Raw genomic sequence first — 72,089 nt, forward strand, 5'->3', positions numbered from 1 at the left:
CATCCTACGTGGTATATTCTCAAATTTAGAAAAGGTTTATCTTTCTTCAATGGCGATTTAGATGGGATTCTTACTAATCTCAAAGTGTCATCACCAAAATGCCGATGAGATGTCTTGAATAGAAACAAGTATTGTGACGAATGTAGAGTTCCTTGTTAGATATATATTGTGTAAGTTAAAGTTCAATTAAATTATATAATAGGTAAAATATTTTAGCCTTTCGTGTAAATTATTTAAAGTGGTTTTCATACCGAAGAAAATATTTATTATTTGTTTTTTAAAAAATGTAATTAGTTTATTGTTAACTGTTAATGTTTCATATAATTTTTAATGCATAGAAATTTAATCTTTAAATGATTTTGTATTGTTTATATTGTTTTAATTTTTAACAATAACACGATTTATTGCGATTACTTTTTCTTCTTACTTTTTTGAATTTTTATAATAATTTCTTTTAACAAAATTGATTTTCGATAATTGTGATGGAAATCAAAGACATTTCATTCTATTTAAAGATGTACTAAATTTCCATATTATTGACATTTCATCTGACAGTAAATAATAAATTGAAGAAGAAATGAGACGTTTATAAAATTGATTTAAACTTTTTTTTTTTTAAAGTCTACTTTATGCTTTTTTAAGTGTAAAATTTAATATACTTAAACGTTTCATATTTACGTTCTGAATAATATAGAATTGTATAAATTAAATAAAATATATAGGACTAAATAAAATCTTCAGTAACCTGTCTAAAACGGAATCTTAATAAAATGGAAACCTGCCAAACCGAAAAAGATATTCGGCCCGGTTTTACACAGGTTTTACTGTATATAATATTATTATAATATGTATACTATAATGATAAGGGTGTTTAACAGTGTTTAGTATAACAATTTCTACTTGTTCGATTTCTTCTCTGTAGTTCTGTTTTCATAATTGTATAAGTAAATGGGATGTTTATTGAGTTTTTGTTTAATTAGAATGCTGTATTAGACGTTTATACTTTAAACCGATTATTTTATTATTAATATAACAAGATTTGTGAATTAAATAAATTTTAATAACAACAAAAATATTTTAATAAAATGAATAATCGAAGATTAAAATAATATTTAAAAGAGAGAGATTTCAGAGAAATCAAATGTAAACATTCGAAATTAAAAATAGGGAAATTTAAGCTATTATGTGTATAATAATCACGGATTTTATTAGAAATGGCCTATAATTTTAATACCAGGATAGTAAATGATTGTAGCTATTGTATCCCCTTGCTCGGAGTTCGTTTAATTTTGGATGTTTTTTTAACGTTTTCTTTTTTCCTGTTTTTACCTTCCCTGCTGTTATATAACAGAGGAAAAGTATAGCGATCGGTTAAAAAATGATTATATTTTTGGATTCATGGGACCTTTGAACTAGCTAAATTAATATAAAACAAACCAGACATTCAACTTTCAGTCCACAAATGTTGCAGTTTGTTCGTGGTCTATAATAAACGTAAATCGGATAGTAACGATTATTTTAATAAATCATGCTCATATAACTAAAATCTCAAATTTTATTTTAAATAATGTTTATATTAATTTAAACTTTTATATTTTCCTTGTTGCAAATGTAAAATTTCTATAAAAGTTCATTATCTTAAAGATTTAAAAAATTAATAACAATAAAATAATACAACTTTAAATAAGTTCTGTATTTATTTGGAAATTTAACTTAGAGGAAAATGGAGTTAAACATAAAATAGAATAAAATAAAAAGAAAACTCCTTCTATTCTAAATGTAGTGTGAAATGGATTGGTGAACACGTTTATAACTCGTAACCAGTCTGTGTTCATACATACATACAAGAACGGGAGAAAATAAAATAAAAAATAAACTTATTTAATTGCATCTTTCTCCCGGAAAGCACTGCATTAAATATTTCCGCACATATGAAGGCTAAATACAATCATAATAATTATATGATTCGTCGTATTAATTAAAATACTTAACATTGTTAAAGTATGATGTAAAACCTCTTATATAATTATTAAAATTAGAAGTTATATTGAAGAATGACTAAAAAAACTTTTATTTTTAAAACTATTCATAAAGTTTATTCCAAAAATATTTTTTAAATTATAGTTTTAAAGACTATTTTCATTTTTAAAAAAATTTTTATATTTTGTTTTCGTTAAACGTCTTCATATTTTTATGTAATATTATTTTTATGTAGTGCATTTAACAGTGACTCACAATATTAATTTAAGAATATTGTATCGCTTTCTTAATCCAGTTTATTTGATACAATATAATATTTATTATAAAGCATTATTAAAAACATCTTATTGAAATTTTATTATATAATATACATGTATTATATTAAGAGGAAAATGTTTATGTAACTTAAATTTGTTTGTCACGTATCTTCGTATTTATAATAATTAATTTTTGTAAATATTAACATATTTTGAAATTTCCTTGTGAATATTTTTATTTCCTTCTTATAAATAGCTTTATTGTTGTATCTTTTTAAACTTGTTATATTTTTAATCGGATGAATTCATTCGATATTTGATGATTCAGGAATAAATTGTAAGTTAACGTTATTAAATCTCCAAATCGCGATTTCTTAAAATTTAGTTTTAAAAAATTAGCCAAATAACAAATAAATATTGTTTTAAACTTGATTTATTAATGTTTAAATTTTATCGATTTATTCTAATTATGCTTCATATAAGGTATGATAAATAAATAGGTTATAACTTTAAAATGAAGTTAAATTAATAATTATGTAATCATTGTTCATCTCTTTAATTTGTATATTTTTTGATAATATTGAAATTAAAATTTTAAAATTTTATAACAAAATATTTCCTGAATTATCTTTAGAAATATAAGATATTATTAACACGCGGAAAATTCGAATATGATAAAACATTATTCGAATAGGTCATTGTGAAGGGGTCATTCAATCAAATCTANCCCTATAACACTGTTGATTATTCCGTTTTATATGAATTCCATGTTGTACGAGTCACTTAGATTTTACAAATAAGTGAGCCGTTCACAGCCCAGCACACGTATTTGTAAAATCTAAGTGACTCGTACAACATGGAATTCATATAAAACGGAATATTCAAGTGTTATAGGGGGATCGACTTGTATTTTAATTGAATAATTGATTTGGCAATTCTCTTAATTATAAAATGCTCTCAGTTTAGATATATTTTAATATTTTTTCCTTATTCAGACTTTTTTTTTTGTTGTTTTAAGTTCTTTTTCTTTTGCCTTCAAATATGTTGTGTTGATAATTCTTTTCGCATCAATTTGTTTTGTTTTTAATTGGAGTAAATGTACCATTAATTAAATTATAATTTTGTGTAATATTTTATCAAAATTTCCCTTGTTAATTATTTACAAGTTTTTATATCACGATACGCATTTTAATTTTTTATTTTATTTTTCGTGTCTTTTTTCATTTTTCAAAATATATAAATATAAATACAATAATATCAATAATAACTTTATTCATAATAGACATTAGCCTGTTACAAAGGGTGTTTAATTGATTATATAACAAAAAGTTTTAACATATAATTTAAACAGACAAATAATTATCAGAGTTGATAACAATAATAGATAAAAAGATAATTGTTATCATAAATTTTAATTTATTATTAAGAATTTTGACATTAAACGATAAGTTTGTGTACATATATACGTTAATAAAAGGGTATTTTAAAATTTCTAATTTAGAAATTTTGAAATGATATACTGTAGAATGTATTGTTTGGTTGTTGAACATAAAACCGTCGTCTTCCCTATTAAATCGAACATATAAAAATTGAATAAGTATGGAGACTGAGGATCTTGTAATAAGCCGCGACTAATTTCAAAACCAGGCCATAAAATGTTGTTCTGTTTTATCATAACTTCATACTGACCAAACAATAATACTACTGCTCCTTAATTTATCATTTTCCTCTGTAATATTGGAATTGAAACTGAGACGTATGCCTTTTCTATATCTAAAAATAGAGCGAACACGCTGTCTTTTTTTCCGGAACTGAAGTTGTATTATAAGACAAAGAGTGCCACTTGAGTTCTTCTATCTTTGTTGAATGCATATTGGGTGTGATTATTAAAGTTGTTTTTTTTTTTGTTCCATTTACTAAATCTTGTCAGAAGAATTGAAGTACTGTATACAGTTTTCGAAATCCAGACAATAGTACGATTGGACGGTAATTGGATGGTTTGAACCTTTTTTAAACAGCATATAACTTTATTCCAATCCTTTGGAGATATGCCCAATTCATATAGGTCATTAAATATCCTTGTCAAATAATTAATAATAGACATCGGTAGATTCTTAATTATAAAATTAGTAATTGCATCTTGTCCTGGGGCTGTTTTATCTTTCAGTTTTTTAATGCTAAAGTATAAATTTTCTGTATTAAATATCACTTCATATCGCTGGTTTTCTAGTTGTTTATTAACAATAGTATCCATTCTGTAGTTCTTTAAGTAGATATACGAAAATTCATTAAAATATTGATGCAAACTTGAAAGTGGTATCATAAACCTGTCAGTAATTATTAGAGATCTTAGAAATCTATTTATAATGTTCCAAAATATAATACTTTTGTATCTTTCTGACTTATTAAAGAATCACTTATAGCAGGAAAAAAAACTTTCTTTTTAGCTTTAATATAGTTCTTGTATATCTTTTGTTTTCTACATAAATCTTCAAGGACTGGTCTGAATTTATTTTCCGAAATTGTTGTAGGCTCTGTTTTCTCTTTTAATTTTATAATAATAACATTTATTGTCGTACCATTTTTGTTTAAATTTAACTGTATTATTCCTTTTACACTTTTTAAAACGATACAATTCTAGTACCGCCATTAAATTATCATAATTCTTATTCGGTTTTTTAGCCTCCTCTTGTAATAAAAATGTCGTTAATATTTGTTCCAAACTCATTTATTAAACTTCCCTCTCATTTCCATATTTTGATTTGGACAAAATACAGGCAACTTCGATATATCTACTTTTTCTAATTTCCCTCTAAGTATTAGTTTCGTCGGATAATGATCTGACTCGTCCATATTTAGTATTTCCATCCACAAACATTGATCCAAAACTGATTGAGAACACATAATGTAATCTATTATCGATCTGCCCATATGTGAACTCAGCAGGAAAGTCGCCTTTGATTCTACCATTCCATATCACCAAGTCATTTTCCTGGGGAAGACAATGTATTCCCGTCTATGTTCATAACCTTGTCTTTGGACAATCTCCTATTGATAATGTTATCATTAATTCCTTTGTATTTTAAATCCATTGATTCCCCTATACGAGCATTCAAGTCACCTCCCACTATCCACCAATTTATAACATTAGCCCATGGATCAATACATTTTTGTATTTCTTGAAAACTTCGCTTTTTATCTACTGAAGTAGCAAGATAAACAAATACAATACAGATTCGCGATTCTCCCCAAATTAATTGGAAATTCTGACCAATATCTATTATAATGAATATGAATTTATCGGTTGTATAGTAATGTAACGCTTCACCCAAATCTATTAATCCTTTGCGCTGAATTAGGACGGAAACATTACTATATGTTTCCGTCCTAAAAATTCCTTGTCTCCTTCAAGCAAAATGGATACTCATATTTCTGTAAACCCCACGATAGAGTGACCTTCCATAAGGCAACACTATAAAGCCTTTCTTGCAAGCTTTGGATGTTCCAAAATCCAATTGTAAACTTATTATTATCATTACTAATTGTATTTATAAAAGGGGTTTTTTATTGCTAATTTATTATTATTTATCTGAGTATCTATATACCCAATTTTTTCTTTATTTCCTTCTAAGTTACTTGGGTTTGTAGTATCTGAAACATCATCCAAAACCCTCCTTAGTTAATTTCTTCCTAAAAATTTTTCTAGTTGTATTACTTTATCTAAATTAATGTCACACGTGAATATTTTATTATCTTGGATGTAATAATCATCTCTAATAATTATTTTCCCTTTAATTTCCTTTCAATTTTTCTTGTTTAATTANAAAATGAATAATCGAAGATTAAAATAATATTTAAAAGAGAGAGATTTCAGAGAAATCAAATGTAAACATTCGAAATTAAAAATAGGGAAATTTAAGCTATTATGTGTATAATAATCACGGATTTTATTAGAAATGGCCTATAATTTTAATACCAGGATAGTAAATGATTGTAGCTATTGTATCCCCTTGCTCGGAGTTCGTTTAATTTTGGATGTTTTTTTAACGTTTTCTTTTTTCCTGTTTTTACCTTCCCTGCTGTTATATAACAGAGGAAAAGTATAGCGATCGGGCAAAAATGACCCTTCCCAAGATTTTTGTATTTTTGGACTCCGGGGACTTCCAAATACGGTTTTTTTTTGTATGTATGGATGTTAGTGTTTATGAGGGGCACCCTATTTCGTTCACTCTATTTGAAGCTTTATAACTCTTGTATTTTTTGTCGAAAATTTCTGAAATTTTGCAAGGAGAATAAAACTCTATGATTCAATGTTGGATCAGCGCTCCCACAAGTGGTTCTGATTGCACTCGGGCTAACTTAGTCTTGAAAACAAGAAGTGGTGTTCTGATCGGCACACGACAAAGTTGCATGAGTCAATGGACAAGTATCGTTCATTAGATTCTTTTATATTTGCAGAATAGGCTAGAAGTTTCGAAGTTTTTGCTGTTTGAGACCCCGTTAAGAATTAGGAAAAGGGCAACCGAGACGAAAAGGAGCGCACGTACCCTAAGTGCCCCCAATGTACGGGCGCCCCTTGTACTCTTTGTATAAAATCTCTCTCTATAATCTGCTAGAGTGTTAAAGAATATTCTTGACAAATTTGGTGCGCATACGTTGAACAGTATAGAACCCTTTACCTAATAAACATAACTATTTTGAATTATAAAATTCAAAATATATTATGTTTATTAGTTTATTAGGTATCTATAGAAAGATACTCAATCATCCCTAAAGCCCTTTTAACTTGAGCAGAACAATTTATGTTTTGCAGTTTCATTATTGTAAATATTCAGATGAATAAATCTATATTTCAGTTACTAAGACCGCTGCTTTCATAGTCTTCTCCCAACTAAACATCATCAATTCTCACCCTTAAAAAACCCGAGAAACACTGGGCACACTCAACTTGTATAAAATAAAACTATTCTAGTAGAAATTCTGCTCAATTTACTTGTCATAGATACACTGTTATCTTGATAATGCATTTGATTGATGTAGTGTTAATCTGTTTTTGATAGCTTGAATTCTTAAGTTAATTGAAATATGATTCGTTATTAAACATTAATTAACAATATTGGTTATACTCGTATTAAATCTTTTATTTCATTTTCTACTTTTCTATTTATCAAACGTATTTGAATTTTACTTATTTTATTGTTTTAATTATTGTAGTATTTCCTAAACATTATAATGTTGAGGACATAATAAGATCTAGTAATGTCTTGAACATTTGTCAAGAACACGACATCACATTAAGTGGTTCGATTACGTGTAAATAAGTATCACTCGGAACAGTTTGCCAATTACACTTACCAAAGATAATCAAAAAAGAGAAACGATGGAGAAATTTGCTTCCGTGATTGATGAAGATAGTAGGAAATACGTCCATTAGTCAAGAACAAAGTGATATCTGCTAATGAAAAGTCTGTTTAATAATATAGAAATAAACTCGGTTATTCCTGAAGAGAAAAGATAGCTACTATAATTGAAGCTACGAAAAATTTTAATTTATTTTTTTATAAATAGAGAAGTAAAATAAATTATTTCTTATGTATAAAATTATAAAAATGACTGAATAATTATTACAAGAATGTTTAACGAATTATACAAGACATTTTCATTATACAAGTAATTGATAGAGTAATTCAAGATTAATCAAAGAGTAAATTTGATTTACACAACAAATAAGTTTGCTATTGCTAGTTACTTTCTGATTGATTATTATCGATTGCATTTAGACTAAGACAAAGTTTAAATTAATTGATGTCTTGTAATTCTTTATTCAGAAGAATTCAACAGAGTTTGATTAGAACTTTAACTATTAATTCTTCAAAATTTGTCCTCTTACTAATAGAATATATTCATTTTAATATATAGATGTTATAAGATAGAATATTGATTGATTAATCTAATAAAATAACATAAAGTACAAACAATGGTTTTAGAAATTAAACCTCGTAAAATAAGTTAAAAATAAAAGTAAAAAGTGGGCGTTGAAATCTTACATTAAAAACATCAGAAAAAAATCGAATATTTGAGAAAAACATGGAGAAAATCTAAAATAATTTTTTTTTGTTTGACAAATCCACAAATAGCCAATTTAGTTTTTGTCATTCTGTCCTACTGATGTTTAGATCTAACATTAAGCAGGCAAACACGANTATATTTGTCAGTATATAGTTGTTATTTGTTGGATAATTTAAAATTATTGCATACCAGCTTGTGTTTTCTTGTTTTCGTATATCTTCAATGTCTTGAATAGTAGAGTATTCCATGACTCTATATATTATTTCTTTACTATAATGCTCCATATTATATGTACGGTCCATGAACAGTTTAATCGAAAATCCATATTTATTTATTATCTTCGCTAGCTGAATTATCCAACTTCGTCTTAAGTCTATTTCCCTTGATTTGTGATATAGTACGAACAGCAGTTTTGTTGTTATATCTTCTGCCTTAATAATTTTGAGTAAAAACCTTAAATATCTTTTTATTAGTATAGTATTTAATCTTAATCTATTTGTTTCTAATCTTAAAGCACTACCAGGGATATTATATTCTAGCTGGAATATCTTACGTATAAATATATTCTGTATTTTTTCAAGGTCGTTAAATTTTTCCATGCTTCAAACTGGGGCCGCATAGCCCATTGAATTCATCACAATCGAATTAAAAAGTTGAAAATGTGAACGTAGGTTCTTTATTTTTGCCTTGCAGAATACATTAAATTATTTATTGCAATTTTTGCTTTATTTAGTGAATTTTTATAGGGTTTTCGAACGAGAGATTAGGTGTGAATGTTACTCCTAAAAATTTAATTTCCTTCATTAACTTCACTTCTTCATTATTAATAAAAAACGACATGTGCTTTTTAGATACGTTACTTCCGTTTCTAAATATCATAATTGTTGATTTTTTTGAATTTTATTTTAACTCTTAGCTTTTCTAAATACTCACAGATTTGTTGGATTTTTCTACGGAGTGCAGCTGCTGTAGGAGCTATCAACACAATATCATCAGCATACGATATAGTATGTATTATCTGGTTCTCAATTTGAAACCCATCTTCATCTCTTTTAAAACAATCATTTAGGTCAAATAGATAAAAATTGAAAAGATATAGGGACAACGGATCTCTTTGTAATAGTCCTCTGTAGGTAATAAACGGTGTCCAGATATTAGTATCCTGTTTAATGATTGTCTTATATTTTCCGAATAACAGTCCTATCATATTTATCAAGAGTTCTTTTGCCTTATCAGTAATGCTAATCATATCATATGCTTTTTCGAGATCCAGAAACAGGGCAAACACTTTATGACCTTTTTTAAGCAACTGGATTTGAATTAATGACAGCACAAAGAGAGCTGTCTGAGTACCTCCCCCTTCTATAAATGCAAATTGTGTATTATTTCTATATTTATTCGCCCTGTCCAGTAATTAAATTTATTAGCTAATATTGCAGTGAACACTTTCCGTAGACAGGACAGAAGGGCTATTGGTCTGTAATTGGTTGGTTCCTGTTTGTTCCCTTGTATCATAGTAAAAATAACTTCGTTCCACTTTGCCGGTATTATACTATTACTGTAAAGTTGATTATATTGTGTAGTTAAATATCGTAAGATTTCTATTGGCAACATTTTGATGAGTGAATTTGGTATTGTGTCCGATCCCGGTGTTGATTTGTCTTTAAGTTTTTTGATACAATGCTGTAGTTATTCCATCTTGATTACCTCATCTTGCTGAATTTCTGGTCTTGTTTTAGTTCTCATATATTTTTTACAGACATTTTTCTGATAATTCTCAGAGAATTTATTATAGTATTTAAACCAAACATTATATTCTACTCTAGTCTGTTTTTCCAACCGTAACTTTCTTTTACGAAAACTATTAATTATTCTCCAGAAGGCTCTCGAATCATTAGCTTCTGATAATTTCTTACTGATTTTTGAAAAATATAATTTTTTCTTGGTTTTAATTAGATTGTTATACATTTTTTATACTTTAAATAATTCATTAGTGCTTTATTGGTATTTGTTCTTCTAAAGATTTGTAAACACTTTTGTTTTTTAGTTTTGTAGCCATAACATGTACTATTATACCATTCACATTTGAATATTTTTCCATTTTGTTGTATACAATTTTTGTACCTATATTCCTCTAATTTAGTTATAATACTCAGATAATTTTCTATTGGATCATTTTCTTTTTCCAAGGTTAACATTTTCCCAATTATTTCATCAAATTCATTCAACATTTTTCGTATATTATATGACGGTCTTAATTCCAGATAATAAGACATATAATTGTAAACAGAGTGACTCTGTTTACAATTATATATCTTATTACTTATTTTTTGATATATTATTAACTCCAACTGAATAGGAAAATGATCTGCAAGGTCGTTTCTTAGAACATTCAAATAGTTACAACAATTTATCATTTCTTCTGAGCAGATAACGTAATCCACTATAGATTTCCCACTTGGAGAAACAAAGGTAATTTCTGCAGGGGTGTCACCCTCATTCTACCATTCAGAATTATTAGTTGGTTATTATCAATAAATTCTAAAAGTGTTTTTCCCTCTGTGTTTAACACTTTATCTTTGGATATTCTCTTATTGACTAAATTTTCAAACGTCTGACAAAATATGGTATCAGTAACTTCACCAATACGTGCATTTAAATCACCGCCTATTATCCACATTTGTGTCAGATTAGACCATCTATCCAAAGCCTTTTGCACTTCATTTAAAATTGGTTTCTTTTCAATAGAGGGTGGTATATATATATTCCTATTATTCCCATATATGTGTAAGACCATCTCATTTTTATTTTATTCTCTAATTTTATTATAATAGCAATAACATAATCCGTTATATATTATAGGAATATTTCACCTAATCTTTTCTTAATTAATAGTAGGATTCCACCTGATGGACGTCCAACCTTTGTTTTGCGTTGAGCATTACTAATTATCACGTTATTGTCCTGTTCTAGATATTTTATTTCCATTTCAGTAAATTTTAGAATCCAGGTTTCTAAAAATCCAATTATTTCATTTGAATCCAGAAATTTTCTCATCGAGGTTTTGAATAATTTCCCTCTTAGTCCTTGAATATTCCAGAAGTTTATCGTCATATTATTTTTCACTCTTTTTGGAATTTCTATTTTTTTCTTACTTCAATTCATTATCTTTGACTATCAATTTATCTCCACTCATTTTTTTTGTTTTTATTCTCCATATTATTAGCCATTCTCCTTTTCTTCTGTATTATTTTTAAATTTTTATTTATTTTTATTAATCTGGTATAATATTTGTCTCTAAAAATGATTTAGCTGAATTATTTCTTTATTATTCAAATCATATGTATACATTATATTATTTAAAAAAAAATAATCATCTCTAATTTTTATCTTGTTTTCATCCGATTTTTCTAGTTTAGTCGTTTTTAATAATAATTTTCTCCTAATTCTAGATCTATAAGTTCGTTGATATTATTATTTTTTTCTTTTTGTCCGTCAATTTCGGTTTTGTGGTCCAAAANTCTTAATAGAAGAATTTAAAAGTAAAACACAATTCAGTCAATAAATGACTTGTGAAATTATTGAATTTTTTTTCAACGTAAAATTACTGAACACGAATATCAATGTTTTGGAGAAAAATATATTTAAGTTAGAAAAAAATTGTTTATAACGACGATAATACTATTTATGATGAAATTAAATGGCTTCTGAGTAAATTCGTTTCATAAAAAAGAAATAAATCAATATGATACTGTCGTAATTTGAACACGTGCCTTTGGACATATAAACCTTTATGGGTTTGATCACTCTTACTTAAGTTACTGCATACAAAAAATGATTTATTCAAGATGAATATAGTTATACTGTAATTGACGGAATTAATGTGTTTTGAAGTTTAATATTTTAATAAATTGCATCCTGAGAGAATTATCAAAACTCTCTCTATTTCTGTATTATAAATATTTAATGTTTCATTCCCTAAATGAAAATATTTAAATAATTAAGTATTTTATGTATCTAAATTTAAATATATATATATGACAAATTTTTATATATTTTTTTATCTATTATATTATGTAACTCTATCTTTGCTATCAAAATGTAATCGCTGAGTTTTGAATTTGTAATTAACAATTCAGTCCATAATTTTGAGATACAGTATAAAAGGTTTTGGGAGAAAACTATTTGAGATAAACATTGAAAATATATTGAATTTGGCTAAAAGTGAAGGTGAAAAAAATAAATTTCGAGATAAACATGTCTGATATTTGTAAAGATTCAACTGTACTATACATCTGTTTAATTTTATTTAAATTTATATTCACGAAAATCCGAATGTCTCTTTTTTCTTTTGTATATTAAACACTTTCGGGCCATGACTTTTGATGCTACAGAGTGTAATTTGAGATGAGAACTTCTCCTAAAATACGAATGTCCTTTCTAGACAACAAATTGAATTATTGTTATTCCGTGGATTACATTGCCAGACATACAACCTTAAAGAATGTTATAATCACATAAACTATTAATTAAAAAATATATATATTCTTTGACCTATCTTCTTATAATTTCTTGCGAATAAATTAGACGAATTTTATTTTATTGTAAACGACTCAATTTGACTGCATTAAATTTTTTCTTCTTTTTAGAAACATTCACAATATATGTATAAACATCTTTTAGTGTGTCCATTACAATATTGTTTTGTTTTGCCAGCAATTTTTCATTCAGACTTTTATATTTTGTCACGTTTTATTTTAAAATATAAACTATAATAAAATTGCAATTTCGACTATAAAATCGCATCTTGTATAATAAATTTCATAACATAAATAACTAAAATATGCTATTGTAAAACTGATCATGTTGTCCAACAAATGTATATATTTATATATGTTGGTCAACACGATCAGTAATTTAATGTAAATGTCAAATGTCATTGTTTACATTCGCAGAAAATATTAAGAAAAGAAAGAATTTTCTCTGTTTATTACTTCCGAAAGTTATTAAATATGACGAGAAAATTGTTTTTCTTTTCAACATTTTTCTAGACTATTCCATTTATTATAGTTTTCAATTTAGACTTGAATATGTATTATTTCATATATTATATTATTGAATAATTTTTTAAATGTTAACTTAAAAAAATTTCTTGAGACAGTTGTAGTTTGATAATTATAATGATTATTAATGCATAACTAATTCCAAACTTAGAAGAATCTTATAGAATTACTCTCATCATTTAGTGATTATTTATTATATATATATGTGTGTGTGTGTTTCTTTTTTCAAATCCAAATAGGTTATTCTGTGAGTGATAATATGGACTGAATTTTATAAAGTGAACTAGAATGAATTCATCTAATTTCAATTAATTATCAATACAGAAATTAATATAAATTTTATTGATTAAGAAAAGAAAGTGTAACAAGAAATTTTATTTGTTCTTTTTCCTCGTCATTTTCTCATTTGTAGAAAATTAAAAATAAATAATAACATTTTCTATGTTATTGTTTAATTACTCTTTTTGTGTGGAGAAACTTAATAACATAACACGTCCCTAGAAACGTACACAGTGCGGTTATCCTATTTGTGATTAAGAATTATTTCGAGGATTATAATAATCTCTTGTTATCTATGAAATCTTTGTATTATATTTATGAGATTCTGGACCTTTGAAATTCTCAGTGATTACTTCCCCCCTTTATCCCTCTAATTCTTATTCCTAGCATTTCTTTGTTATTAAGGCTCTTATAATTTTTTTACAGTATTCATTTTGATGTTTTTATTATTGTGGTGTACGACGTTTTCTGTTTCATAAGGAAGTTTATTTATTTATTTATCAATCAGGTTATACAGTGACGTTCCTTACAATATTTAATTACTGTCCCTCATTACAACAAATCTCTTTATAAACGAAGAAAACATTTACATTGTATTGTTTTAATAAATATTATGGGGCATACTCGCCCTCACAATTGTACAGCTGAAGTTTTTATTATTAAGTTTCTATCTCATTCTAAGGAAATAAATTTAAAATTATATTGTATAATATGAGATACTGTTGTTATAAAACACGCTATTTTTATATGGAAATTATTTAGATTAATCTACATTTTATATAAATTAAGTAATTGATGCTAAATTCATTATAAAAGAACGTGAAATTTTGAATATTGATTAGTATTCTGCAAGACCCCCCTCGCAGATGTACCGGGACTAGTCTCAGAGAAACGTAACACGTTAATATTTAAATATAAAAATGAATAAAAATAATTAGTTAAAGACTAATATCATTTTAAACTAAATAAATACACGTTAAATAATTACTTTAATACAAAATATTTCTAATTATTTTGTTTATTAATATCAATACTGATTTCCACAGCTGGTTATTTTGTCTGAAGATAATAAAGAAACGAAGAAATTCCGTAAAAATACTATTGTTTATTTTTTACATGTTGATCGCTTTCGTACTGTTTCTAGCATGAAAAATCTTTCAATTTGAACAATTTGGCTGTTATTTTATTTCTATTTTCTCAAAAGTTTTGAAAAATATTTAAATTTATCAGATATTTCGCCAATTTTTTTATAGCTTGTGTGCTCCACCTGTTTTCTACTGTTTAGAAGTGCTTCCTATTCAATATAAAGACTGAAACAAGAAAACTTTCGATAGTTTCTCAATTACATTGTCAATTATTTCTTTTTTTTTATAAATAACGCTTGTAATAGAAATATGCTTTTAACATTTACTGAACTTGATAACAAGTTTGTTTTTTTACACTCGCGAAAGTTCTTTACCAATCTTTCTATTGTTTAAAGTGATGTTGTTATATCAACACATGTTACTTCACTATTAATAGACTATACAAAAATAACACATGTTTATACAGTATAATATAGATATAATGTTATTATGGATTTTTTATTAATTTATTCTTGAAAGAATCTTCATATTTCAAAGTAATTTTTTTATTATAAAATAATTAATGTTCGATAATATGACCTTATATAATTTTGAAATAGGATACGCAGATAATTGCTAATGGTGTAGTTTTGAAAGTTTTACATTACCTCTATTTACTATACCGGTATATATTAATATGTACTGTACAGGTACAAGTATACATTGTGAGTAATGTAAAGCTATTTGAATATTAAAGTACATATATTAGATAATTAAATAAGATTTTCCAATTTATTGTGATTTATTCATTTCTCTAATAACAATAATTGCTTATATTATGTCTTTCTTTGTAAATTTAATTTAAAACATGTATTAGATTTAGAATATCTTGAAATGTTTCTTAATTATGTGTTTTTTACTTAATAAGGAAGATTATTATATAAAAATTGTAGTCTATTTCGTTATCGAAAATTTTAATAATAAAATATTTATCAATAAGAAAATAGAATATCATTTTAAGTCCATGAAATACGAGGTAGAAATCAGTAATATTATGCTTCTAGAAATTGAATGAATGATAATTTAAACTGATAACAATTAGAGAAGACATTAACACATTTCTAGAAAGAGGAAACTTCCTGGAAAATATATCCATTTACTATCAGAGTTATTTTGGTGATCATCAGTAATTGAATCGTTCAGACCGAATCTTTCTACTTGACAATTTGTTGGTCTTAAAGACTTTGAAACAAACAACCTCCTTTCTTATTATTTGTTAACCTTTTAATCTAACAAAACTTTACCATTTTATAATTAACTTAATACACATTGATTTTAATTGACCCAAATAATTTGTAAATTAGTTAATTTATATAATTTACATAAAAACACATTAATTAATATGTATATAAACTTTAAAAATAATCGTTATATTTAGTATTTATATATACGATTTTTTTTATTAAAAAATTTAAAATATTTTTTATATTTTTAGACATCTACTTACACTATTTTTTTAAAATATATCTTATAAAATTTTATAAGAAATGTTATTTATACACAAAATATTTAAAGAACTTCCAGTAGCCAAGGACATAAGGGGGTAGCTTTAACCTTGGCTATTGTCTTGGTAAATCCTTTTCAGTTTATAAAATAGAATATTTATTTTCTTACATAATATTTTCCGTTCTCTAAAATTGCTTTCGGTTTTCTTTAAAAGAAATAGAAAAATATAAAATTACTTGTTGATGGCTATAAATTGAAAGCTGATGTAACTTTTTAATCAAAGTTTCATTATCTTGGTCTGCAAATTTGCGACCTCGTTGACCGGATAAGGTATAAAATTATCGCTCTAGGGATCCACGATCTAATCTGAGCGGTGAAATAATTCCAGGAATTTTCTTATATGGACGATTTATTCGGATATGTCACTGTCTTTTACCACCCAATGGACCTGGCCGAACCCGTGATTAATATGAAAAAAAAAGACCTCTTAGTATCCGCAGTACGAAAAGAATTTTAAAAGTTTAACAGTTGCGAAGACAATAGATTAACAACTAGACTAACAAGGATCTACAGCAATCGGTTGGAAAGTTTTGCGCAAAAGCAGAAACAATCAATTCTATAAAGTTTCTGAAATCTTACAAACACTCAAGAGACATTCTCAAATTAAAGTCAGAAAGAATCGTCTTTTTCTTGCTTCAAGATAATGCAAGACTGCACATATAGTAATGAAACAGTGAAGATGCTTAAGAATCAAAAGTTACAGGTTTTTCCTTATTCTCCTTAAAGTACCATCAGACTATGACCGCTTTAAAAATTGAAAGCAATAAGAAAGATCAATACTTTTCACTGGATTCCGAAGAACAAGCTGCCGTACAGAAATGGATAAAGGAAAATCAAAGGTTTTTATACTCTGAATGCAGAAATATATTGAACTTTTGGAAGAAATATTTCACTCCAAATAATAATCAAATGCTAAACGTTGAATGCACTATTAAAATAAATAATTTTTATACTAGTTTTTACACTCCGTGGCAGAGTTTAGCGAAGAGATTTCATAAATGAACATACGTGCGTATTGCAATACAGAAATACTTTGTAATTATTTGCGGATTAATATTACACAAGTGTTTGACAGAAAAAAAAGCAATGGACAGATTGCACGAACGGGTAGACTCGCCGCAAATACGATCGAACAGATTGTACGAAGGAACTGAACGATTTCACCTTGAACGTACCCGTGTAGCAGGAAATAGGATTCATTGTGAGGAATAGAGAGGAATCCCACAATTTAACGGAATGATTTCACTTAATTACAGACAGATTAGTATGTTGTTCTCACAAAAATTATTCTTTTTTTTCTGGCATGTATAAAGTTTTGTGTTGTTTCGGACTAACAGAGAATAACAGATTTCAGAGATATTTAATAATGGACAACTTAAAATTTCATCACTCTGACATATTTGACGGAGCAGACCATAAATCACAAATACCACCGTACTCACCACAACTTAATCCTATAGAGGAATGCTTCTCCGCATTCAATAGCAGATACTACAATGTTACACCTAAAATCTACAACTAATGCGTGTCGGTGATATTATCGTCGACACAATGAATTCGGACATTGAATTCCAACGTTTTTACCTGCATAATAGAGTTATCTCCAGAGAACATATAATGCATTACCGTTAGTAAAGCTTCATCGAACACTAACTGCTGAAATCTTATTTCTGTAGCAGTCTTCTGTCAGAGTAGAAATTTTATTCCTGCCTTTATATCAGTGAGACACTAAATTTTCGAATTCAAAATGATTTAACAAATAAAACTTAATTTGTTAAATTATTTAGTGAGTTGCTTCTTACATACTTTTTACCTCTATGTCCTTACTGTTTTACATTTCTGTGTAGGCCTATATATTGTTTACTTGGACATTGTTTATTAATAGGATTTATTATTATAAGATATATTTTGAAATCTAGGATTTAGTTATTTTATATAAGACTTTTACTCAGAGTTTTCTAAATAAATGTTGTACGAGTTTTAGTCTTGTTCATATAAAGCACATTTCGTTCAAACACAGACTGAGATAATTCCAACTATTCTAAAAATGCTAATACAGTCGATCCAAAGGTAACAAGTTATATATTACGCGTATTATATACGTAAAAAATTTTACCAGAATAAAACAGAAATACATTAATAATAATCAATTATTAAGATAAATCACATCATTATTTTCATTGTAGACGTCTTCTAATATTTTTTCCTTTATAATTGTTTCGATGTAGTAGATTTTTATAACGTTTTGGCATAATTTATCCTTTTATCACACATAGATAAACCCATTTAGTTTAAATATTTAGTAAAATATCTTTAATATGAATCCCATACCATAATCGATTGAACAAAAACGAAAATAAATAAATTAGCATATTATAAAATTTTTGAAATTGCACAAAATAAATAATTATATTAAGCAATATGAAATACAAGTTAAAATGTGAACATTTTTCATAATATTCAATCCTACAGATGCAATTATAACAATATCATACACTAGGCTAAACCTATCGATAAGGTATTTATTGTTATTATTACTATTATTATTATTAAATAGACTAGTATGAATAATTTCTATTTGAGTCTGCCTTTTGTTTATCTTATTAAGGATATACGTGAATATTATCATTATTCCTTTATTAGAACCTCTGAAACTGGTGATTAAAAGTGAAAAGATCTAAGAATAGTTTCACTCCATTTCAAAACCATTTGTCCTGTAAGCTTATTTAATACAATTAAATATAGGTGAACGGAATGTAATTACGTTATATATATTATAGAGTAAATGTAATATAATTACATGAATAGTTATATTATTCGAGAAGTATAATAATGATCAATATGCATTAGAATAAAAATATTTACAGATTTACTTGGATTATTTTATATTTGCATAAAATAATAATTATATCAAGTAATACAAAATAGAAATTAAAAGTGTTGTAAATGTATTTAACGAATGAAATATATTGAATAAGTATTGTTATCGTTACTGGTAGGGGATAAAGCTTATACAAAGGTCTAGGCCAGTGTTTCTCAACGTGGGCGATATCGCCCCCATGTGGGCGATTAGTAACAATTTATATTTTGGAAGCGAAAAACAATTTTCTGAGCGATATAGTAAAACATTACATTAAGAATAATTAGATATTTTATTCGTTATATGGTACAATAATTAAACAAATAACATTATACTAGTCACTAGTCTATTGAATGCAGTACGAATTTGGCATTAGCCTTGGCCCTCGGCATCGGAATTTTGAAGTGAAGGGGGCGATACTACGTAACGGTTTTATTGAAGGGGGTGATACTACGTAACGGTTTTATTGAAGGGGGCGATACTACGTAACGGTTTTATTGAAGGGGGCGATACTACGTTGAAGGGGGCGACGATTCGTTACAGGTTGAGAAACACTGGTCTAGGCTGAAGGGGGGAAGGGTGGAAGGATGACAAAGAGGATAGAAGGCAATAATTATTTATGATTTTCTATCTGTTTGTTCTATGATATTACTGTTGTTACGGATCTGTGAACTGAAATTGTAATAGAATACAATACTGTAGTCACTATACGGACATCATCATCAATACAAAAGCTATCCAAATCTCAATAGACTATTTTGTTCTATAAATTGAGATATTAAACAATTCTATCTTCTGATAAAAGAATTAATCATATACATAATCACAAAATAGTTTCATTTCATTATAGGAAGTATGTTATAAAAATAAAAGAATCAATTATTTTGCCATAAGGCTATCATTAAAGAAGAAACAACAGTCAGTAAAATAAACAGAAGAAAAGAAACTAACAGCAATTAAATACTTACAGTAAGTTGCACAAATATATCTACATAACATATATCTATTCAATTATATTAAAAATTATAGAATTATAGAAACAAAAGTCTATCTTGTAATATAGAATATCATTGTTATAAAAACATGTCTCAAAGTTATATATTAGATTTAAAAAATTTCACTTTCCACATTACGAGACTAGATGAAAATTTGTTTCATAATCCAACGAGATAAGTAAATGTTTTTAAAGAGATGTCCCCTTTTTCTTTATAAATTGATAATATTAATAAAATAAACTCTAAAATTCTTCAGTGGCTAGAATATCAAATGAGCTATGGAGTTTTACTCGAAAATAAACAATAATATTGATCATTTATTCATGTTTCTAGAAAAGGTCTCGCCATTAGGGAGGTGAATGTTTTATTTTTAAAAGAACTTCAAACTTATGAGTAATTTATTTATAAATTAATTCCCTAACTTAAATTTCTTTAAAGTTCTTTTTATACAATAATTATGGAAGACATTTTATCTTTATATTTGTCATATTTAATTATGGAGTCCCCTTTGATTAACGAACAGTATCATACATGTTAATTATATAAAATGATATGTTTATCTTTAAGACCGTGTTCATACTGCCTATCAACCACAGAAACCTACGTTTTGTCGTTGTCGTCGGCAGTATAAACGAACAAAAACGAACGACAAAAGAATACGTCTTTGTTCTCATTATAAATCATTTCCTTAGACATTATCTTTGCATTTTCGTCGTAACCAGTACAGTATAAACCCTTTGGCGATGAAAGAATATGATAGAAGACACTGTCAGATTTCGTCGTAATAATGTCTTGATCTCATATCAATCTTAAGAAGAGCCTAGTGTCTCAGTCTCATTTTGGTCTTATTAGCAGTGGCTTGTATTATTGTGCATTTATTTTTTTTAATTATTTGGCATTTAATATCGAGATCAGTTCATTAAAGTGTCTTTTTATTCTTGATACTCTGTTCGATTGAAATGAGGCTTATTCCACAACTGTTGCATATCAGTGCAGTGACATTTCTAACCTCATCAAAGTCACTGCAAAGTTTCATCTAAAGAGTTTTTAAGGAGTATTGCTGCTTTGCTTTTTTGCTTAGGAAATCGCAACATGCTTAGGAAATGCACCGTGATCAAGAAAATTAAAATCTTGATAGGATTTCAGTGGATGATAGTTGTAAATTTATTACCATCAGCTGAACGAAAACTTTTGAAAGTTGTAGCATAAGATTACCGAAATCAGATTTGATAGTAGGAGTCAGCATGTGAATAAATTACAAATTACACAGACTACAACTACAGGAAGATTTGGACGAAACAATGTCACCATGATAATAAATCAGGAAAAGAAGCATCGTTACAGAAAAAGGCTTCGAGCCTTACTTTGTGCCTTAAAGTTGTTTAACCTATAATGATTTGGCTGAACATTATCTAACGAATTTATTCAAAATTTAACACGTTCATAGTATTCATCGTGTACACTAAATGCTTTAAAAAATTTCGTCCAAATCGATTCATTGGTCATTGAGATATTAAAGGTCAAATTTGGCTCGTCACACGTTTACTATAGACCGCTACTGTGTTCTATGATATTAACATTATGATTTTTGTACTAATATAAGTAAATATTTGTTGTATTGTGTTTCTGCTATCTATTAATGCTTGTCATATGAAGAATATAATATATGTAATATAATATCTGAGATAATATGCAATTAAATTCCGGAAGACACAAATAAAATATCTAGTTGCATTATTTTTTGTGGAATTATTAAAACATCTTTTCTATAACTACCAATTAAATTGTATGTGGATAGTTGATTACATTCCCAATTACTGTATCGAAATGAAAATTGGCATTTAATTCGGTAATACATTTAATTAATATTAATTTTAATCAAAAATTTTTGTAGAAGAGAAATTGCCTTTTTCTTTTTTTTTGAAGATAAAATGTCTGCTTTTCTCTTCGTCTGTGTATTTGTTTTATATATTAATTATAAATTAACGAATACTTTTCTTAATTAAATTGTGCATTTTGTGTTACAGATAACTTCTCAAACTGATTTTACGCAACTTTTGAAGTTTCAGTGTTGCAAATATAATAATTCCCACAATTAATTAATTAATTCCTTTGGAATTTTATTACATTTACAGTAAACATTCGCCTCTTAAATTGTTTATGTTATCTTTTTAATTGTTCTAATTGCTAATTTTTATGTTAATTGTTGACAGTCTGACATTTAACTTTCTTTCAAATTATTTCATTTCTCTCTAATAATAAAACATTTCATATTAAGGAAGAAAAAAAATATATATATCTCGGATGGAGTAAAGAACGATTGAATGGAGGGAATAATGCTTTTTCCACCCTCCTGCTAAAGAATCTCCATTATCTTGAAGTTAGACGTCATCTTGATCACTTCCAAACAATTGAATGTTATTGCTACTGACTCTAACAATTCGGAAATACAAAAATTTTCTGTAACACACGAAACTAACATTGACATCTTTCAATTAAATGATAAAAATTAAGTAAGACATCGATTGTAAAAATACATTACAAGCATTTTAATGTTACTCTATAATATATTAATTTAACTTGTAACTTATATATAAAATATATTTTATATAAAATTACATTAAAAGTCAAGAAATACTTTTATACAATTACGAAATTTAATTGTAAATTATGTAAAATTTTATGACTAAGTTGTAAATTGAAGTTCTTGAAATGTGAATAAATTATAATAAATTAGCACTAATAATTATAATTATTTTAATTGTAATTTATGTGCATAATATTTTAAAAATGAATTTTAAAAAAATTGTCTCTAAAAATTAATTCAAGTTATAAAATATGTAAAATACTTTTTTTAATAAAAAAAAGCCNGAGTAAGATCAAATTTACAATAATCATTATTGTCAAAGCCTTGAAATTCTTCCTACCTTTAATTCTTAACAAATCCATATATTTAACAATTTGTAACATCCGATTTACATGGCAATAATTACTAACTAATTTCAAGCATGTAATTACAAGACAAGATTACTAACTTTCTAAACTTTCTATACTTAAAATTAATCGTTTTATTTAAAGAATTGATCAATATTGTTTGTGTTAAATTTAATTTACAACAAAGTTTTAATAATATTTTCAATAGATATACTTTAAATCTCTTGTTATTTAGTAAAATTTAATGGTTAATATCTTAATAATTCTACAAGTTTAATAACAGTATTTATTCATTTATTTTGTTTAATGTTAAGAAGAGTTTGAATTAAAATGTATCTGTATATAAATGCATTCATAAATATGAAAATCAGGAAGGAAACATTCGAGTTTAGTTAAAAAAAAAAATAATAATAACTTTAAATATTTATTAAAAAAATTTCCTGTAAATACAATAAAGTAATTGTTAATGTTTTAAATTTTTTTAATTTTTAATTATTATCGTATAATTGTCATATTCAAACGTCTTCCTTCTTTCTTCCTTTATCGATCTTTCGGAATTTTGTATGACTTTCAGCATATCAAAATATTAATTTGCATCTAATTATCACACGATAAATTATTTCTTTAAAATTGTATTTTATTTTTAAATTTAATTTTATCTTTAATGTCTCACAAGTATTAAAATTTCATGAATTTTTAACGTGATAAATAACTTATAAAACTCAAATACATCTAAGTGAATTATAGTATTTTTATTTTAATTAAATTATTTAATATGATAGTAGTCCAATATATGTTAATACATATTATTATGTCAATAATCATTTATAATATAAAGTATTAAAGTAGTGTGTAGTCCAAAAATTGTAGATCTTGTAAATGTAAACTTTGAGTTAACATAACTATTATTAAATTTAAAAAAAAGCGATAAATATTTTTATTTCCATTTATTTTCAATAGTAGAAGCTACAGTAATTTATGTAGATTACAGAGATTCTGTGTTAATAAGGTATAGAAAGATTTCCATACTTTATTAAATAGATAAACAGTTGCTAACTAACTAAAGCATGAAACGTAAATACCAGTAGACCCTCGTATAACACTGTAGATAATTCCGTGTTATATGAATTCCGTGTTGTACGAGTCACTTAGATTTTACAAATACTTGAGCCGTTCACAGCCCGGCACACGTATTTGTAAAATCTAAGTGATCGTGCAATATGGAATTCATGTAACACGGAATTATCTACAGTGTTATACGGGGGTCTACTGGTTATTATAAAAGGTAAGATTTAAATAGCTTTTCTTATATATAAAAATGCAAATAACTTATTTTTGAATATTTTAAGCCTGTTATTTATGAATTTTAAATAATATTTAGTATGATTAAAATTTTAATTATAGCCTAGAATGATTATCTATATACATTTAATTATATGATCCAACTGTTTAAATAGTTTTATAAATATTTAAAATTTAAGTTATTTAATTATTAAATATTCTAGAAAATAAACAATTTATTTATTTATCTTCGATAAAAAAAAAATGTTTTCTTTGTATTACAAAACTCGAAAAGGATGGAAATAACACGAAAGAATACAATAAATTTTATTTTCACCTGTTTTTATATAGGATGGAGATATGAGGAGAAAACATAGAGAAAGTTCGATGATGTCATATCCGGTCAGATAATCTCCAGAGTGCGATGCGACAGGTAAAATGTTTCATGGATGCAGACGTTGGTGACATTCTCCCGAAATAAGGTAAGTTCTACGTGTTTATTTTGAAATTCTACGCCCTAAAAAGGATTATAATACTAAGGAAAAAGCAATAAATGACCAAAATTGCTATTATATATTGTTTTTTTTTCTAGTATAAGTCTTCAGGACAAATCGATCTTCGAACGATTTGATAACTTATATAATTATTGGGTTAATAATTTCGCACAAAATAGCTTTAAGTATATATTAAATATTTTAGATATTTATATTTATTTTCTCTAATTTTATTATTATTATTATTTGTTTAAATTCATACTATTTTAACTAAGTTTGGTATTATACTTAATAAATAATTTCATCCCCAGAGAATTAGATACGAACTTTGAATTAAGGAGAAACTCCTTATCGAATTCGAAATGATTTATAGGAATGTCAAAAATAATTGCATTCGGAATGTCGATTTAGTTTAGAAAGTGCCCCATTTACCAAAACTAACAATCGATTTTCATGTTAAACTCGTTAACAAAATCGATTCAACTTCGATATAATTCCAAAAAGGAGGAAAGAAAAAAAAANTAAGGTATGGAAAGATTTCCATACTTTATTAAATAGATAAACAGTTGCTAACTAACTAAAGCATGAAACGTAAATACCAGTAGACCCTCGTATAACACTGTAGATAATTCCGTGTTATATGAATTCCGTGTTGTACGAGTCACTTAGATTTTACAAATACTTGAGCCGTTCACAGCCCGGCACACGTATTTGTAAAATCTAAGTGATCGTGCAATATGGAATTCATGTAACACGGAATTATCTACAGTGTTATACGGGGGTCTACTGGTTATTATAAAAGGTAAGATTTAAATAGCTTTTCTTATATATAAAAATGCAAATAACTTATTTTTTGTACATTAACTTTAAAAAATTTCGTCCAAATCGATTCATTGGTCATTGAGATATTAAAGGTCAAATTTGGCTCGTCACACGTTTACTATAGACCGCTACTGTGTTCTATGATATTAACATTATGATTTTTGTACTAATATAAGTAAATATTTGTTGTATTGTGTTTCTGCTATCTATTAATGCTTGTCATATGAAGAATATAATATATGTAATATAATATCTGAGATAATATGCAATTAAATTCCGGAAGACACAAATAAAATATCTAGTTGCATTATTTTTTGTGGAATTATTAAAACATCTTTTCTATAACTACCAATTAAATTGTATGTGGATAGTTGATTACATTCCCAATTACTGTATCGAAATGAAAATTGGCATTTAATTCGGTAATACATTTAATTAATATTAATTTTAATCAAAAATTTTTGTAGAAGAGAAATTGCCTTTTTCTTTTTTTTTGAAGATAAAATGTCTGCTTTTCTCTTCGTCTGTGTATTTGTTTTATATATTAATTATAAATTAACGAATACTTTTCTTAATTAAATTGTGCATTTTGTGTTACAGATAACTTCTCAAACTGATTTTACGCAACTTTTGAAGTTTCAGTGTTGCAAATATAATAATTCCCACAATTAATTAATTAATTCCTTTGGAATTTTATTACATTTACAGTAAACATTCGCCTCTTAAATTGTTTATGTTATCTTTTTAATTGTTCTAATTGCTAATTTTTATGTTAATTGTTGACAGTCTGACATTTAACTTTCTTTCAAATTATTTCATTTCTCTCTAATAATAAAACATTTCATATTAAGGAAGAAAAAAAATATATATATCTCCACTTTTATAAATCGAAACTTTAATCGTGATTAAAGAGAAAAATAAAAATGATTAAATTATATATATATATTTAATTATGTAAAATGAATAATTTAATTTGTTTAATTAAAGTCATTTAATTTCATAATTATATTGTTTAATTTTTAAATTTGTACACTTATAAACTAATTTAAATAGTCAAGAAAGAATAATTAAAATTTTTATCTTGTTTAAATAAATAATTATTTTATAATATTAATATTACAGTAATTAGTGGGTAATAAATTATAAAATGTTGTTAAATAGTATTAGTAAAATTTCTTATTATGAATTCCAAATCCATTATTCTCCTTTATATTTAATTTTAATCAAGTATTATCTGCAAATAGAATTATAAAACTGAATAATTCTTTTGAATTATTTAAAATTTTTTTGTTTTATTTTATGAATATTTAATTAAAAATGTAAATTTTTCTTTTTTATTTTCTACTTTAAAGGATAATCAATATTGAATTGTGACTTTCTTCATAAATCTAACTACGTATTGATAGCATAACTATTTATAGCATAAAATAACTAGAAAAAAAATAAATAATAATACCCAGCAAAATAATACTGATATACTCATTTTCACATCATAATGATTGATTATCCACATATTTACTATAATAATGATATCTGAAGATCTCCATTAAGTCTATGTATAAGTCGATTCTTATTCTATATATTTAATTATTTCTTGTATTTTTTTATGCTATACATTTTTTTAAAAAAAATTATTTAATATTTAAATTAAAATATTTTCATATTGTATGGAAAATATAAAGATCATACATCTCTATTTTATTATAGGTTATAAGACAGTTAATTGCATACTTAAGTGTTAATTATGTTTTAATTATATAATAATTCATTTAATTGTGTTTATAATTTAATTGAAGAAGGAAATTTAATTATTATTATCNCCTTTTCTTTTTATTTTCGGATCATTTATATGATTAGTTTTTCGTAAAATTGATACTTTGGTCTTTCGAAAATTCGGCATTCTAAGAAAAATTTTCTGCTATTTAGATTTAAGTTTTATTAAAAAACAAAAATTTTTTTATCGATTTTTTTAAAGAGTTCAGACAGAAAATGAGTGGTTTAAACAGTATTTTTCTTTATTTTTCACTTTTGTTTCCTTTTCTTTTTATTTTCGGATCATTTATATGATTAGTTTTTCGTAAAATTGATACTTTGGTCTTTCGAAAATTCGGCATTCTAAGAAAAATTTTCTGCTATTGCGCACCAAAAAGCTATCACGATTGGTCAAAGATTGGGGTGACGTTTAGTGACGTTAGATATATTTTTCGGCTCAGAAACCGCTTCACGTCTCTTTCTTGTAAAGACACTGGACTGTAGTGACCGTTGTGTTGACACTATTTATTTATTTATTTATTTTTAAACGAGGTAAGTTAATTATATAAGTGTAATCTTCTGAACATATTCTATTGACTGCACTATGTAAAAAAATATATTATCATAAATTTATTACGTTTAACATTTAAGGTAAGTTTACACAGAAACTTACAGTAAAGAAAAAGGCCAGAAGCGTAGTGTTTCTGAAATAACCTGATCCAGCAGCTGAAAATTCGTCAAGTCAGAATATTGGATATCCATCTATAAATTAACATAAGTGCTATATTTGTAATGTATTATAATTGAATATATATATGTATGTATTTAAAACGCAATTCCATTAAACACAACTATGTTTTTTTGAAAAAACAGATGTGGAGAAACTCGAGTTTTGTAAAATGTTCATAATGTTTTTAAGTGGGTTAATCATCATTAATATTCAGCGGTTCATGACAGAAAAATATTAATTTAGAAAAGAATATCTTCAGTGTTTGCCACACATATGATTAGAGTTTTCCCGTAAACGGCGATTCCGATACCAGTATCGATTCTTTACTTCGTTACAGACGTTGAGTTTTTCGGGTTTACTCCACATCTGTAACGCTAAAACAGAGGCCAGTTACCCTTAAAATTCCACCCAGAAGACATCCCCAAATCGCCGAAGTGTTGCGTTGCCGTATTTCATATATAGTATTATTATTCGCGGTGTCAACTAACAGGTCTGTACAACTGGGACTTCTTTTCTGTACGTATAACTTTCTACGCAAATTTTTTATATAGCGTTTATTTTTATGCGATTTTTTACAGAGATAGGTGTACCTTCTAGGCAGCAAAAACAACGGGAAAGACACATTAAGGACTGAATAACGTCATCTGGCGAGATATCTACTGTTCATATCCAATACCGATACGGGGCAATATCGATACTTTTGTGGTATGGGAATATCCCAACATCTGATAAAATATTTAAACCTAAAAAACCACGTGAAACGTAAAAACTTGCGCCAAGTATAATATTAAAACAAAGAAGTTTTTTTTTTTGTGTGTTTCTTTGGTAAAGATAATGATGGCATTCGAAGCGTCAAGCTCATCTTTACCAAAGGAAATCTTATAATAAAAAAAATTTGAATGTAATAATGTTTAACATGGCGTAATTATTTACATTTCAGATGTTTTTGTTTACATTCACATTTGAAATTAGAAATAAAATTTTACATCTTCAGAAACGTTGCTTCTTATTTCTTCACGGACTTTCTCTTGTATTTCAGGATTACTAGCGAGATGTTTAATACACCAACCTATTGTAGCACTTGTTGTGTCATATCTGCAATCATAATTAAAAATTTTACATTAAACTAATTTATTCTGATGTTTTATATAGAACATAAACAAATTTATAGATGTTATTACGCAGCAGCCATAAACATCATTGCATTTGCAATAACAAAGTTGTCTGGAAGTTTTTTCATTTCTACAATTGTTTCATCTTCCGCATCTATGAGTGTCTGCAGCATATCATGTGGAACAGTCTAAAATAGGAAATTATAGAAATAAATAATAAACGTTTGCATGTAATTAATATTGATGTACGAACGATAACCTCACATCTAATTTCTTCCTGGAGGTGACGATTTTTTGACAAGTTTCATAAATCAACGNATTTCTTTTCATTTGTTATCACTTATTAGATTTTTTTCTGACTGTATCTATTTGTCAAGATTCTTTTCAATATCGTTACTGTTTTACCTTAGGGTATGTATTTCAAATCTGTCAAACTTATTGGACAATATTTAAATATTTTACCAGTTAAAGTTCAAGATTCCGCATAAAATATACCCTTAGGATATTTAAACATTGAACTTACACTGAAAACCTACATTGGTAAATGTATCGAACGTGATATATGTTACAAATATTACATTAGCATCATATGTATATATTAACCTTTTATTTTGTCCAAGTATTTATCTCTAGTTCCTTACTGAAATTGTTGGATAAGTTTCATTTTGATTTATTCGTCATGTATCTTTGAATTTGAGATCAATATCAATGATGAAATAATGATAATGCAGAGGCAAACATGAATCAAATCTTAAGAGGATTGCTATGTAACAACATTACATTACTAATGAGAAATGCTATGGATTTATTCTTGGTTCGGTACTAATGATAAAATAATGAATTATTATTACAGTAAATAGAACAAAATGTAAATAGTCTGCAGTAGTGAGAAGAGGTAATTAGTATTACATAACATATCATACCGTTACTAAATATAAACAATAGTAATTTAATGTTATTTATATGATAATTAATATAAATTAAATTGTGTTATTTTCTATTAAGCATCAACATACATGGGCTAGAATACCTATAGGGTATTATGGTAAGGGATGGAATACGTTTCTTCTCCGAACAATCCTTAAAATATTGAGTACAAATATGATTGAACTTAGTAATTGTCTACATCTATCTGATCGACTTTAACATTAATAATACTAAATTAAATCCACATTATTTATTATTATTTCAATTCAAAATAACGCTTTTTGTAATAGGACTAATATTTATTATTTTTTTCTCGTCCAAATCGCCAAACTATAAATGTCTTTCTTTTTACCTTGGGGGTTCAGATTCGATTTCGATCATGATCCTCGTGATAATTCAGGAAGAATGTTATTGCTCCTATCTTACTCCCGTGGAACGATCCCATTGAGAATTAATCTTACTGTAATGAGCAAAATTAAAGCCAGTCCAGTATGTGTTAATACCTCGCAGGTAATCAAATCCAATTATTTCCCATTATAGACAGTACATTTACGAAAAATTGCTTTTTTTTTAGCAATCGATGCCAAATTTAACTGATATTCATGTTTTAAGACTACCGATCGAAAACACTGAATAGTTTTAAGCGAATATCTGTGATAAACTCGAGAATATACTGTTAATATTCGTATCTAATTAGCCTTAATAACTTTCAGGAAGATCTAGCAATGCAAACATGAGTGATATATTTTAGTTACTTCGGAAACTATCGAGTTTTCTGCATCGTGTTGCATTCACTTTACAATGGACTTTAGTGATACCTGTTGCATAAATCTCTTCTTTTCCTTCTTTAAATTTTTAAAATTAATTTTAATTTCTTTAGAGATTTTTCCATTATAAATGTGAACAAACATTTTTTTTTTCGCTGTTGATTTTAGATCATATTTACATAAATAAAACCAAATGCTATTACTTTATGTGATTTAAGATTTTTGTACGATGTCAATATTCAATGTATAAAGCAGGATTTAAACGTGCTTCAATAACCAAGATGATTGCTTTTACATTGGCTTTAGCGTTATCTGAATGTCAAATAGTAAAAATCTTAGTAGGATTCGTTTTACATGACAAAATATAAAAGTTCTGACAATATATTGAATCAACATTTTGAATTTTTCTTTAAAAAAATTCATAATCTTCTCCACTTTTAAAATAAAATTAATATTTTAAATATTCAATATTCAAGTTTTTTTTTATAAAGTTAACTTCTTGTCCTTAATTATTACATAAAGAAAAAAAATAATGGAAGTGTTTTCTTCCTTCTATACTACAAATGAAATAAGTCCCATTGAATAAAGGCATAAAATATCTTTTAAAAAATTCAAGTTTTTTGATTCAAATATTGTAAATTTTCTGTAATAATGATTATAAATATATATAAATAAATCTATAAAATATTCATTTGACTAATTTTATCATTTAAAATTTAAAATTTTCAACTTAATAACACTCAAAAGAGATACGTATAACTTGACAGCTTACTTATTTGTATAGTAGCTGAAAACTTTCATTAAAAGTATGGAATACCAAATAACGTTTAATAATATAAGTATCGAGATAGCGACATTAATTCCGATGCCGGAATCAAATATCACTTAAAGTCGACAGACACATATGTGTCATTCTAATCTGTTTGTTGGTAATTCCATTCAGGTTATCTTTTCGTATCGACTGAAGGTCGAAATCCCTTACTAACTGATGTTTCCATAGTGAATGCTTTTCTAATAGCATGATCGATCGTTCAGATTGTAATTATTCTTGTCTCCAAGCTATTCTCATCTTTAGATATTTTACTGTTGTATAGAAATAACACTGATATAATTTTGAATAATGTAGTGAATATATTGATTTAAAAATTTTTATTTCTAATAACTTATATTCATTTATTTTATTTAGTAATTTTCGTATTCTCTAAAGCTGATTAAGATTTTTTTTTAAAATTCCTATTTTAAAAGTTGTAGTGTACAGTAATACATTTACAAGAGTACAATAGAAAATCTGACAGTTATATTGACAATGAACAAATCGATTCTGTCAGTTTGCAGTTGTTTTCAGTTTAACATCTGTAATTATTTTTTCCCCTGATAATATTAATTATTAAATATCATAAACCTTATGAAATCTTTGAGAGTTTAATTGAAAATTCTACAAAAAGAATTTAGAAGATAATACAATAGACCACAATACCATTATTTTCTTGAAAATGTAGTCTCTTTTCTTTTCGTTATACATGAAAAAATTATATAAAATATCAATCGAATTGATAATAAATTATAAAATAAATTTATTTGAGCATATGAAATATTTGCTTTAATAAGAGTAATCGAAAAGTCGACCCCCCTATAACACTGTTGATTATTCCGTTTTATATGAATTTCATGTTGTACGAGTCATTTCGATTTTACAAATACATGAGCTGTTCACAGCCCGGCACACATATTTGTAAAATCTAAGTGACTCGTACAACATGGAATTCGTATAAAACGGAATAATTAACAGTGTTATAGGGGGGGTCGACTGTAATTACAGTATATGATAATATTTTATGAATTTTATGCTAACATGGGTATAGTAGAAAAGAAAAATGTATTTGTACGGTTGTTTTCCGATGTATATTGTAAATTATAAAAACTTATGAACAAATATCTTTTAAATATATTAAGTAATAATCTTTTAAAATAAAATACTATCTGTCATATGAAAACAAAAGCGATTTGATTAGATATTCTGCAGACAAGGTGGCTACTTGATTCTTTAGGCAATAATTTAGAATTAATTTAATTTGAGCATGGATTTGTATGGCATGATTTATTATTTGTAATTAAAAGAAATTGAAACACGTACAGTACATTACTTATAGCTTCTAAATGTCAAAAATAAATTTCAATATACAATGACTAAATATACACGTATAATTATGAATTTAAAATTAAATTTCTTTTAATTCTATATTTTTCATGTTTATTCACTTTGATTCAATCGCTTTTTATGTTAAAAATATAATAAACACTGTTGTTATATTATCATTTGTATCATTTAGTTTAGATAATTTTCTATTATCACAATCTGTGCTGAAAAACAAGATTTAAATCTCAGACAGTCTAAACAATGTCTGAAAGTCCTATGAGATTTAAAAAGATTTTATGTTCGATCTGATAGAGCATAGAAACTTTCTAAAGAAATTTATCAGTGGTGATAATGCAGAAAAAGATAAGAACTTTTGAAGAAGAAGAATATTCGTTTCTTTGATTGATTGAAAGCAGTGAAAGAAATGTATAAATATCAATGATATTCGAAGATTTTATGAATGATTAATGTATAAAAACTTTAAAAAATATACAATTTTTTTAATGATTATATAATAGATATGACATAATACAGTTTATAATTCAGTAGATAATTAAATAAACAATTGTTCAAAAGAATTGAAATATACTGTATATCAACCGTAAATAAATTTAGTTTATTATTTTAAAAAATTAGTTTAAATTCAAAATTAAATTAAATTTATTAGAAATGCGCATATACAAATGAAAAATATACATTAAATAAATGTCTTGTTTCTAAATTTAACTAATGAAGATATTTTAAAAAATAAATTATATCTAAATCACGCTATTTTTTCAGTACTTTTCCTGATAATTAATTAATTGGACTTGTAAAGCGCCTACACATTTAAAGGTATATCGTTGGCGTATTAATTAAGAATAATACGATAGAGGCATCGTTCACTATCTCTCATCCATAGTGGAATGGGCGATCCTCAAATTGATCTTCAGATCAGTTTGAACCAGATCTATAATATATAAAAATATTTCTTGTTTCTATAGCCAGAATAGCGAGAAATATTAATTAATTACGAACAATTTTCATTGGGAAAACATCATTGACATTCATACACTGCTGCATTTGGCATGTATCATAAACACAGAGATTCAATTGGTCTTAATACCTTTCATTTTTCCATAACCAGACTATTAATATGTTTATTGATTTCTCTAATTAATGGAGAGAAAGAATTTATTTAGTCCTCTAATATCCAATTATTTGGATTAAGACACATGTTTTATCATAAAATTAACTTTATATTGCCATGAAAATTGTCTTCTTGTTTCTTTTATATTTAATTAAAAAAATACCTTACTTTAGACTCAATTAATAGCTTGTTTTCAGTTTACTAAAACTTTGTTTTAAAGTTAGAAAACAGAAAGTTATCTTAAAGACCACAGAAGAACTTTCTTTGTGGTCACTCAGTATAGAGAACTTAGTTTTATATAGTAATGTGTGGCCGATAACATATCCGTCTTTATCTCTTGATTATTAATATAATTCGGGCTTGGTTTCTAGCACCTGACTACAAAGGACACCTGTTGCAAGTTTGTATATTTTCGTTATAAATGTAAACATATTTTTAAAATAATCTATTATATTCTTATATTTTTACAGACCTTTTACTATTATATATATATCTTTTTTGTTTATAATATTTAAAAATTAAAAAAAACTCGTATTAAATAATTCACAATAATCTTCATTGTACAATTTATAGAACTTTTAATAATTATTAATTTTAACAATCGTGACACAAGACAGAATCATTAATCATGTAAGATATATGATTAATGATAATCAGTATAATAGTACTGTACTGTACTTTAATGACAATACCTGTATTGTCTTAATATTTAATAAATAAGCAATAGTTACATATTTTATTTAAGTTAAGTAACCTTCAATTTGTTTTTTCATATTTTTTTAACCGAATATTTTTTTAACAGATATTTTTAATATTTGAAGAAAAATAAGGAGGGATTTAATAATCAAATCTAGAATTTACACCTTTATTATAAGATAATGCGGATTTTTTTTTTACTAAATAACAAGTCAATAATTTCTTATCATCTGAAATCTTATCTTGACTTGCAGTTCTTATAAATCTTTTAAAATTCAATCAAAATCTATAACTTTAAATTTAATTAAATGCTTTAGATTATTTTATACAAGTAAAAAATAATCTTNTTACATGGGAGTATTTGTGTATAAAGGTGAAGTATGATGTACAGGGGGCAAGACACTGTTTTGTTTTTTTTTAATTTAAATATATGCTCTTTACCTCAAATTAGTAGCGTTTTGCTCCCGTACATTATACTTTTCTGTCAGCAATGGAATCGTCGGTAATCTATCAGGGGAAAATTTTTGAATTGAAATAACGTGAGTTTCAGTTTGTATGGGAAGTTTATATATATAGTTAATTGGGACCTCCTGACCCTAATTTTTCCATATCTGGTCTCGGCTAACGCAATTCTCTAGATTAAGGAATGACAGACAGACCACAGTGGGAATTTATAGATCTACAATTCTTTAAAATTGCAGCCTAGTGATTCAACTCGAAGAACAAACATAAAAGGTAGAGAGAAAGAGAAAGGGAAGAATCCCAAATAAAAGAATTTTTGAAATATGTTTTTGTATCAGAAAAGATAACAAAGAGATCGAGTTTAAAAGAAAACTTCATTGAAAAACTAAACTGAAAATTTTCCGTAAATAGAATTTTCGTATTCTCGTTCTCCAATTATCGGAAAAGTTTTATTGTGTAACACAAAAGAACTTGCTCATAAGAACAGTATATATATTTTTTATATTTAAAATAATGTAAATTTCTAACATTTTTTTTTAAATCTTGAATTTTCTGTCAGAGATGCTTTATGATATTCTCACATCTTGTTTATCCTCTTGCTTTTCTAGTCACTATTAATTAAAATAGCATTTATTTTCGATTCAGAATTAGAAGAGGATTATTATAATTTCAACTCTTTTAATAAATGTTAATTAAGAATAGTCTAATAATAGAAAACGATATTAATACTAATTTAGAAACTTTGTACTGTACATGTAATACTTTCGAATAGATTCTTTTTAGTTTATAACTTAGATGGATTTTAGTGGATATACTGTCTGAATTCGTCTTATTTTTTATTATCATATCAGATAGACGGTTTATATTCTACGGATTTCAGTTTTATTCTCTTGAAGCAATCATACTTTTCAGATTTCATACAATAAATCTTACACCAGAAACCAACTTTCAATTGAAATTTTTGTTTTACTTATATTTTAATTTCATTAAATAAATTTATTTAATTTATTTCATAGTATATTTTTGTCAATTATAACAAATTCATCAACGAGTTGCTTAACTTTCTCGGCAACATTTATAATTTTGGTGACACCATCTGTTACGATATTTTGTTAAAAATACATTTTAAGTATTATAAAATGGCAAAAAAAAAGCTTAATTTTCAGAATAGGGATGAGTTTTATTTAAATATATATATATATATATATATATTGTAAATGTTAATAACGAGTAAACTCGTCGTTATGTTCGATTCTACTTGAGATATGACACACGACCCCCTTTATTTCCCACTCCGTCGATCTTTAACCACCAAAATTTAATAGCATCAATCTCCATAATACACAAATCTCACTGCAAAATTTAAGAAATTTTCGACAAAATTTATTAACCTTCAAAGAGGGTGAACAAAATCGTGACCCACACACACTAGCATCCATCCATACATACAGGAAAAACTCCGTTTTTCTTTTGCATTTCTCGATGTTTCAAGCCCCCCCGGTGTCCAAAAAAATGTAAAAATCTTGTGGGGAAGATCATTTCGCCATACTTTTCCTGTGTTATATATAATAGAACCGTTAAAGTAATAACAGTACGATCTAAATTTAAATGTTTATAACTTACAATAAGTCTATATTATGAGATATTTGTAAAAAATAACTGTTTTTAGAAATAAAAAAAAAAACGGAATTGTTTATTCTTCATTTATTTCTCTTTATATCAAAAACTCTTTAACTTTAATCAGTTTACATTGCCAATTAAAAATAACATCACAAAAGATTTTTGTCCTGAAAAAAAAAAATATATATATATATATATATTCCTTTCTGTCATAAAATTTTTCTTTCGTAAAAGAAGTTTTGAATAGGTTGTACTTAGTGTATTCTGAAGAGGAATAGAAGAATTTACCAAGTATATTTTGAGAGATGTTTCGAAAATATCGATAGAATAAGAACAGCGATGAAGAAACAGTAGAGGAATGCATTAGTGGATCAGATTTTCTACTTTGAAAATTGTATGGTGATGTTTAATTCAAGAGGATGGTGAATGTTTCATTGATTCCGCGAATGAGTTCAACGTAAAGAAGAAAAAATAAATAAATAAAAGAATTGATATGATAATGCCAAACAAATGTTTATAGGTATCATGAGAATTTTACTAAAAATCAGATTTAAAGTGATAATAGTACAATATAATTTATCAGAATGTAACTATAATTCAATATATATGATAATGAAGATTATCTGTGATAAAATATTTGTTAGTTTTAATAAACAATTTGAATATATTAAAACAAAAGATATACGAAATTTTATAATTTATATATATATATGTATTTGTTTATTTATGTAATGTTTAAATTATTAAATATAATAATATTTTACAATATTCTATTAAGTTTTGTAACAAAATAAAATTAAAAATTTATCATTAAAACATAAAATTTATATTGAAATAATGAGAAAATTAAGATATTTTAAATATGAAATTTATTATCCACTTAAACATCTATCCAAGGACAAAAGCGATCTTTTCCAGCATTGAACGATTGTAGTATGAATGTGGGGCTTATGCAGCGCTAAAATAACCAAAGAGAATTAATTTAAGACGTTTAATCACAACATGAAAATGATCTGTGATTATAAAGGATAATAAGAATATTACAGAAATTGATACAAAAAAAACGTGAGTTTTATTTTGTTAGATAACATGTTCAAAACGACTACTTTTAGCAGCAATATAAAGATGTATAGTATAGACGGTTGAGCGTGACGTGGATGGTACATAACATTCATAGTATCANATTATCCACTTAAACATCTATCCAAGGACAAAAGCCATCTTTCCCAGCATTGAACGATTGTAGTATGAATGTGGAACTTATCCAGCGCTAAAATAACCAAAGAGAATTAATTTAAGACGTTTAATCACAACATGAAAATGATCTGTGATTATAAAGGATAATAAGAATATTACAGAAATTGATACAAAAAAAACGTGAGTTTTATTTTGTTAGATAACATGTTCAAAACGACTACTTTTAGCAGCAATATAAAGATGTATAGTATAGACGGTTGAGCGTGACGTGGATGGTACATAACATTCATAGTATCATCGTTTCACAGGCCTCTCGTATGCATTTCTCCTATTCACTAGCATCACTTGGTGTTGCTAGGTGCTCATCATAACTTTTAAGTGGCTCTCATAGAAAAAAGAGGGGTGAAGTTTGAGAAACGTGATGGTCATGGAACAGAACCTATCCTATCCAGCGGTTGCCAAACCATTGACACACATTAGTCCGAGAATGAAGATGAGCGCCATGGTGCTAGTACCAAACTTGCTGGTGCTACTGGCAAGTCATCAAACCATTCGTCCACTGTCGTGTTCAGATATCGGTTACTATTCAGGGTACCGTCGATGCATCATCTCAAATTCCGCACCAGACGTTTAGGGTAAAACGCACGTGGTAGCGTGCATCGTTGGAGAATAACTCTGTCCAGTGGTGCACATTGTAACGGTTATACACGCTATTCATGGAAAAAAATGCATCGTCAGTCCATAAAATGTGCTGGAGTTGTACTTCACAATGCTGTAAATCAAATCATGTTGCACAACTCAAATCGCTGTGCTCTTCCACTGCATATTTTACTGGTTGCAGATTGGGGTATGTTATGACGACGTAATATCTGGTGTATTTGTGTCCGCTACAGTCTACAACCTAACTTAATCCTACTGAAAAAGATAGATAGATGTATAAGTGTAATTATAACTGAAGTAATAAAAGAGAAACTTCTTTCAAGAAAACTTATGAAATTTAAGATAAAATTTTCATATGTCGATCTATATAACTTTATAACATAAGACATAAATCTATTCTATTTGACTAGCAATATATAAAATTAAATCTCGAATTAAATATACTCTACTCTGTAAGAAATGTTATATTAAAAACGTTACTTGATAAATTCTTTAATCATTCCACTCGACAACTTTTAAACTGATTCGATCAACTCAAATTTCTTCAGAGAGTCAATAAAATGAATATAACGGGTGTTATTCCATGAATGTTAACGCTATGGCACACAAAAGTATATAAAACAGAGATAAAATTTAAACTTTAAATATTATGTACGTATAAAGATGATTTTTTTTATTGTGGTATGATTTTACAATGCGAATCTGTAAGGAATATTTTAATTTTAAAAAATACACACTAATTAATAATATTTTTAATTAAATATTAAAACTGTGACATTTTAACAACAGTAATTAATAAGTTCAATCACATTAATATGTTAATATTCTTGAGGATTTTTATATCTTAATTAAACATTTTGTTGAGAGTAATTGTATAATTCTTAATTCATCATTATTTATCAATTTAATTTAATTCGAATTAATAATAAACAAGAAAAATTTCTCTATATTAAAAATAAAAATTAAAAACATTACTAAATTATTATTTAAAAGAAAAGTAGAGAAATATATTAAACATTTTAACTTTTTTAATGAATTCAAAAGTTTAATTCCCAACTTACTAGATTAACATCCAATTGATTAATGAAATTGAAAATCTAATTCCTTCTTTATTTACTAATTTTAAAGACGTTTATACTGTAAAAAATCAGTCATTTTATTATTTAATTTAGACAGGTAACAATTCTATTCATTTATTATTTTAATTATATTATTTTCCAATACGTTTTCTATCCGTTTTCTTCTTAATAAATTAATCTTAATAGAGTGAACAGTGAATAAAATTTGGAGTTTTGAGATATTTTCAATATCATTTCTATTTTATGAAAACTTTTAAAGATGAAGAAAGGCTTTTTATTATATGATTTCGAGTACTTCAGATAGACAAAATGCTATTTTATCAATTGTTTGTTGTTATATTTGAAATTCTAATGTCACAATTTTCTTTTTTTTAAAGATTGTTTTAAGTAAGTAATATTTACTTAAGTTGTAACAATTTTAGTTTTATTCAATTTTTATTATAAGAAAATTTTATATTTTTTGCTTAAAGTTATTTTAATAAATTATTTAATAAGTTAGAAATTTAACATTTACGATCGAAATAAATTTCTATCCAAAAACATAAAAAAATTCAGCTAAAATAGTTCATAAAAGATGACAAATAAAGGACACATGGCATGTGCGGCACAATCGATGCATTCATCTGTTTCATTCGCTAGGCAAGGGTTTTTGATTGAACCAGATGAAAAATTCAAAAAAAAAAAAATCTTTAAAAATTCCTAGACTTAATTTAAAAATAAAAAAAGTATTATTCTAAATTTTTGTTAACATTCTTCATAAAAAATTCATATTCACTGCCGAAAATTTGAAAAACTTTTGTCAGTTTTTCAAAGAAGAAAAAATAACGCTGTTAACGTGAAATTATAATTAAAAAAATTAATTTATGATAACAAATTATTAAAATTTCACTACAAAAAAATCGTATAATATTCATTTTATTACGTAAAGAATAATTAATCATTTATTATTAAAAGATTTTTGGCAAAGAAAAAAAAAATAATCTGTAAACGTTTATCAACAAAAAAAAAAATATATATGTTAATAATTTTAAAATAATTTAAAACTTTTTTTATAATATAATATTATTGAAAAAAAAATAAATTATTTATATTAATATATACTTAACTTTATATAAAATAAATCTCGAGTAATGTATGTCATAATACTAAATATATAGACCATGTTTAAAAGTAACTAAAGATAAAACTTGGAGAACAATCTAATTATTTTATGCTTTAAACTTTTATAAAAGTTTGAATTAAAATTAGTAAATTACAATTTAAAGATAATCCCATTCCGTATTAATTGAGTTTGTGTTAATTCATGATGAAAAGAAAATTTAAATGCATTAACTAATAAGATTTTGTTAGTGAAAAGATAAACAATTACTGTAATAAGCCTCTTGTAAAACAAGCAAAACAAAAAAAAATCAAAAAATATCTTAAAATTAAATTTTATGTAAAAATATTCTACTAAAACTAATTTCTAATTCGATTATCAGTTTACAGTATAAATATAATAAAATAAATTTAGAAAAGATATTTAAGATTATCTGAAAGAATTTATATCGAATATAAACTTGTTATTATAGCCTACTTTTGTCCATTATTGTTGGACGTTCTTGTGAACTATATTGAGAGAAAAATACAATTTCCGATCAAGCATTTTAATTCAATTTTCCGATATTATTATTGGATTTAATTGATGAAATTAAGGCAACGTAACACTTGGGCGATCTGCCAAGAGGGATGCTTCCTGGTAGGACCTTTTGTTTTATAGGAAACCCTTCTCTATGTGTTAGAAACGAGAAGAAAACCCGAAAAACTCCACGTGGACAGTCGCGAATCCACGACCAATTCAGTGATTTTATTTACTTGTCACTTGTAGATAATATTATTATTATTTGTTCTGAAAAGTTTATGTAATGCAAACTATAGATTTTTCTTAGAATTAAAAATTAATTAGGTGAATTATTAATTTGGTTGCAATTTAAAATTACAGCCAGGCATTGTGACATCGTCACAATGCTGGTCATAATAAATAATTGCTCGTTTTTTTATATATATATTTTAATTTTTAATTGTGAGAGTATTGTACTTACAGTCTATTTAATTTTATGAAGATTAAATATAAGAAAGAAGTACAAAATATTTACATTACCCAAGTATAAATATTTTAAGCTTCTTTTTTACTTAACTTTATTCTATGTTAGTTATTTAAATATTGACAGAAATATAAAAAAAAGATAAGAGCAATTATTTATTGTGACATTGTCACAATACCAGGCTGCAATTTTTTAGATTTCGATACTCAATGCTTTCGATTTTATTAGTGTCTTGCCCCTGTACATCATACTTTTCCTCTTAACAACAGAGTCATACTGGTCGTCTATTTAACTAATTATGAAGAACATATTTGAATCGACATAACGTGAAGACTTCCGATCAAAATCTGAAGAAGTTTGTATATAATTAATTGGGATTTTCGGCTCCTAATTTTTCCATATTTGGTCTCGAGTATTCATCTGTATAATTCCGTTTTCAAGATTAAGGAAGGACAGACAGACAGTTGGAATTGGTAATTTTAAAATTCTAGCCAGCAAACGATTTTAATATTTCAATTATTTTACGTATAATTAATTATACAAGCAATTTATACCTGTTTATAAAATCGAGTTTACAAATTAATTTAAATTATAACTTACTAAAAACGTACAGTATGTGATAGAGAATTATTTATATATTCTGTACATTCTGTGTAAGATCTGATGATAATAAATCTTGCAAAATCTGATAAATATTTAACGATAAAATTTTGTAAAGGTAATAAATTCAATTTACTTTAGCAAGTTAAATAAACAATATTAGAAATGTTAAAATTATTCTGTAAATAAAATCGTAAGCTAAACTTCATCACCATTTTTCTCCTCTGAAGATAATAATTTAGAAATTGAGATTTAAAGATTTGCTTTTCAATCAAAATCTTCGTTTTGCTTATTAAATATCGATTTTTGTATTTATGTCCATTCAAATAAAAGTGAATATTTATCCAAAGTGATAATAGAAAAAAAAACAAACTATTTTCTTTAAAATATTTTCCAAATAAAGAGGAAGAAATGAAAATTAAAAAAAAAAATAAAACAAAGAGAAACTGTAATACCTTTTGAATAAACTGGTTTTACAATCCTATTATAAACTAATTATAAGATGGTTAATGAAGTTAAAATACAAGGTATATTTAAACTATAAATTTTGAAACAGTAATCTCAATTATTAATATAAGTAATTCATAATGTACAGTAGACTCCTCCCTATAACACAGTAGATAATTCCGTGTTATATGAATTCCGTGTTGTACGAGTCACTTAGATTTTAAAAATATGTGATCCGTTCATAGCCAGGCACACGTATTTGTAAAATCTAAGTGACTCGTACAACACGGAATTCATATAACACGGAATTATCTACAGTGTTATAGGAAGAGTCTACTGTATTATACAAGTATATATCTATTAAAATGTTCGATTAGCATTAAAATATATTCAAAAACGACGTTAACATTCATCTCAATGTAGAGAACTGAAATGAGCTTTTATCTCATTAGAAAGAAATTAGAGAAATGTCTATATCTTTAAAGCAATTTTATTAAAATTTACATACATATTTCATTTCAGTTAACTTAAAAACTAAAGAAAAAGTGTTTCCAATGAAAACTTTCATTGGAATATAATCCCTGTGCTTTTATATGATTAGAGAATTTAGCATATTATCGAAAAAGGTTTGAATTTCACTACCATCCATTACAAAATGCATTTTTCTATTTGGATCTTACAGACAGAAAATTCCATCTGTAGACTCAGAAATGGATAGAGATTCTACAGATGGATAGAATTTACATATTGATTTATACAATTTAAGTTGGATTACTTTGGTTACTTTACACTGTTTTAGGTGTAGCTAAGCCATATAGTTATTTTACGAACATTTAAAAATACTATTACTTTTTTTTAATTGAACAAATGAACTAGTAAGATATTTTATCTAGCTTCAATTTCAATTTTTAAATGACTTCTTTTATATTTTTGACATTAAATTTTTTTTTAGAAATACTATTGATAGTATTATAGTATACATTTATAACTGTCCAACATTTTAAGTAGCATATTCAGCAGTTCCTGAAGAGTAGAATAGAAACTTTTAACAATACTCTTACTCCCAATATGAGTCATCTTAATGATGTCAAATCGATCTCTAAGATAATTTTCGAGTCTTGTGTCGAGTTTACAACGACGTCTAAAGTAATTTCGAGTTGTTCAAAATAAAAAATAACAACTTTTTATTGTGAAAAATGCTTAAGAAAGCTGCTTGTTTTAATTGTGTTGGCATCGTGATATCAATTATACAATAAAGTTGATTTATAAACATTTTTCTAAAGTGGAATTAATCACAAATGTTAGTTAAATATTCTATTGTCAAGAGCAGAAATTTTTTCTTATTTTTTTGACATGAAATTTATATTTAATTTATTACAATGGTTTTCAATTCATTCACTCTCAATGACTTCGCATTATAACTTGATATCCTCACTTAAAATGTAGCTTTCATACTTAAAGGAATAAAAGCCATCTAATGATGAATACTTCAACCGTGAAGTAGTCAACGATTTGTGACAAAATTACAAATAGGAATTTGGAAACAATTTTTTATTACTGTTTATCTTTTAAAAGAGATGACGCGTAATTGAAAAAAAAATGTTTTATTTTATTATTAGGGATAAACAGATTATAAGAATCCATTTTACATGGGAGTATTTGTGTATAAAGGAAAAGTATGATGTACAGGGGCAAGACACTGTTTTTTTTTATTTAAATATATGCTCTTTACCTCAAATTAGTAGTATTTTGCTCCTGTACATCATACTTTTCTGTCAGCAATGGAATACCGACGATTCGATTTCAGGGGAAAACTTTAGAATTGAAATAAGTACATACAAACTGAAAGTGACTTTCAGTTTGTATGGGAAGTTTATATATATAGTTAATTGGGACCTCCTGCCCCTAATTTTTCCATATATGGTGTCGGCTAAAGCAGTTCTCCAGATTAAGAAATGACAGACAGACAGACCACGGTGGGAATTTATAGGTCTACAATTCTTTAAAATTGCAGCCTAGTGATTCAATTCGAAGAACAAACATAAAAGGTAGAGAGAGAGAAAGAGAAAGAAAAAATACCAAATAAAAGAATTTTTGAAATATGTTTTTGTATCAGAAAGGATAACAAAGAGATCGAGTTTAAAAGAAAACTTCATTGAAAAACTAAACTGAAAATTTTCCGTAAATAGAATTTTCGTATTCTCGTTCTCCAATTATCGGAAAAGTTTTATTGTGTAACACAGAAGAACTTGCTCATAAGAACAGTATATATATTTTTTATATATATTTATATAATAATTAGTATTTATTGTGAATCTATCCTTAAGTCTGAATATAATATAAGGGAGAAATTTAAAGTATAGTCTAACTATTATTTACATAATATTTCAATATATTAAATTCTAAAATTTAATTCAAGTTTAACGTTAGATAGAATTCAGTGTTTTAATTTTGATAGGGATATTATATAAAATTGTTTAAATGAAAGAAAGGGATAATGTAGAACATGACACTTACGTTCGACATTAAATTAAATTAGTCTCTTCCTTCTAAATTCAAGTACATTACTGACAAAAGTCTTGTTTCAATAAACATTAATACATAAATAATGCTGTAAAGTTGATGCGAAATTAAATGTAAATTTGATAAAACTAAAAAAAATCTTTTATATTAATATATCATTGATAAACAATTTAATAAATATGAATTTTTCTATTTATTTCATTGTTTACAAATAATTTTCAACATTACTTTTAAAATTCAACCAAAATGTATAATGTATTATACTTGAACACAACGAATCGGAAGATGTTAAATTGATTGATCGAATTGATTAATTAACGTGAGGAACCAATACATTTATGCTACATGTCTGGTCGAATTACGCCAATTAAGGACGGATCTGATCCGCAATGAGGTCAGCCAACATGGATGAGGAATGGAGAACGATGCACCGACCCGTGTCATCCATGATAAATTATACGAGGTCTTAATCCGGTTCTCATCCAGACTCTCTCTAAGGCTACAGTAGGATTTTAGAAGATTTTAAAAGATTTTACCTCTATTAAACAGATTAAAAAGGATAAAGGAGTGGTATTACAAGATTACGAAAGGGTCAATCAAGGAAAGATGGAAAGAATATTTTAGGAATTTATTGAATGAAGAAAACCCCAGAACTTTATACGAGAATGAAGAGGTAAATGAAGGAGTTGTGCAAGATATTAGCAGAAAAGAAGTGGAAAGTGTGCTTAGGAAAATGAAGATGGGGAAAGTAATAGGCACTGATCGGATTCCGGTTGACGCTTGGAGAGGTTTGGGTAAGGAGAGAATTGATATCCTCTGTGACCTTATGAAGGAACTCTGGCAGCAGGAGAAGATCCCGGATGAATGGAGGAAGAGCATTCTTGTGCCGATCTTTAAAGGTAAAGGAGATGTACAGAATTGCGGAAATTACAGAGATATAAAGATATTGTCCCATATTATAAAGATTTGGGAGAAAATTGTAGATAGAAGAAAATTAGGAAGGAATCTGAGATGGGAGAGGAACAGTTTGGTTTTTTCCTGGAAGGAGTACGACTGATGCTATCTTTGCTCTAAAACAGCTGATGGAAAGACACAGGGACATGCAGGAAGATTTGCACATGGTGATCATAAATCTAGAAAAGGTGTATGATAGGGTACCAAGGAAAGAGATATGGAGATGTTTGAGAGAAAAGAATGTTTCAGGAAAATATGTTAGGCTCGTCAAGGAAATGTACGAGGGAGTAGTTAAGAGCAGTGTGAACATTATAGAAGGGTTCTTCGTTAATGTTATTTTGCATCAGGGATCGACCCTTAGCTCTTATTTGTTTGACCTGATAATGGACGTGTTGGTGTGTGACGTCAAGTGTGACGTCATCCGCAAACAGCATACTCCACGGAGTATGCCGTTTGCGGATGGTATTGTGCTTGTGTGAACTTTCCCAAACCAAGGCTGAGAAGAAAGTGGAAGATTGGAGGAAAGTTTTGGAAGAAAGGGGCATGAAGATTAGTAGAACTAAAACAGCTTATATGACTCTGAATGGTAGAGACGAGTGTAATATTAAAATCCAAAATGTGCCGCTTCCTTTTGATCCAAGTTTTAAATATCTTGGGACATTTGTCGAGATGGGAGGTGGAATGAACTCGGAGGTGCAGCATAGAATTCAATGTGGATGGATGAACTGGAGGAAGCTGAGCGGTGTGTTATGCGACAAGAAAGTTAGCTGCAATCTGAAAGAAAAATTGTATAAATGTATAAATCAGTTGTTAAACCTGCAATGTTATATGGAGCTGAGACATGGGAAATAACAAGAGCCCAAGAAAGAAAGATGGATTTGGCGGAAATGAGAATGTTGAGATAAATGTTTGGAGTGTCAAGGAATGATTTTATTAGAGGTTTTGTTAAGTGGACCCCTTCAGCAAAAAGATGCGAGAATGTAGGTTGAGGTGGTTTGGCCACGTGGAGAGAAGTGACAATTATGTTGGAAAGAAGATCAGAAAACTGGTAGTAAGAGGAAAAGAGGAAGACCAAAGACGCATTGGAAAGATAAAGTGGAAGAAGACTTGAACCAGAGGGGACTAAAGAGAGAAGAAGCCGACCCCACATGAACATGGGAAAAGGCGAAGATAAAGAAGAACACGGATAGACAGTCTGCAGTACGAATTTATAGTCTACAATTTTTTCAAATTGCAGTCTTTGTTTAAAAATTTAGAAAAATTAAAATACCGCTTCTAATTAATACTGGATTGAAGATGTAAAATTAAAAAAAAAAACAAAAAAATATAAGAAAAGGCTACAAATGAGAAATAATTAGCTTTCGAATAGACGTAAATTAAGAATTAAACTGTTTAATCTGATTAAAAATTATATAGAATCTTATTTGCAATTATTAATAAAAACAAATGCATTTAAAAAAATTGAAATATGCTTTATTGTTCATATTTCTAGAGATAAAATAACCTTTTTTTATTTATGTATTTCTCTTTTGCGTGTTCCTTACAGAACTTTATATATTGATAGTAACCTCACTACTTTGATACTACCAAAGCGTAAAATCGCATAAAATAGGGTTTAACCAGAGGGAGAACAAGATATTCTCTAAGGCAGGATGTATTTTCAAAAACATTCAGTGCACGATATAAAAATATATCGTCTTTCCTAGAGTGAGGTAGTTATTTCATATCGTAAAAGCTAAAAATATATCATACAAAAAATAAACAAACCTTACCATTTAAGATGCGTTATTATTTAATAATGAGTTATATCGAATGCAAAATTCTTTAATTTATTCCTGTGCCTTTCTATTTTCAAACTCTTTGTTTATTGATGTAAAAAGAAATTGGCAAAAAAGAAAAATATTGGGCACCTTACATACAAAGCCATACGTAATGACTTAAAGCGAAATATAAGGAATATTTATATTGATTCGTATTGCCAGACAAAATCTGCCACTGTAATAACATACGTAGACTTCCAATTTACTGACCGCTTTATTTTTGATTGTACTTTATTCAATAACCAAAGGAATACCCTCATGCAAAAGTACCATAAAAGATTTTCGTTGACTTGCTGCTACTAAAGATCTAATTTTTAACATAGTACGCTTTTTATGCTTTTAAAAACGTTTATTAATACCATACGAAGTTCTAAAACCACAATTTCATCGTAGTTGACATATTGTGATTGGCTACCTTACAGAATTTTTGGCTTATATTGTTCAACTCTATACTTTTTCTAATTTTAAGTTCTATACTTCTTTGTTACTTTATCCACAAATATGAAGGAAACAGGCTTATTTCATTGTTATCATCTCTTGTAAACAAGTTATTTTTTTATGATTATCCTATTTCTTATTCCCTCTTTATTCTTCTTCCTTCAGTATCTAATCCGCTAACAACAATATATAAGAATCCACTTTCTCCTAACTTTTGCGGTACTACAATAGTAATTTATAGCGACAAAAGCAGCTTTTTAAATCAAATATTTACAATACAAACAAATATTGAAAGATTTTTCTAACATTTAAAAGGAAAGAAAAGAAATAAATGTAAACCGATTTAAAAAAAAAAAAAAAAAATATATATATATATACAAATACAAAAATCATAATGTATGAATTTACTTTTTATTATTTAGTTGAAAGATTTGATCATTACTTTATAATTCGATAATAAAATGTATTTTAATCTTGAAAATGGAACTCTTTATTGTAGTATGAACCGCATAATTCGGTAATTTATAAGCATTTTTTTGTTGTTGTTCTTTAAAGTTTAACATTTCTAAAATTTTTATGATAATTTAAATAGAATATAGAAAAAATAATGTATTTGTAAAAACAGCATAATTTGTATTTTGTAATTCAAATTAAGAATTTAATATTTACAATGAAAAAAAGAGAGAAAGAGAAAAACAAATCTTTATTAAAATGGTACTTGTTACTGTATTTTAAATAAATTTATAATGGTCTTTTTTATTTTATAATCAAAATTTACATCAATATATGCATATATATACATTATAAATTAAATTTATTTTTCATGTAAATTCACGATAAACTTATATAATTGAGAAGAAAAATGTTTGAAATAAAGATAAAATAATTAAAAATTTTTATTAAATAATAATTAAAGATACGTATTTTTTAATAATTAATAAATAACAAATACAAATTTTTAATAGCTGCATTACAAAGTTATTAGCAGATAGTCCCGGCGTTGCTCGGGAAAAAGTAACAATAGCAAAGATTAAGATTATTACGTTATAGTCAATCTTACCCGTTTTCAAAGAATGCAAGAATTAGGTCCCCCTGGTTCCAGACTAATTAGAGAATTTTTAGATGGATTAAAAAATGTTCGATTTCCCGCAAAAACAAAAAAAACTGCATCTGCGTATGTAAATCTTGCACGTCGTTTTCTCTTAACACTTCCATTGTTGACACTTTCCCGTAGGGGGAAGTGTTAACAACCTAACCCCCGATGGTGGAATTTCGAAAAATCCCTTCTTAGTGTATATTCTCGTGACGTACCCTATTAAAACGCAATCAAAAACGCAAAAAAAAAACCGCATCTGCACCTGTAAATCTTGCACGTCTCTTTCTCTTAACACTTCCATTGTTGACACTTTCATTATTGACATTTCCATTATTGACACTTCCATTGTTGAAGCCTTAATCCTGCTCTCTCCCCCGCAAGGGTGAATTTCGAAAAATCCCTTCTTAGTGTGCGTTCTCGTGACGTATCCTAACTGTGTACCAAATTTCAACTTTCAACTCCTAACCGTTTGGGCTCTGCGTTTATTATTATTATTATTATTATTATTATCAACCCGTCTCGATTATATATATAGATAAATATTTAACGTAATGTAAATGACTGTAGTGTTTATAAATTATTAAATCAATTATTAACACAACAAACACTTCTGCTATAGTCAAAGATAAATAATAAAATATATTAATAAATACACTAAGGAATTTTTATTATGTAATAGTAATAAAATAAAATAAAATAAAAAGTATTAAACGCTTGTAATAATAAAGAAATAAAATAAAATTTCTACAAAATATTTTTGTTGATCCCTTTAGAGTTAAATGGAAAAATTTTAAAACTTAGAAAAGACGATTAATTATATTTTCCAAAATAAAATATTTCAAATCAATATAATGATCCAATTAAAAGTAATTCTGCTCGTAATATCAAAAAGTTTTGACTCCCTTCGTAACTCTATTTAAAGAATAATTATGTAAAGAAAATATGATAGAGACTTTTATGATGTAAATAAGCAATAAAAATTTTAATTAGAGTTTGAAAATTATAAAGAATTAAATTAATTTAAGAACGATTTTATTAGTACAGAATATAAATCAACAACAGATAATAAGCTGTCCATCTATAAAGAGAAATTTCAGATGTTCTTGACATCTTTAAGGACAAATTTTCTTCGTGCTAATAGGATTTAGTTTTAACTCTAATGGGATTTTAGGAAATTTAATGTTAATTTTCTTTTATAACAACAGTCATTTATAACAATGAAGTTTATGCAGATAAATGCAAATGATTTGCAAAATTTCAATTTTTTACATGTATATAAACACTGTTTATATTCGTACAAAATGATATTAAGTTTATAATGAAGCATAAATATTTAAATAACAGATTTAAAATTCTAAAAGACTTATGTAAATTAAAATCCTATAATAATTTATAAAATAAACCCAAATAACTTTTACAGGATTATATTAAACTTAATACAAGCATTAATAGATATATATATATTTAAAATTAATGTAAATTCTACCTTTTTAATTACTTTAATTTTTCCTATTAATTAATTTATTAAACACATTAAAATATAATAGATATTATCTTAATGATCTTATATTGTCTTACTTAAATCATCTTAATTTAAATAAAATAATATAATTAATTAAACGAATTCTATTCCACACAATTGTATTATTTTGTAATTGTTTCACTTAAAAATAAGTTATTTTAATTACATTTGCACAATACACCATACCTTTTCTAGAAATTGCATTATACAGAATACGTAAAAAAAGGGGGTATTTTTAAATAGCACCAATTTATTTAAAATTATTTCATTCAATTATAATTTATTCGTAACAGTTTAATGATTTAATAACAAATAAAGTTCATATTAATAAATTACATTGCAATATATATTCAGTAATATAAACATAGAAACACATCATCATCATCATCATAAAGCTGACTTCTGAATTCACGAATAATTAATTCCAAAATTTACATTTATTCGTAGATACAAGATTGATAAGCATATGTTAAACGTTATGTGTTAAATATTTAGAATTTAGAATTAACTTATAATTATCAGTTGTAACATTAACTATGAATGAGAAATACATGACAGCAAGAGGATAACTTATGAGAAAAGTTTGGTTAGTAGGAGTAGTAATGAACTGTTAGATATTATAGCCTATGTGAGAATGAAATTTCGATGACAGTCTTACTTGACGGTAAATGAAATAAACCTAAAATGTTTCTGAAAGATAATAATATTCTTAAAGCTTAATAAAATAATACTATAAGCTTTCAATATTTGGCTATAAATCTTTTTTGTGTGTCTGTATGTGTATAGGAATTTTAGTGCCTTTCTTTCGCTTGTAAGGCTGTGTTATGAACCATTTATTGATATTATACTTATATTTATGGAATAAAATAGAAGAAAAAAAGTGTAATAATTTTTGATATTTTTCAAAAAATATCAAAAAAAATGCTTTTATTTCAGAGAGATTCACTCTGTGACTAAACAAAATTCTAAAATAATCTTGTGTTTAAAGTTCGAATTCAATATTTCTGTCTGTAGACAATAAGCGAAATTTGAATAGGTAGTGAGACTTAAAAGGAAAATAATTCTAAATTTTGATGAATTATTCAAATCTTATAAATAAGAATTGATAGAAAACTGTCTTGAATAATTAGTTAAATGGTTTCCCCCTCCATTCTTCAAATATTTTCTGGTTATAATAATAAGAAAATTTGAGTCATAGCGGTGACATTCCTCCAGGGAACAAGTGCTACGGCATACAAATATATCGATCAAGAATTAAGAAAAATAAATAGTAAGATAAAATAAAGATGACGGTGAAAAATAATAAAATCTGCAAAATGAAATTAAAAAAATACAAATTAAATTAATTGTTTATCAAATATTTAAAATATTTTTTCTTCTTTTTAATTAAGAAAACTAAATAGAAATAGTTTAAGAAGTAAAGTTTAATTAATTTTTAAAAAAATTCTTCTAAAATTAATAACTTCCTTTTTTTGCACTGATTATTTTATAAAAATTTCTTCATTACTTTGAACATTTACTATACATTTTAATTATATTTCAGATTTCACGAAAATGCTCTTGAAATAATCTAAATTTTAAAAGAAATCGATTAAAATAATACAATAATAAACATGAGTGTCTGCTTATTAAATGATATAAACGAAACTGCTGCATCAAACGATAGTTGTTTATTCATTATTAAACCAAACGTTACCAAGAACATTTTGAGAGCACCCGAAGATGCAATCTTTTTCGCTCATCCGGAAGAGATGCTGATACCATGGGTTATAAATGAGTATTTCTTTCCCATTATAGTCACTTACATTATCACATTTGTGATAGGCGTAACAGGAAATGTTATTGTTATTGTGGTATTGCTTCGTAATCGTGCAGCCAGTAACGCAACAAGCATTTTCTTGGTGAGTTTAGCTGTTGCTGATCTTCTCCTCTTGGTTATCTGTGCACCACTAGATGTAGCTCATTATTTCGTAATTTCTTGGGATACACAAGGCACTATCTGCAAATTAACTGCTTATGCTGAAACTCTTTCTGCATTTGCATCAGTTTTTAATTTATCTGCAGTTACTCTAGAAAGGTAAGTTTATAAATGTTTTAAAAATATATTTTATTACTCTCATATAAAAGCTTTTTAAACATTTATAATGGATAAGAGGAAAATTAAATTTATCTCTATTAGTTCGAGCTAACTGATCTTGACAGAAACATTTGTTAATGTCATAAAGCTACACAGATCGATGATTAATATCAGAATAATTTATCCTTTAGTAAATAAGGCGAATAAACATGTTATTTTATGGTTCATAAACTTCAATACGTGAAATATGATAACAACTTTCTTTTTATTTTTCTCAATATAGAATAAACATGTATCGACTATGGCAGCATAGAGGATTACAATTTATTTTCAATAGGTTGATTAAAATTATTTTATATAACTTAAGTTAAACGTAAATAATTAAAATTTCTCTTTTATGAACAAATAATGTGGGAAAATCTTATTCTAATATAAAAAAATGCAATTCGTTAGTAAAAAATTATTGTAAATTAACAAAATCTTTAAATATATTATTAAATATAGAATGGCATGAATTATGTGAAAGCTAATTGACCAACTAATTGAGATATTATTAAATAAAACATGCTTTCGCTTTCTCAACAATCATTTAATCGTGTTGCTTTTACACAATTAAATTTAATCATTTTGGTTATTTCTAATATTCGAAGACTCCCTTTCCAGTATAAACTTAATTTAATTTAATTCTTTTAAAAGAGATGACGCGTAATTGAAAAAAAAATGTTTTATTTTATTAAATTTTACACAGATTTGTGGTTATCGTATTCCCTATAAGATCTCGTTCCCTGTGCACAGTTAGTAATTGTAAGAAGTTAATGGTTGGAGTTTGGATATTATCACTTTTATTAGCTGCACCGATGGTTGCTGTCAATGTAAGTATCTTTACATGTGTAAACATAAGTGTTTGATAAAATTATCTAGAATATTATATGCTATAATGTTTATAAAAATTTCTAGTTAATAACATTGAGAAATATGTGCGGCTTATAAATTATTCATAAATGCTTTTCTGTATATTTCCTTTGGGATTTATGTATTCGGTCTAGCAGTCAAAGAGTCTAGTTATAGTGTAATGGCCTTCTTCACGCCTACTGCAAAAGTTATTGACCTTATCATGATGGCATACACGAAGATAAATTTTTGAATTCTATCTTTATTATTAACCCGGAAAAATTCGAGAAAATATTTTATTTATTACGGATGTTAGCTATAAAGCAATCGTATTTGTAATGCAGTAAATACTAAATTGTTTTATAGGACCTAGATATTTTTCAAAACATGTTATTCAAATAATTTTTTTTCTAATATAATTTAATCAATTCGTCCCTTTTTAATTTCAGTGAGATTCTCTTAATATATTTTCAGTTATTTTAGTTTTTTTTCTCTCTCTCTTTCTCTCTACTTTGTGAATTATAAAGAATATTAATCATATTAATAAATTACATTGCAATATATATTCAGTAATATAAACATAGAAACACATCATCATCATCATCATAAAGCTGACTTCTGAATTCACGAATAATTAATTCCAAAATTTACATTTATTCGTAGATACAAGATTGATAAGCATATGTTAAACGTTATGTGTTAAATATTTAGAATTTAGAATTAACTTATAATTATCAGTTGTAACATTAACTATGAATGAGAAATACATGACAGNAGCGGGGTCAAAATGACAATGTCCGTACTGATTGAAGACGCATAACAGAATTTAGGGGTCAAATAAAAAACAGCATTGCGTTCACCTAATAGAAATTCACATTTAAAGCAGATAATTTTCGAACAAGTTTACATGCTGTCTTTCTTCATTATATATAATTTTATTATATCAAGTTATAACTTCCTAAATAAATTGATCAAATTAAACTGTAAAGAATAAACTAGTCAATGTCCACTTACATTAAGCAATGATACAAAACTCTAACAACTTTTCGTGAGTAATCTGCCAGGCAGTACGAAATGTTTCTTTGTAATTTATTGAGGCCCGTTAAATGAAGGGCTATTAGTGGGGCTGCAAGAACCTACAGTAGTATAAAGTGTATACAACGCATTAACTTATACCTTCATATCATTATAAAAAGAAAACTCTTTATTTAGTGATTATTCAAATATTTGCAAACACTCCAGAAAAGTTTTCTAATCTAATCAATGACAAGATAAATCCTTTTCAAATTTAGTAGAAAAAGAATGAAAAAAAGTATTAAATGGAAATTTATTCATAGTCTTTAAATACATTATTTCGAAATTAAAACTGTGTAAATCTAATTATTTTTCAGAACATGGAGAAGACGATTGTTTCTAATTACAGAATCACAGTGACCTTATTCTTGTGTAAGGATTTAAGAGATTGGAGAGGATTTGTTATTGCTGTCTATAGATTTTCAGCCCTTTTTGCCATTCCTTCGGTTCTAATGATTGTTTGTTATAGTTGGGTAATTATTGAATTGTGGATTAGCACCAAAACAATGGATGAGCTGACTAATACTTTTAGGTAATGTTAAACTCATTTTATACTTTAAAATTAAAAAAAAAAAACGATTAATTGTACATAAAATATAAACTGATTTAGGGAGTCGTCTAGCCAACAGAGATTTGTCGTAAGCAGAAATTCTCAGAGCCCAAATCATGGTAACAAAAAACTCATACTTAGAAGCCATGTCAGCGCAGATATACAAGATGTCAAGAGAGCCAGACAACAAGTGAGATTAATTAATAAAAATTATTTTGTCTTAAAATATAATTTAAAATTTTTATTCAGTTATAAGAGATTTAATATATATATAAAACTATTTTACAGGTCATAAAGATGTTAATTCTGATTGTTATACTGTTTCTGGTATGTTGGGGACCTCGGCTTATTCTGGATATTATTAAAAAATGTTGTCTAGACGTATATAATCATGGAACATATACTATTCGTTTTATATTTTATTTATTACCCTTCGTACACAGTTGCCTCAATCCTATCGTATATTGTTTCATGTCTACAAAATTTAGAAAGAAGATGTTACGTTATTTCCACAGAACATGTAGAAGAACGACAATCTTTTCTTCTTGTTACCCTAATAATAAATTAAATTGCAGACAGCCGAGGTTAAAAAGTGTCACTAGTCGTAACGAAGTTACGCATATTAGTTCTACCTATACTTTTACATCATTGGCATCTTCCATGACATTTAGTCCCACGGGAGATGTATCTTTAAGGAATCACGATTACGCTACCATAACTCTGTAATCATGTTACACGATAAACTTTATTTCTATTTATTTTTAGTAAAGAAAAAGTTAACTTTTTATATAGAGGATGCATCGTTACTAAATTCAATAATCCTAAGAGATGATAAAGAAGATAAATAACGTATGAATGTAAGCTATTTTACGATAAAATCTTGAAAAGAATAATAATAAAAAAATGGAAGTAATCTCAATGATGATTAATTAAAGAAATAAAAATAGGATAAATTATCTTTAAACCACTTTATCTAAATTCTAAATCATCATAAAATCTCATAAAATATATATTATTCGCATATAATCTTGTGTATTTGACAAATAACTGTCGATAAATATTAAAATTTTTGATTCTATCATCTGTAAAATTATTGTATTTAGTAACAATTCATCCTGTATAAGGTAAATAAGCCAATAAGAATTCTGGCTCTCTAGAAGAAAACTGATCTTGTACAAATTACGATATAAATAATACATAAGTGCCTATTTATCTTCAAAATATTATTCAAATAGTTTCCATAAATATGGAGTTTATAATAATAATAATAATAATAATTCATTTTCTGAATGACAATTTTCCAAATGAAAAACTTCTAGATATTCAATTTCTAGTCGAATAATTTTTCAAAAATATTTTAACACAAAATGACATGCTTTGGATTGAAATCATCTTTTAAAGGACGAATAAATATTACAGATACAAATATAAATATAATTAAATTCACGTTTGTTCCAATAAATTTTAAAATAAATAGGATTTTCAGAGTTTATATTGTTTAATCGAATAGTTGAAGGGAAGATTTTTTGAAGCGTTAGAAATAAAACAAATGAAAATAGAATGTGAACAATACAAAAAACATTAACCACATTAGAAGATGAATTCCTTGTTATTCAACTATGTATAATATTTTAAGTCCCATTTATTTTAAAAGTATGCGAATAATATCTTTTCTTGACAGACAAAGTATTCCTTTAACTAACACTTTGATTAACCATCGATAAAAATAATAATAACACTTTAAAAATATAATTTATATTTAAAAAATATAGAAAAACAATTATCTTATTTTCTCCTAATAATAAGAAATTAAATATAGTTTTAAATAAAAGTATTAAAATTCATAAATGCAAGATGATCTGTTAACCATTGTATAGACTAATTCAGATAGTTTATTACTTAAACTTTGCAAAAGTTGTTTAAAATAACATAATAGAGAGGTTGCGGCCGAAGTTTTCATCTGTAAACGTGAACGTCGAACGTCGAGTGCCGCTATCTTGTAANAATTTTGAAACTATCAAATCCAATGATTGCAAGTCATGTCAGACGTCCAAACACAGCGACAAGAAAGCGGCGCTCGACGTTCGACGTTCACGTTTTAAAGATGAAAACTTCGGCCGCAACCTCTCTATTTGCTCAATAAACAAATCACACATTTTAACTCACAAATTATTTAATTACTTTAAAAAATACGGTTAACAAACTTTCAAACCACCTTGTTTTAAAGTTAAAAAGTTAAAATCGATGACTCTAAAAAGTTTCTATTATAAAATCCTACTTAATAGAGAGGTTGCGGCTGAAGTTTTCGTGAACGTCGAACGTCGAGCGCCGCCCTCGACGTTCGACGTTCACGTTTGAGAGATGAAAACTTCGAACGCAACCTCGCTAATAATTAGAGTTTAATTGTAGTTAAATTAATAATTATTGTTAAATTTAAAACTACGATTGACATATTGCTCATGAATGTAACTTTTAATATTCTAGAGAGCAGGATTCTTTTAATCAGTAAAGTATATATACAGTATATATATATATATTTTATTTAACTTTTCTTTAAAACTTAATTATTATGAATTTGATGTGATATTAAATCTCGTGTTTAAATATAATCGAAAATTTAAAAAGTTAAGTTTAAATAATTAAAAGAAAAAATTGTAAGTGTAAAATTTTACATATATAAATGCATATTTTTAAAATCAATTTAAACGTGTTAAAAATCTATTTATTGTATATACATACATACATACATATATATATATATTTATGCATGTTTATATGTTATATTCAAAAATCTATATATGGTGCATATTTATTATATTTATTTTTTAAAAATTAATGTAATAATGTGGTAAACATATCAGAGAATAAATTATGTCAAAATCACCTGTATATATTCAATAATTTATTATATTTTACAATACATAAATACAGTAAAAACCTATGTAAAACGGAAAACAAATCTCGGAACAGTTCTAATTATCTACAATAATAAATAAATTTCGGATATTTTTTTATGTAAAATACATTACTATTATACGATTTAAACCTGTTAAATGCGGAAATGTATGATAATTATTTAATATAACCCGAGTAAAATGGAATTAAATCGTTCAAAACCCAATATCTTTGGAATTTCTTTTTGTAATTCCTAAGATATTGGATTTTTTTTACACAGAATTTTTTCATGAAAAATATAAAATTTTGATCGATACGATCACGTTTTAGACAGGTTTCATTGTATAATAAAATTATATACTACGTGAATTTTATTTAAAAAAAAATGCAATTCACAATATTAAGAAGCTCGTATCTTTTGTTATTCACAAGATAATGAATACATAATGAAACTAACTCCAGATTACATAAATTACAAAAGAAAAAAAAACATAATAAAAATCTTAAAGTATGTTATATAATAAAAAAAAAATGTTAAAACGTTTTTAAAATGCAGACAAACGTTAACAATTCAGAAAATACAAAAAGAAAAAGATGGTAAAACAATAGTTTCGTTAAGCACTGGAAAGGTTTACTTGTTGTCTGGAACTGGATCTTACTTTTTCTTTAACCTTCGAGTTGATCCGCTTTTAGAATTAAAAAGAATAAAAGATGTTTTCATGAAAAGAAGCTGTAAAGGTTATAAGCCGCTACCATAAATACTGTAGATGAAAACAACAAACGATAGTAACTTTATCGGTTTCTTGAGGGTTCTTTTTTCAATAATATTTATTTATTTATTTCCTCTTCACTTTTTTCGTCCTTTATTTCAATATAATTTCTAATAATATCTAAAATTTTAGGACTGCGTTAAACTTTCTAAAGATTTTATTGGATTTTGCTTTCGTACATTAATCTACTTTTAACTTTTTATGTTGATTATAAATCCCGAATATTCTGACATATTTGATTGCTATTTTAAAATTTTACATGTAAACGTGTAGGAGAATATGTTATAACACATTAAATACTTTATTTCGCAGGCAAATTTTTCATATTTACACGAATTTAACACGATTTTAAATAGTTTTGAAAAGGGTTAGGAAAATATTAGCATTTCTTTTATATATGAGTCGTATATCATAGTTTATTTTTATTTACTGCAATAAAATAAACTGACAAGTCTTGAAAACTGTAATTAAATCTAAAAATTTTTGGCATATATCGTTATACACATGTCAAAGTGACATTAAAACATATAATAGAGAGGTTGCGGCCGAAGTTTTCATTTTTAAAACGTGAACGTCGAACGTCGAGCCCACTTACAAGATAGCGGCGCTCGACGTTCGACGTTCACGTTTTACAGATGAAAATTTCGGTCGCAACCTCTCCAATAATATTTTCAATTACACAAAATCAGCAGAATAAAATTTAAGCAAAGGCTTAAATATACTTTTATATTCTTATTATTTAAGTATTTCAATAAGAATTTGATGAGTTTTAGGTAAATTCTGAATAAGATTCTTAATCTAAATTTTTAGTCATTAATTTTATTTTTAAATGCTTTGTCTTAAGAAAAGCATTGTAAGAGTTTTTTTTTAATGCAAAATAATTATATTGTCGAATGTTTCGCAACTTCAAAATATTAAATAACTCTTTATAATTAGCAGAACAATTGGATATTCTTCCATAAAACAGGTAAAAGAGACTGTAGTTAATTAGAAAGAAAATAAGAAATTCAAGTTTTAAAAATAGGTTGTGTTTGAAAGGCAACTTTAGTCAATACAGAGTATTAGTGATAATTTTCTACGTGATTAGTGTAATTTTGTTGAATAGCTTTTAATAATTTTGTTGAATTCAAGAGTTATTAAGTAAATAAGCATTTTTATTTTCAAGTAAAAATTTACTAGTATAATTATAATTTATCAGAGTAAATAAATGCTAATTTTAATTAGCGAGCTGTTAAAAGATGTTGCTTTTATTTTAAAAAGTACACATACTGTATATATCTTTCGTGTTCGAGTATTTATATTTAAATTTTCTAAATGGCGTTTGGTTTCTATTTGTGATGAGAATGAATAAATACGCTGGAAGAGGATGAAAGAAACAAGGTTTAGCTGATAAAAGAAGCATTAATTGAATATACAGGTGCAGTTTTAATTCAACTTTATCCTGCATTATCTTTACAAATATGAATTCCATACTATGGACATCCGACTAGCACGAAACTTAACTTTAACATACAAGCAGAAAATTATTCTTTACATAGTAGAACAATTGAAAAGTCCCTAAGGTTTCCATATCATATCTGGTCTCGTCTTTCTTTCGTCTCGAAATTAAAAAATGACAGACAGACGGACGGACGGATGACAGTTGGAATTTATAGGTCTACAGTTTTTTTTTCAAATTGAAGCTCAATAAAAATAATATTTGTTATAATTTCTTTTATTAGTGCTTAATTTATTAAATGAATATTTGAATGATTTTCTTTAATTTAATACTTCAATAAATAGATGAAAATTGCCAATTTTAGCGAATTACTAAACNAAATAGATTCAATTTAGAAAGTTAATTGACAAAGATTCTATTTCAATAAAGGACATATATATGTTATGGAATATATGATTAATACGGGCTTTATAAATATTAGATAATTTATCTTATTATAATACGTTTACACTCGAAAAGTTAAACTCGTTTAAGTTGTTAAATTAGTTTGACTGTCAAAGTGTAAATAAAATTAGTTCAATTGAACAAGTTGGATACTTCATAAATTTATTTAAGTTAAACGTAGTCAAGCAAGTATAATCTCGTCGTTGGTTCCCATTGGACTTTCACGTGGAGTAAAACCGGAAGTGCCACCATCGTGCTTTCTCTCGCTTCGAAAATATGATTTGTTTATATTGACGTAGGTACATATTTCAATCGAATTTTTGATTTAAATATGTATACAAATCATTGTTTATTACGCGTATTAGGTTTATTCGTAGTTCGATAAATATTTATCATTATTTGGTGATGTAAACAATGGTTATTTGGTGCAATATTTAAACTTATTTAAAGTACTAAACGCCACAAAAACGCTAACTAAATCTGATATTTCAGAATTTGTAAGACATTTTTGTTAAAGATTAGTACCAAAACTCACCACTACGGCACTTTTAGTGCTGCTCAATGTGGGTCCCCGTTCTGAAGGTATTAACCACCCTTTTTAAACGCCCATATAATTAAATATCAAAAGGATCACACGGTTTGCAATGCCAAAAGTGCCGTAGTGGTAGGTTTTAGTTATATTGGGTCCCGAACCTCACTATCCAGTTGCCATTGTGGATATCACCAATCTCATCATAATTATGGAAAAAAGGACTTCTTAGTGTCCATTGGGTGGAAAGAGTTTTAAAAAATAATAATCTAGATATTTCATATTTAAAATTCTAGTTTACATTTCATTTAATTGTTTAATTAAGACGGAGCGTTAACGAAGCCTCTTCTATGTCTGGAACTGGATCTTACTTTTTCTTTAACCTTCGAGTTGATCCGCTTTTAGAATTAAAAAGAATAAAAGATGTTTTCATGAAAAGAAGCTGTAAAGGTTATAAGCCGCTACCATAAATACTGTAGATGAAAACAACAAACGATAGTAACTTTATCGGTTTCTTGAGGGTTCTTTTTTCAATAATATTTATTTATTTCCTCTTCACTTTTTTCGTCCTTTATTTCAATATAATTTCTAATAATATCTAAAATTTTAGGACTGCGTTAAACTTTCTAAAGATTTTATTGGATTTTGCTTTCGTACATTAATCTACTTTTAACTTTTTATGTTGATTATAAATCCCGAATATTCTGACAGATTTGATTGCTATTTTAAAATTTTACATGTAAACGTGTAGGAGAATATGTTATAACACATTAAATACTTTATTTCGCAGGCAAATTTTTCATATTTACACGAATTTAACACGATTTTAAATAGTTTTGAAAAGGGTTAGGAAAATATTAGCATTTCTTTTATATATGAGTCGTATATCATAGTTTATTTTTATTTACTGCAATAAAATAAACTGACAAGTCTTGAAAACTGTAATTAAATCTAAAAATTTTTGGCATATATCGTTATACACATGTCAAAGTGACATTAAAACATATAATAGAGAGGTTGCGGCCGAAGTTTTCATTTTTAAAACGTGAACGTCGAACGTCGAGCCCACTTACAAGATAGCGGCGCTCGACGTTCGACGTTCACGTTTTACAGATGAAAATTTCGGTCGCAACCTCTCCAATAATATTTTCAATTACACAAAATCAGCAGAATAAAATTTAAGCAAAGGCTTAAATATACTTTTATATTCTTATTATTTAAGTATTTCAATAAGAATTTGATGAGTTTTAGGTAAATTCTGAATAAGATTCTTAATCTAAATTTTTAGNAACAATGGACGTGTTACGTAACAATGGAATTGTTAAGAGAAAGCGACGTTTTAAGAGAAAGTGCAGTTGGTTTTCGTTTTTGCAGGAAATTGAAGATATTTTTAGACCCATGTAAAAATTCTCTAATTAGTCTGGAAACGGGGGATCCAATTTTTGCATTCTGTGAAAACGGGCAAGGTTGACTATAACGTAATAATCTTAATCTTCGCTATCGTTACTTTTGCCCGAGCAACGCCGGGCCCACTAGTATTTAATAATTCAATTTGATTAATCTTAATTTTATTGTTTTATTGTAAAAAAACGGTTTTTCCTCTTTTGAAATATGTTATAACTGAACTGAAATTATTGTTATCTTATGTCAGAGAAATTATATATATCTATTTTTATAACATTTAATTAATAATAACGAATATTTTCTGAAAAAGTTAGTTAATTGTAATTAAAATTAATTTATGGATAAAATGTATTTAAACAAAAAAATATTGTGGTTAATTCATTTTACTAATCTCATTCTCATTTTTGAAATTAATCTACTATTAATAATGCGAAAAGGATTCATTCTTAATGTCATATCCAGATGATAAAATGTGTTATTTGTTAAACTTTTTTAACAATAGTGAAGCCTCTTTCATAAACTTAGTTAAATACTTTTTTGAATAATTTTAAATAATAATTAGGCTAAATGATATAACGATAAATCAGAATGTCACATTTTATTTAATAAATATTGTAATTAAATGTATATGAATTGATAATTAAGAACACAGGATGATTTTGTAAGATTCCCACTAATCTTAAGGTGTCTGAAGAAGGAAATAGATATAAAACCGTTAATTTTACACGTTTATTCTCTATACAGTTTGCATAAACAGGAGAACAGGACCAAAAGAGGAGGGGACCGTGATTTTCGAGTTTATATACCTGTTCTTTATGCACTCCTCACGAACTGCGGTGACACACGACAGGTTTGAATGTAGAAGAGCCAAACTCTCTTCTTGACCCTTAATCACATAACTTTTACTTGCTTATAAATAGATTCAATTTAGAAAGTTAATTGACAAAGATTCTATTTCAATAAAGGACATATATATGTTATGGAATATATGATTAATACGGGCTTTATAAATAATGCTCAGCCATTATAATGACATAATGACAAACAAAATCGGACACTGTAATAAATTTCACGTTCTTTATCGTAATTTATAACACTGACGGGTCAATATGAATACTGCTATCATCTGTCGGACAAAGTGATAATAATGATACCTTGAGGAGTGATTATCCAAACAGACATGTATTAAAATGACATTCGAGAAGTTGATTTTTATGATTGAATAACATAATTTTGTTATTAATACTTTTTATTAACATTAGTTTAATTAACCCTATAGTATGAACGAATTTTTTAAAAATAAAACTGATAACAGCCGGGAAAGTTATACAACCCATTGTTGGATTCTTTTCAATAAATTAATGTGATTTTATATCGAACATTGAAGTGATTATTTATTGAAAGATTTATTAATTTATAAATCTTATAAAATTATTATTTGAATTTATTTTAAACGAATTCTTAAGATAAAGTGTAGATAAAGTGGTGTTTTTTTTTCCTCCCATTTTTAACTGTATCTAGGTATAAATAATTATTGAATGTATTAGATAATTTTTGTTTTGGATATTACGAAGTACAAACGAGAAATTTGCTGTCAAGTTGATAACCAATAAATTATATTTAGGCTTTTATTGTGTTTCTTCCGACACTCTTTTGGGAAATAAATGTAAGTGAATGAGTAAAGTGCATTATTTGTCTTTTGTTTTATTTAGCAGGTTATACCGCTTCTCTAATTATATTTTGATTTCAACGAAATGGATAACAAAGCCATAGTAATCTCGGTCTTAATGAAATGAACTCAATTCTGTTTCTATTATTAAGTTCACGCAAAAGAGAATATTATAATTACAATTCGGAATTTAACAATTCATTCATTCGACCTATTCAGATAGATACAAATTAGCTCAAACTAACACATTTTTTAAAAATTTTAATAATCAGTAATTCGATTTTCACTTCAAAAAATACTAAAAACAGTTCAAAAACTATACACAAAAAGCTTATGTTATATGATAAATAAATCATGTGGTATAATGTAATCATTATTTAACATAACGATTACATCAATGTGATTCATCATAATGATATAATTACAATTGAAATAATAATAATTAATTATGTGATCATTACCATTATTTATCATAATGATGTTATAATGATTACACTATATTATAAGGTTATGAAATTACATAGTACAAATTATAACTATAATATTATATTCTTATGAATATAATACTGTATTATAGTTTATAAAAGCCATTTAAGAAGTCATATATAACCTATTTAATATCAAAGAAATTTAATTTTTATTTATCCACAATATATATAATTAAGCCTAAGATAATTTCCAAAAATTTTAAATGGGTTTTCATACCTTTATAATGACAAGAATTATTAAAATTTATGTCTATTAAACACTGATAAATATATTTTAGAATTTAAATAAATGTATTAAATATTCATTCTATTATGTACACTGTATATTCCTATATAGGATAATTATGAACTATAATTCTGCTTAACGATAAAATGCATGAAAGTATAAGGATTTATTTTTAATAGTCACTTAAGGAGTGAATATTGCTTGGATCATAGATGCCAATTAATTTAACATTGCTGCAATTAATAAAATACAATTATATAACAATTACTTATAAGTTAGTCCGGGAGAAGTAACTTGAGATTTGATTTATACGTGGTGTTACAAATAAAGGGAACCAGTCCCATAACTTGCGAATGAGTAGAATTAGTTATTGCCAAACAAGTACAAAAGAGCTATCTAACGACAGTTGCGCCTATGTACAGTACAGTACAGTACGTATTTGCCTGCCTACCTTTTCTGACTTTTTTATATGTTTATGTTATCGAGTAGGGTTGTAAAAAATTATCCCAGAGTAAATGTTATTTAGATTTTCACGTACTTTTCAATAACACCATCTTTGACTCCACCTACCATTGAACTTTGGTGAGAAACCTCCACAACACACCATAATCCCGAGACCACGGACACACAAACTTTTGGACAACATGCTTTGTTTGATCGTAATTAGTCCGATCCTCCACCTTTTTTAGTCATTCTCAACTTACTTATCATTTTTCATCTTATTTGTAACATCTTGTATGCATTTACATTAAAACTCGGGTTTGGCTGACAAAACGTCTGGTCCCGATATAGTAATAGAACTCAATGTATTTTTATCTTGATTTAAGCAGACAATAGATAAAAATTTCGTGCTACTGTATTCTTAATCTTCAAAACCTCTCTTAAGAGGAGATATATTTCATGTTTTCTATGATAAGCATATTTTTAAAATTATCAGTTGCCATGTATTTTCATAGGATTTTTTTTTATTCCATATCGAATCTTTTCTTTTAGATTTCTTTAAATTTAATTAATCATCAATTTGTGATTATTAAATTTAGTACAAAATGGCATTTAACACTTCTAATTCCAAATTATGTTAATTTATTATCTCCCTTCAATTTTGTCGATTCTTTTGATTATTTTTGATTTCTGTTCTTTCACAAAACAAAATCATATATCGATTATTTAAAAACCTTCGGGTATTGTAAAATAAACGGCGATTCTTTAACGGATATCTGTCCTAAGTGGTTTATCCTCTTAAGGACAGATCCGTTACGCTGTGCCCTTGGCCGCTAAATCTAAATTCTACTTCTGTATATACAATACTTTATATCAAAGTGCTTTTTACTATCGTCGTATATGAAAAGCCTGTTTACTCTTGGAAATAGGTGCCAAATATCGCTATGACATTGGATTTCTAATGTTAATAATTTGAATTGTATAATGTAAATTTCTTCTTTTTTTACTCAAATTAATGGAAAATAGTGTGAAATATTCTATATATTTCACACTATTTCGAATATATAGCTGTATTGTACGTCATTACTATAATCATTTAATACAGATATAATCTTAATTACAGAATTCAAACATTTAAAAATTACATAACGTCAGAGCTCTGATATTTAGGTACTAAAAAATCATATAAAAATATGAATTTTTGGTGTCTTAATGCTATAGCTTTGATCATTAACATTATTGATTTTTTATTTATNTTTATAAAAAAAAAAATGCAATTCACAATATTAAGAAGCTCGTATCTTTTGTTATTCACAAGATAATGCATAATGAAACTAACTCCAGATTACATAAATTACAAAAGAAAAAAAAACATAATAAAAATCTTAAAGTATGTTATATAATAAAAAAAAAATGTTAAAACGTTTTTAAAATGCAGACAAACGTTAACAATTCAGAAAATACAAAAAGAAAAAGATGGTAAAACAATAGTTTCGTTAAGCACTGGAAAGGTTTACTTGTTGTCTGGAACTGGATCTTACTTTTTCTTTAACCTTCGAGTTGATCCGCTTTTAGAATTAAAAAGAATAAAAGATGTTTTCATGAAAAGAAGCTGTAAAGGTTATAAGCCGCTACCATAAATACTGTAGATGAAAACAACAAACGATAGTAACTTTATCGGTTTCTTGAGGGTTCTTTTTTCAATAATATTTATTTATTTATTAATGCATTTAAACATTTTCAGTGTAATATTAATAAGCAATGAAATTACATCACGCGATGAAATTAATGATGAAGCTAAAAGATAATACAGATAAATTAATTCATTCTAGCAATCTCTATGTGAATGATCGTTAATTTTCGAGTAAATATTCTATCTAACTAACTCATTTTTTTCCTATTAATTAAAAGAGTTTATAAATTTTGCTATGTTATGACCTATCGTATCATACGATATAGGAGAATCCTTTTTATGAAGACTTAAGAAATTGTTTTAGATATGAAACCAAGACTTAAAAAAGTGTTTTCAGTCATTAAAAGAGTACAGCTTATACAAAATTTAATTTATACGTCTCATTAGAAATAATAAAAATATAAATGAAATCTACAGACTAATTTGGATTTTCAGAAATCCTGCGGAAAAAGTCATTTAACTTTTTAGACGTTTCGGGAATTAATTACGTCTAATGAAGGCAATAATTTTTATTTCTTTAGTTAAAATATAAGTGAGAAGATTTTAATATAAATTTCTTATTTAATGATATTAACATAAACATATTCAATACGTTCTTTCATTTATTCTTCTTCCTTTAGTTTATACAGTACAGTATACAAGCAAAATCTTCGTAATCCAATAAATAGAAATAGAGATAATTGATTTATAAGGTTATAAGAAGAACTTTTAGTGAGAACTTCCTTAAAATTTAGGCATTTGTATTCCAAAGAATTATTTAATTTTATAATTACATTGTTTTATTTTTAATGTCATGTTAAGTTTATTATAAAATATATACTCAAGCCATAAATAACAGTAATATAATTATTATAAAAATTAATGAAATGGAAATGATTGAATAGTGGATGAACCTAAACAATTCATCCGTTTTATTAATTATTTTGAGTGTTACATAAAACATATATTTGTTCTTGGATCCGCCCACGGATATCATCAATTATATTGATATGGCATCCAGGGGTGGATCTAAGAACAAATCTTCGAGAAGTTTTTATTTATTATACGAATTAAAAATCATTAAACAATATTAATTATATTTTTAGAATTGTTATAAAAAGTTTTTTACGTCACCATACAACATTTATTTAAGCCAAATACTGTAGAAGAGTGGGGTAACGTTTTAAATCATGTTCATTTTATAAAGGAATTTAAAGCACATTTACAATGAAAATTCATGTTAGCAATCAAAAATCTCTTTGATGCATGGCGAGAAAACATACAAAACACAAAAAGTAAATATTCAAAGTCCAGACAATTGAAACCTCAAATATTTATTGTTATTATTATATTATGGTTATATCAATCATTCAAATTTTATTAAATCTAAAGAATTTAAACTTTGACTAATTGATTTTAAGTATGAATATTACAATATAAAGTTATCAATACCGTATATATGTATATAAAAACAATATACAAGTTAACATGTTCCTTGTAAATAGCATAATAAGCTGAAATATACACACATACCGAATGTTGGCTCATTTTTGATCTTGAGAACTGCAGCCATACATTGAGGTATGGAAGCAGAAAGTTCTGAATCTTCTGGAAACAAGACCTACTCACACTTGAAGAACAGTGGCTTAAAACTGAATGAGATTCTGACATAGATTAGAAATGCAGTGGTTCCTATGTTCAACGGCAATCCATAATTGCTCAATCAGGTTCAAATCTGGTGATAGGTGTGGTTGTTATGATCATAAGTGAGAATTCCTTAAAATGTTAGCCCACTAGTGGCCGAATGGAATGGTACTTGGGTTCTCACCTCGCCAATGCGTTGGCCACGTAAAGTTTTCCGGGTTTTCTTCACATCTGTAATACCAGTTTCCCATAAAAGTCCTCTCCCTCGGCAGATCACCGACGTGTCGCGTTGCCATAACCAAATAAACTAAACCTTAGAATGTTCCCCAAATCATATTATGAAAGTATGTTTTAAAAATGAGAAGAAACCCGTTTGTATAATTGATTACTTTAAATTTAACAATTTTAAAATCTGATATGGTTTGGATGAGAGAATTGAGATTATTGTGGTTTTAATTTACTAATAAAACATAATCGTAAATCGGAGGATAAATATACTGTATGTACTGTACTCGAAGTCTTACTATTGATGAGTTTTTGACGTTTGTTTTGAATTGTGCTATTTCTACAAATTTTCCTTTTATTTCTACTACTACATCTATGTTTAACTAATAGCTAGGCTAGCCACCTAAGGTAACAGTTATTATTGTACACAGCTATTTATTAATTTTACTATTTATAATTTTAAAAAATCAATATATTTTTAATTTTATACACGAAATGTGCCAGTAAAATTTTTACACGTTATATTATTCATCGAACCAAAATAGTCAGAAAACCATTGCATTATCCGTGTATAATATATATATATATACAGTATTTTAAATGTTTAAATTTAAGTGCAGTGAGAATTGAACATTAGAACTTTATCTTTTTTAATAAACATACTGTACTGTATTTAATGTACTGTGTATTATAAATAATACATAGTAATTTGAAAATTATTACTTTGTTAGTGTTTTGATCTGATCGTTAGAGCTCAATGGATTTTCATTTATCTTCACAAAAACTTGTATAATTGAGAATGATTAGCTGATTTTCATATATTGAGTGAGTTCTCATATTATTCTCTTCAATTATTGTTTACTTATGTGACCGAGGGTCGGCACCTCTTTAGTGCCTCGTCAGGACTGACACCACTATGTCTAGTTTGACACGGAAGCTGAAACGGCGTGTTGATTCGGATTAGAACGTAGGTCACGCGATCGGATTCCGGATGGAGAGCAGCCCGACGGAAATAAAGTACTCAGATACGAATTTAACAACTAAATAACCGTTTATTTTCAACGAAGAGGAATATATGGTACAATATACAATAGATATATTAGGTTATACCGACTTAGCCTATTTTTCTAGCGGTTGCAAGAGAGAGTTCACATGAGATACGCGCGGGGATAGATACCTTATAGATGATCTTGGTTGCGATGTTCTGAGAGTAGAGAATCTTGTAGGGGATATTCTATCTGCTGCGAGCCGGTTGGACAAAAAGGAAGAAAGTTCTAGAGGACAGTTCTGAGTTAAAAACAGATATTATGGCCGTAGGCGTGGAGGTATCCGTAAATTAGAACACAGGGAAAAATGAGTAATTTTGACATGCAACAGTATGATTTTTAAAAATTTCTGTTCGAATACAATACAATAAAAACGAAATAAAGCAAAGCAGCAATTTCATTATAAATAAAATGCAAAATCGTGTATATCTTCATGGAAATGAACAGAAACCAACAGTTCTTATCAAAAGAAAATTACTAAATCATTTGCAATTATCATTATCCTTATCTACAGATCTTTACATTTATAAAGCATTTTGTATAGGAAAACACAGGTTTTTAGATACTATGTTATTACCAAATCGAGGGAAAATATTTAAGAAATAACATTATTCTGTGAAATTTTAATAGTTTTTATCTTCTGATTAATATATCCATTGTTTATTACTTTAATCAAATATATCTAATATATAAAATTGCTTGTCCTGACTGACTGAATGACTCATTCACTCACTGATTCATCATCGCCCAGAGCAAACCGCTTAACCTAAAGAGATGAAATTTGGTACACAGTTAGGGTACGTCATGGAAACGCACACTAAGAAGGGATTTTTTGAATTTTCCCGCGGGGAAGAGGGAGAGGATTAAGACTTAACCGGAAAAACGGCTTCTACTGTACTATTTTAGATGCGATTTTTTGTTTTTATCTGCGTTTTAGTAGGGCACGCCATAGCAATGTACACTAAGAAGGGATTTTTCGAAATTCCTCCGCGGGGGGAGAGGGAGAGGATTTAGTCTTCATCGAGTACTTAGGTGTATTAAATTAATAACATTTCAGACATTGTAATAAATATTTTTATTTATTTCGATTTTAAAAATGTTCGAACCGTTTTAAATTCGAATTTGTTATTGAATATTTGTTCGATTATAGAACGATTGTAAACATTCCAGAAAATTGATCAAATTGAAAA

General features: G+C 26.6%; 2 protein-coding genes across 2 annotated transcripts; one reads left to right on the plus strand and one right to left on the minus strand.

Moving 5' to 3' along the window:
• Positions 1-5,221: 5,221 nt before the first annotated feature.
• LOC111621933 (cytochrome P450 3A28-like) lies at positions 5,222-29,588 on the minus strand. Its single transcript, XM_023364213.1, has 6 exons — positions 29,523-29,588; positions 29,328-29,446; positions 29,133-29,241; positions 28,090-28,178; positions 27,966-28,018; positions 5,222-5,514 (listed from the first exon to the last, which is right to left on the minus strand). The coding sequence occupies exons 1-6, from the start codon at positions 29,586-29,588 to the stop codon at positions 5,222-5,224; spliced, it is 729 nt and encodes a 242-aa protein (XP_023219981.1).
• Positions 27,884-57,716, plus strand: LOC111624196 (cholecystokinin receptor type A-like). Its single transcript, XM_023367040.1, has 6 exons — positions 27,884-27,968; positions 52,960-53,493; positions 54,242-54,365; positions 55,776-55,990; positions 56,069-56,198; positions 56,297-57,716. Exons 2-6 carry the CDS (start codon positions 53,030-53,032, stop codon positions 56,732-56,734), a joined length of 1,371 nt encoding a protein of 456 aa, XP_023222808.1. The 5' UTR covers positions 27,884-27,968; positions 52,960-53,029; the 3' UTR covers positions 56,735-57,716.
• Positions 57,717-72,089: the final 14,373 nt, after the last annotated feature.

The sequence above is a fragment of the Centruroides sculpturatus genome, unplaced genomic scaffold (assembly GCF_000671375.1).
Source record: "Centruroides sculpturatus isolate CEXI.00-Female unplaced genomic scaffold, Cexi_2.0 scaffold29, whole genome shotgun sequence".
Lineage (NCBI taxonomy): Eukaryota > Metazoa > Arthropoda > Arachnida > Scorpiones > Buthidae > Centruroides > Centruroides sculpturatus.

Coding starts and splice junctions, on each gene's coding strand:
- LOC111624196 (XM_023367040.1), top strand. CDS start 53,030: ATGAGTGTCTGCTTATTAAATGATATAAACGAAACTGCTGCATCAAAC. Junction 53,494..54,241: donor TCTGCAGTTACTCTAGAAAG/GTAAGTTTATAA, acceptor AATTTTACACAG/ATTTGTGGTTATCGTATTCC. Junction 55,991..56,068: donor GAGCTGACTAATACTTTTAG/GTAATGTTAAAC, acceptor AAACTGATTTAG/GGAGTCGTCTAGCCAACAGA.